This window comes from Lepus europaeus, chromosome 5 (genome assembly GCF_033115175.1).
Source record: "Lepus europaeus isolate LE1 chromosome 5, mLepTim1.pri, whole genome shotgun sequence".
NCBI classification, from domain to species: domain Eukaryota; kingdom Metazoa; phylum Chordata; class Mammalia; order Lagomorpha; family Leporidae; genus Lepus; species Lepus europaeus.
Window position 1 is genome coordinate 137,323,134 of NC_084831.1, and position 65,419 is coordinate 137,388,552.

Sequence of the window (65,419 nt, forward strand, 5' to 3'; positions counted from 1 at the left end):
GAAATCTTTATTTAGTATATACTAAGTTGATCTTCTGTATATAAAGATAATTGAAAATGAATCTTGATGAAGAATGGGATGGGATGGGAGAGGGAGTGGGATATGGAATGGTTGTTGGTGGGTGGGTGGTTATGCGGGGAAAAGGCCGCTATAACCCAAAGTTGTACTTTCGAAATTTATACTTACTAAATAAAAGTTTAAAAAAAGTCAAGTTTATTGAGATATAAGTCACATACAATAAAAGTCACCCTTTTAAGGTATGTGTTTTGATAAATATATGCAGTTATATATGTATATTTGTGATCACAATCATGAATGGTTCCTATTTTATATATATTTTTGACTCTATGGTATTGTGAAAGCTACATGCATCTGGGAGAAACCCTGCTTTGATTTTTGAAGCTGACCCTTTCCAGACAGTTCACTACTCTCTGGAGACGCGGGCAGCAAGAGTGAGTGGCAGCTCCCAGACAACTACAGGGTCCCTACAGTCCAATAGTATACTGTGTTACTAAGCCATGATGTCCAATGCTCAGTAGATTAGCTGTAGTCAATGCACTTTTGACTTAATGATATCTTCATCTTACAAAGGGTTTGGGAGGTCAAAACCCTGTTTTTTGTCATGGAGCATCTGTAAAGAACATTTTCTTTCTTCCAAAAAGTGTCCTGTGCCCTTCTGTAGAGCATCTCTTATTCAGTAGCCCTTGGCAGTCACTGATCTAATTTCTGTCCCAACAGTTTTGCTTTTTCAGGAATGTCTTATAAACAAAAATATAAAGTATTCATCCTTTTGCTTCTGGTTCCTATCAAATAGCATAGATGCTTTGGAGATTCATCTATGCAGTTGCATTTTTGAGGAGTTCATTCCTTTTTAGTAATGAGCGGGCTCCGTAGTATGGGTTAGCATAATATATTTATCTTCTTATCAGTTGGCAGAACTTGGGGTTGTTTTCAATTTTAATAATATTTGCTAGAGATGTTAGAAAAAAGTGCTGCAAACTGGGTAACTTAATGGAAATGTATTATTTAACAGTTCTAAAGTTCAAAATCAGGCCGGCGCCGCGGATCACTTGGCTAATCCTCCGCACCTGGCTCCCGGCTTTGGATCAGCGCGGTGCGCCGGCTGCAGTGGCCATTGCGGGGTGAACCAATGGAAAAAGGAAGACCTTTCTCTCTGTCTCTCTCTTTCACTGTTCACTCTGCCTGTCAAAAAGAAAGAAAGAAAGAAAGAAAGAAAGAAAGGAAGGAAGGAAGGAAGGAAGGAAGGAAGGAAGGAAGGAAGGAAGGAAGGAAGGAAGGAAGGAAGGAAGGAGGAAAGAAAGAAAGAAGGAAAGAAAGAAAGAAAGAGAAAAGAAAAGAAAATCAAGGTGACGGCAAGTTTCGCTCCTTCTAGGGAGCGGGTGAGGGATGAGCGGTGAGGAGGGATCTGTTCCTGTTCTCTCTCCTTGCTTACACATGGGTGCCTTCACATTCACGTCCTCCCTTGTTATGTGCCTGTGTCCAAATTTTTCCTTTTACATCTGTCACAGTGGATTAAGGGCTTTCCCTAATTCAGTATGATTTCACCCTAACTGATTCCATCTGCAACCAACCTATTTCCAAATAAGGTCACATGATAAGACTGAGGGTTAGGATTTCAACATACTACTTGTGTGTGTGGGGAGGGCAGGGGGCCATAACAAAGAGGGAAGCTGTTATAACCCTTTGTGCGTACATTTCTGTGTACTCACATATTTTCATTTCTCTCGGGTAAATATCTAGGATTGCCAGGTTATATGGTGATAGCACATTCAGTGGTATAAGAAACTGCCAAACTGTTTCCCAGAATGACTGTACTATTTTTACCTTCCTACCAGCAGTGTATGAGATTCCTGTTCCTTGTTTCACATCCCTGACAACACTTGGTGCTGTTATTCTAACAGTTTTTTAAAAACGGCAGTCATTCTAACAGTTATTTGATGGTATCTAATAGTGATTTTTTAAAAAAGTTTTACATATAGGGAGAAAGAGAGAGATTTCAACCAACTGCTTCACTCCCTCAATGCCCACAACAGCCAGGGCTGGATCAGGCCAAAGCCAGGAACCTGCAACTTTATTCAGGTCTCTCACATGCATGGCAGGGACCCAAGTACCCCAGTCATCATCTGTTGCCTTCCAGGAGCATCTGGGGAGTGAACCAGCACATGGACGATCTCTCTCTCTCTCTCTCTCCTCTCTCTCTCTCTCTCTCTCTCTTTCTGCCTCTGCCTCTCTGTAACTCTGCCTTTCAAATAAATAAATAAATCTTTTTTAAAAAGCCAAAGATTTAAATTTTTTTCTTTCTTTCTTTCTTTCTTTCTTTCTTTTTTTTTTTTTTTGACAGGCAGAGTGAACAGTGTGAAAGAGACAGAGAGAAAGGTCTTCCTTTTTCCGTTGGTTCACCCTCCAATGGCTGCCGCAGCCAGCGTATCGCACTGATCCGAAGCCAGGAGCCAGGTGCTTATCCTGGTCTCCCGTGGGGTGCAGGGCCCAAGCACTTGGGCCATCCTCCACTGCACTCCCAGGTGACAGCAGAGAGCTGGACTGGAAGAGGGACAACAGGGACAGAATCCGGTGCCCCAACCAGGACTAGAACCCGGTGTGCCGGCGCCGCAGGCAGAGGATTAGCCTATTGAGCCTCGGCGCCGGCCCAAATATTTAAATTTTGATAAAGTCCAATTTATCTTCTTTTCAAATTTTTGCATACTTTATCTTAGCTAAGAAATCTTTATCTAACTCAGAGTGATAGAGATTTTCTTTCCTCTTCTGCTATATGTTTTACAATCTTGGGTTTTATATTTCAGCCTACAGTCCATTTTGAGTTAAATTTTGTATGTGGTATGAAGATTTTTTAAAAAATATTTATTTATTTGAGAGGCAGAGTTACAGAGAGCGAGAGGGAGAGAGAGAGAGAGAGAAAGAGAGAGAGAGAGAGACAGAGAGAGAGAATATTCCATCTGCTGGTTCACTCCCTAAACAGCTGCAACAGCCAGGTGGAAGCCAGGAGCCAGGAGGTTCATCTAGGTCTCCCACACAGGTGCCAGACCCTAGTACTTGGACCATCTTCTGCTACCTTCTCAGGTTCATTAGCAGGAAGCTGGATTATAAGTGGAGCAGCTGGGAGTTGAACAATCGTTCATATAGGATGGTGGCATTTCAGGTGGCAACTTAATCTGCTGTGCCGCAGCACTGGCCCCAAGGTAGCCTTTTGTAGCTAAGACTACCTAAAATATGAATCCCTGAAGGGGTACACTTTCAGTGAAAGAATGGCAAGAGGGAGAGGAAAACCATTCACCATCTTAAAGAAATGAAAAAGAAGCTTGATTTTATCCCCTGAGAAATTGAAACTGCCTTACACCTTGCATAGATTTGACAGTTGAATTGATACCACCTCAGTGATCCAAAAGTCCCAAGGTAAGAAATAATAATTTAAAAACTGATTCTTGGGGCCAGTGCTGTGGTGCAGTGGGTTAAGCCACCATCTGCGCTGCCGGCATCCCATATGGGCGCCAGTTTGAGTTCTGGTTACTCCACTTCCCATCCAGGTCCTTGCTAGTCTCTCTGGGAAAGCAGCAGAAAATAGCCCAAGTGGTTGGGCTGTTCCACTTCTGATCCACTGCCTGCTATTGCACCTGGGAAAGCAGTGGCAGGTAAATGCTTGGTCCCTGCCACCCCTGTGGGAGATCCAGATGGAGTTGTAGGCTGGCCCAGCCCCACCACAGCCACTGGAGTCTTCTGGGGAGTCAACCAGCAGATGGAAAAAATCTCTGTCTCTGTTACTCTGCCTTTCAAATAAATAAGAATCTTTAAAAAGAGAGAGAGAGACAAGAAAACAATGGGAGAGGAGCCTGTGCTTTGGCTTAGCGGGTAAAGCCACCGCCTGCAGTGCCAGCATCACATATGGACGCTGGTTCAAGTCCTGGTGGCTCCACTTCCAATCTAGCTCTTTGCTATGGCCTGGGAAAGCAGTAGAAGATGGCTCAAATCCTTGGGCCCCTGCACCCATGTGGGAAACCTGGAAAAAGAACCTGGCTCCTGGCTTCGGATCAGTGTAGCTCCGGCTGTTGCAGCCATTTGGGGAGTGAACCAGTAGATTCAAGACCTCTCTCTCTTTCTCTCTCTCTCTCTCTCTCTCTCTCTCTCTGTAACTCTGCCTTTCGAATAAATAAATAAACCTTTTAAAAATAAACAGGGGCCGGCACTGTGGTGTAGCAGGTAAATCTGCGGCCTGCAGTGCCACCATCCCATATGGGTGCTGGTTCAAGTCCTGGCTGCTCCACTTCCGACCCAGCTCTCTGCTATGGCCTGGGAAAGCAGTAGAAGATGGCTCAAGTCCTTGGGCCCCTGCACCCACATGGGAGACCCAGAAGAAGCTCCTGGCTTCTGGCTTCGGATCCACTCAGCTCCAGCAGTGGCGGCCAACTGGGGAGTGAACCAGTGGATGGAAGACCTTTCTCTCTCTCTCTCTCTCTCTCTGTGTGTGTGTGTGTCTCCCTCTCTTTCTGTGTAACTTTGACTCTCAAACAAATAAATAAATCTTTAAAAAAAAAAACAATGGAAGAAGAGAGCTTAACATGTATCTTTGTAAATATATTTAAGACTTACTCCAAATATTTATTTATATTAAGCGAAATAGTTACAGGGAAAGTGGGAACGTCACATGCACATTGAAACTTTTCCTTGTTAAATCCTACCTCTGGTTACTTCAGTCACATCTGGAGGATGTTTATAACTGCAGACTGCTGCCAAATGAGGGGATCCAGTGTTTACTTGGTGATATCAGCGGCAAGCACAAACAGAACACCAAGAAGGAAAGCATCAGCAGGGCTGACCCGTTCTCCCAGCTAATACAGTACTGCAAGTATCTCAGCAAAATCGCCTTTCAAAAATAGTGTACACTACTGGTGATTGGACAAGGTCAGGAGATATGGAGATTACAGGCAAGGACCTCTAGCAAGAAACAACCTGTTTACAAAACAGGCGTGGACAGCTTTTGGAAGTCATCATGCCATAATGGCCTTCTACTAGTAAGAATGGAAGAAATCATTCCAAATTTTCAAAGTAGATTGGTTGGAATTTTAGCTGCATACTTCTGGGAAAGCTATTTTCTCTCTCCCTAACCTCCCCCCTTAAGTAGGGCACACTGTTCAGAATTCAAAATCTGCTGGCCAAGTTTCTGGGATAAACAAGACTGTGGCTCTAGAATGAGCCCTGTCTTGAAAGCTGATTTAGTTTGGAAATGTTGGTGAAGGCAGAGGAAGAGGAGTCCTTAAATAAAAGGAATATGGACTTTAAAAATAAACAAGGAGGCTCAAAATGCCTGGGTTTTATACCTGGCACTAGCACTTCTCCAGGCAACTTCAGGCACAAATACCACTCAGCCAGCTTGGCTAAGCCCATAGTTGGCTGCAGCCTGGAGAAAAGATCAAGTGTGAAAGCCATCAAGAACCGGGGATGTGGCTTTGTTTACAGAGTTTGGTCTTGGAAAACAACATAAGCTTTTTGGGACATCAGGACAATGCAAACTTTGAGGGAAAGTGTAGGCTTTTTAGGAAAGTAATGAAAATGACAATACATGAAAGAAAGATCTAGAATGAGGAAGATGCCCCAGTGACTCAGGTGGAAGAAAATTACAAAACAGTTGGCTTGTTGTTTTCATTGCTGGTGGTGGTGGATTTTGTTTGAAATAGCTTATTATAAAACACTGAAAAAGAAGCCCTTTGCCCCAAGGAGAATAAAAGGAGAAATAAAGTCTTACATTGAAGAATAATAAAGAGGTTCAGTTGAGTGCTTGCCAGCAAGATTGAAGCGTAAAGGGAATAAGTTGCAAAATATTGATATTTTCCAGTTTCCTTAGAAAAGAGCCATTGTTCACTGAGCTCGTAACATTTTCCTTTCATTAGGAAAATGGTTATTTTTTTAAATAATGCTGAAATATCAATGTTTTTTTCTTGTCATTTTTTGAGGATAAGAAATACTTTGATTTGTAGTTTTTTCTAACGCTTTGAAACAGTTTTGGTGGTGGCAGTGAGATGTGGAAGTTAAAGGTGTTTTTAAAAATTGTGTAATTTGATGTAAAAAAAATTAGTGGTAACCTGAATTTTTCTTAGTGGAGTATTATTTCTCAATCTTACAAAAGATTAGTTTACCTTGGAGTTTATCAACCTCAGCACTTTTGATATTTGAGGCCAGATACTTATTTTTTCCAGTTGAATCATCTTTGTGTTTTTAAAATTTTTTTGAGAATTTATTTATATAAAGGAACAGATTTCATGTATTTCATATATACAGGGTTTTTTTTTTTGTTTGTTTTAAAGATTTATTTATTTGAAAGAGTTACACACAGAGAGAAGGAGAGGCAGAGAGAGAGAGAGAGAGAGAGAGAGAGAGAGAGATCCTTCATCTACTGGTTCACTCCCCAGTTGGCCGCAACGGCCAGAGCTGTGCTGATCCAAAGCCAGGAGCCAGGAGCTTCTTCTGGGTCTCCCACACGGGTGCAGGGGCCCAAGGACTTGAGCCATCTTCTACTGCTTTCCCAGACCATACCAGAGGGCTGGATCGGAAGTGGAGCAGCCGGGACTTCAACTGGCATCCATATGGGATTCCAGCGCTGCAGGCGGAGGCTTTACCCAGCTCCTCAGGAAAGTCTGAAACTCCCTCACATTACCTTTAGATTCACTGAATTTCACATTCATTTTGCATATTGATTCAACAAATATTCAATGGGTATAAGGCACTCACTGCTAATTGCATAAACTTATTAACTTTACTACAGTGAACACTAACACAAATCGTATGTAAGTTGTTATCCTATGCATTTAAAGGGAGGGCATAAGACTCAGAAAAGTTAAGTGATTTGTCCAGGATAGCTCAAGTTTTTCTTAAAGATTTATTGTGGCACAGTGGGTTAAAGCCTCGGCCTGCGGTGCTGGCATCCCTTACGGGCTACAGTTTGAGCCCCAGCTGCTCTACTTCCCATCCAGCTCTCTACTATGGCCTGGAAAAGTAGTAGAAGATGACCCAAGTTCTTGGGCCCCTGTACTCATGACCCTTGCACCTCTGGAATCAGAGCAGAGCTGGAAATTGAACCCAGGCACACTGATTTGGGATGCATGGTCTCAAACAGTGTCTTAACTGCTAGACCAAACACCTGATCCTATATAATACTTTCTTTCCCCTTTTGAATTTTTTTTCAGTTGTATACTATTGATCATTTTCACAAGTTTATATGAGACTAGGGGCTGACACTGTGGTATAGCAGATAAAGCTGCCGCCTGCAGTGCTGACATCCCATATGGGCACCGGTTTGAGTCCTGGCTGCTCCACTTCATATCCAGCTCTCTGCTATGGCCTGGAAAATGAATGAAAGATGGCCCAAGTGCTTGGACCCTTGCACCCACGTGGGAGATCCAGAAGAAGCTCCTGGCTCCTGGCTTCGGATCAGCTCAGCTCTGGTCATTGTGGTCATTTGAGGAGTGAACCAGCAGATAGAAGACCTCTCTCTGGCTCTACATCTCTATCTAAAACCCTGTCTTTCAATAAATAAAATGAATCTAAAAAAAAGATTTATTTATTTGTTTGGAAGGCAGAGGGAGAGAGAGAGAAATATGTTCCATCCACTGGTTCACTCCCCAAATGGCCACAACAGCCAGGGCTGAGCCAGGCAGAATCCAGGCCAGGCTCTCCATCCAGAACTCCTATATAGGTGGCAGGGACCCAAGTATTTGAGCCATCACCTCCTGTCTCCCAGGTGCACATTAACAGGAAGCTGGATCAGAAGCAAAGTAGCTGGGACTCAAAGCAGGCACTCCAATATGGGATGCAGGCACTCCAAGCAGCAGCTTAATCCACTTCACATGCGCCCGCCCTGCTCAGATTCTTCAGACAGCTGAGCACAGGCCTTTCTTCCCATGGTCCATGGTGCTTTCTGCCACCCCACAGCTGCTGCTCATAAACGTGTATGCTTAAAATGGAACTCAGCTTTCTGACTCCTGCTGCAGCCATGGTGTCAGTGGAAAAGTCTGTGGCAAGAGGGGCAAAATTAATAAATAATAAATAAATAAATAGTCATCAATGCTGCAATGAGCAGTGTCTCCCAGAGAGAATCAAAGTGAATGGAAAAACTGGGAACCTTGGTGGAGGGGTTGTGACCATCAAAACAAGTAAGGGAAAGATCACTCCGACTTGAAGTGCCTTTCTCCAAAAGGTATTTGTAGGACCTCACCAAAAAATATCTGAAGAAGAATCTACGGGATTGGTTGCGTGTAGTTGCTAACAGCAAAAGACGGTTACAAACTGTGTTACTTTCACACTAACTGGGATGATGAAGAGGAAGAAGAAGAGGATGAAAGCTCTTTTATCTGGAATATTTTGTATGAGTTCTTGAATAAAACTTGGAACCAAAAAAAAAAAAAAAAAAGGAAAACACAAAAAGAAAAAACAAAGACAAAAACCTCAAAACTGAACACAGGCAAACTACACAGTTCCTTGAGAGATGGAAGATTTCCTCCTCACACCCATTTATGCCCTCTCCAGTTCCTTCTTCAGGCCTGTAACTCTGTTGCTTACTTGGCCCACTAAGGGGAGCCAGAGTTAAAGCGGCGGTTGTGGGTGGAATGCACTTGGGATCCAGCTGCTACACTGAGGTACAACAGGTTACCCATCAACAGAGAGCAACAAGGACACTTCCCTGGGCCAGACTGGTATCAGCCAGTGGGTATCGATGAATATAGCTACACCAGTGTTAAGTGCCTTCCCACAGGTAAACAGTTGCTACCCTGAGCCCCCAAGTGTCCCTACTTGTGCCCTGGGCCCAATCCTCCCAACTCCTTGTTGTACCAGTAGCAAAAGATTTTTAATATCACCCTGTCTCAGACTAGTGTTCTCTCATTCTTTCCTTTTTTTTTTTTTTTTAAGATTTATTTATTTGAAAGGTAGAGTTGCAGGGCAGGGGGCCAGCAGGGAGCAGGGGGAGGAGAGAGAACTTCCAACTGCTGTTTTTTGTTTGTTTGTTTTAAATTATGGTACATACAGCACAATTTTTAAAAAAGATTTATTTTATGTATTTGAAAGACAGAGTTACAGAGAAAGGTAGAGCCAGAGAGAGAGAGAGAGATCTTCCAGCCAGAGAGAGAGAGAGAGAGAGAGAGAGAGGTTCACTCCCCAAATGACTACAACAACCAGAGCTGAGCTGATCTGAAGCCAGGAGCCAGGAATCTCTTCTGAGTCTCCCATGCAGGTGCAAGGGTCCAAGGACTGCTTTCTCAGGCCATAGCAGAAAGCTGAATCAGAAGTGGAGCAGCCGGGACTGGAACTGGTACCCATATGGGATGCCAGCACTGCAGGCGGCAGCTTTAACCCGCTGTGCCAATAGTGCCAGCCCCAGGTTTTCTCTCCAAATGGCTGCAATGACCAGGGTTAGAAGTCAAAAGCTTGGAACTCCATCTGGGTCTCACACGTGGACAGCAGGGGACTGAAGTAATCGGACCATTTTGCACATTAGCAGGGAGCTAGATCAGAAGTGGAAGAGTCTGGACTGATATGCGATGCGGGCGTCACAGGTATATCAACCCTCTGCACCAAAACGCTGGCCTCTCAGGGCTAGTGTTTTTAATACTTTCAGCTAAGGACTGAATTCTACAAAGAAAAACATTTCATTGAGCTTGCGGGTCACACCAAGGTGGGTGGAATGTTAAGAGGGCAAATTTGCCAAACATATGGAGTAAATGGCTAATAAAAATGGAAAGTGGCTTAACAAGTGTGTGGTAGAAATATGCTAGGAATTTCTCTGCACCTTGACAAGGATTCTACTCATCACTATTCTTCATCCTTGATCCCAAGGGAAAGAGGAGAGCAGAACTGAGAGGGAGGTGGCCTGACAGAGAAAGCAACGCCTGGCATACAGTATATGCTCAAGAAATATTTGTAACTGAATAAAGAATTGAACACATAAATGAAAGACAAGTACCTCTGCAAGATATTTTTGTGAATGTACTTATCGCCACTGAACTCTGCACTTTGTATTTATAACTTGCTTCCCATCCCTATTGACCACGGAAACAGAAAATAGACACAGTGAAAGTTTGAGATTCGTTTGCCTTTAGTGCATGGTGATGCAGCTTGATGGGCCTGGGATTTCTTTCACATCGGATTCCAGCTTTGCCTCTGTTACCTGTGCAAGTGCTGGGAAAATTGTTAAACCACTCCCCTGAGCCTTGATTCCAGACAGGTTATGGGTCTGGTGGCCAGGAAAGCAGGTGAGGGCAGATCCCAAGATGGGCCAGCATGATCTTGGAGTTACTTTAAAGCAAGCAGGAGTGAAGGGGAAAATTGGGCTTTGTCTTTAAAAATGAGGCCTGGGAATACTCCTGCAGGCCCAGAGAATTCTTGGGAATCTGAGGACCCAAGACTCTCAAGTGAATGTACCCGGAGCTCCCCATCCCAAGTCTCTGGGTCCTACTGCTTCCCTCCTGACGTCTTTGGCATAGAAGACTAGACCAAGCTGGGAAATCCTTTGGCCACCTGAATATTGTCTGGGTCTGAACTTTGGCTGTCTCAGCTCTTCAGCTTCAGGAAATGAAGGTTATGTTCAGATACTTGAGGAGAGTCTCTCACATTTTGCTTTAAATTCATGATTGATACACCTGCATCTATCACCCTGCCTCAAAGCTATGTGTTGTGCTTAGCAGCAGCCGTGCCATTCCCAACCCCTTGTAGTTATTACATCACTGTTTTTCTCCAGTGCCAGAGAGGCTGCATGGATTTGTGCATATCCTTCCACTTCACCAGAGCCAAACATTTTAGCAATTATTAGAGACTACTGACACCTGTACTCCATCTACCACCAGCAATGAGGTTATAGTCCTCTACCAGGGGATGATCCAGCTCCAGAATCCCAGTCTTAGACTGTTCTCTAGAGCCATTTCTAGTACCAACCATCTCAGATTGATTTCCTCCAGTCTGGTAGAGGGATTCAGGCGCACGTGATTTGTTGAGAGACTGATCAAAACCCAGAAGGGACTAAGATTCAGGATAAGGAAGAGGAAATGTCAATGCTAAGGATATGGTCTCCAAGTCCAGCTTTGAGTAGACCCGTGTGTGTGTGTGTGCGCGCGCACGTGTGTGTGTGCAGTGCATGGCCTCTGAGGTGACCATCACAACATGGAGTTGTCTCACGTTGAGATAAAAAAGTAAAAAAAAAAAAGTCAGCATTTGGACTCCAGCATTAGTTGAACATGACTTCTAGGGTACCCCTTGGGACGGTGCATAATTCCCAGTGGAAGTGGATTCCATCAGCTGACAGCAGTTCTCCGGAGAAGGGGGCACCTGGAAGCCATTAGTAGTCAACATTCTCAATTTCTACAGCAGCTGGGGAATGGAATGTGGGCATCTGACCCACCTCCCACCCTGCTTTTAGGATGATGACCTGCATGGGTTTTCTTCCCCTCTGGTTTCTGGTTGGTCTCAAAAGGGGGAAACTCCTAGCATTGTATCACATGGGGGAAACTCCACACACACAACAGCTCCGGACATTGATCCTTATGGCTTTCTTCCTCCCTGCATCCTCTGACCAAAAGTCAAAATAACGCTCTCCTTCTATGACTTTCTTCTTCCAGATTTTAGTAACTGGCTCCCCCCCTTCCCTCAGCCCTTCAAGCCTAGGTGGCTGGACCATCCCTTGTAGTTTCCTTAAGCTCTACCCACACCTACATTACACTCTCCTTGAATTACTTTGAGTGTGCTGTGACAATACAGTTTGCCACCCGGGCAGCACCTGATGGGACCAAGGAGGTAAGTTTAGTTCACCCTGTAAGTACAACTAGACCCCATCAGAGCATTTTAAGCAGAAGAATGAAATCATCTGTTTCAAAATCTCAATTTTAGTTTCTCTCTCAGCGGCCTAAACTATGTAGGCTTCCTAGTAATATATTTTTTTCAAGAAAAGAAACTAACATTTTAAAGAATGTTGTGTTTAGTTTTTTTGTTTTTGTTTTTGTTTTTTTTTTTTTGACAGGCAGAGTGGACAGTAGAGGGAGACGGAGAGAAAGGTCTTCCTTTTTGCCGTTGGTTCACCCTCCAATGGCCGCCGCGGTAGGCGCACTGCGGCCGGCGCACCGCGCTGATCCGATGGCAGGAGCCAGGTGCTTATCCTGGTCTCCCATGGGGTGCAGGGCCCAAGGACTTGGACCATCCTCCACTGCACTCCCTGGCCAGAGCAGAGAGCTGGCCTGGAAGAGGGGCAACCAGGACAGAATCCGGTGCCCCAACCGGGACTAGAACCCGGTGTGCCGGCGCCGCAAGGCGGAGGATTAGCCTACTGAGCCGCGGCGCCGGCCTGTGTTTAGTTCTTATGTGTAAATGATAAGTGATAGGGTATAACATTTTCGAGTCAAAGTTGTAGCCTCTCAAAACTCGACAGGTGCAGGTTCTGTAACTCAGTGGAAAAACTAACTTGTGCTTCCTTGCAGGTAACCAACTTTTCTGGTCTTGATGTTTATTGGATTTTCCCCTTGAATCTTCTGATTTGTATATTTTGCCGCAATCTATCATAGAATCTTTTCTTATATCTGACAAATACATTTTTCTCCTATAGGACCTTAAGTTTTAAAGTTTAACCAAAGAAAAACATTTTTTGAGAGTATATTTCACTTTCTTTGGATTTTTCCAGGAACACTGTGATTCTTTGTCATTTTCTTGACTCCTAGATCTATCACCTCCTTCTCCATGTACATTATGTTATCTTCTCTCTCTGTTCTGTAACAGCTTATCAGGCCTCCCTTCCACATCACTGATTTTGTCAGTCCTTTCTGCTTCAGTGACGGGCTTAACATTTGTGCTGCAGTGCCTTCACCCCTTGCTGACCTAACTGTCTTTATCATTAACTGTACTTTTCTTCACCTTTTCTCTCTTTATGACTTGCTGAATTATGGCCGCCAGATCTTCCATCCTATTGCAAATGCTGACATGCTAAAAATTTAGTTCTTGTAGTACATCATTTTAAAAATTATGGTCTTTCTTGGTGTCTTCAGGAAAGTTGACTCATTTATTCAACAATTATTTGAGTGCTCACTATGATACTTACTGTTGGGACAGACAACAGAATGAAACAAAAAAATCTTCTTTTGAAGTTTATTTGGAGTGGGCAAGACAAATAAACAAAAAAATAGATTTTATAGAACAATAGGAGGGTTCCGTGTTCTGGAAAAACAGGGTAAGAGGATTAGATAGTGTACTCTGGAGAGACTTTACTGAGAAAGTAAAATGTGATAAAAGATTCAAAAGAATTAGAATACTGATGTCCACGTAAGGGCTTTTCAAACAGGGGCACAGCAAGTGCAAATCCTTAAGGTAAAAACATTCTGGGCAGGTTTGAGGAATATCAAGACCAATGTGGGGGCAGCACACAGGGAAAGAGGTCAGAACAGCACCTTGGGAAGACCTGGCAGGCCACCAAAGGGATTTTGGCTTTTATGCTGAGGAAGATGGGAAGCCATTTAACAGTTGTTGAGTGAAGCAATGCAGGGACCCGACCACATTCTGAAATACTTTCACCATTGTATTGAGACCAGACCCTGGGGAGAGGGGGAATGGTGAAACCTGAGATCAGTTAGAAAACTACTGTAGTTAGTAGTCCAGGTGAGAGATGATGAGAGCAAAGGCTTAGGCGGTCAGTGGAGGCAATAAGAATTGGTCAGGAACTCTGTATATTTTAGGTAGAACCAGAGGATTTTCTGGTGAATTACATCTGCATTGTGAGAGAATTTTAAGGAGTCAGTAGGACTCGGAGGTTTTGGCCTAAGCAATCAGAAAGATCCAGTTGTCATCTGCTGAGACATCTGCTGACAGAATGCACAAGGAGCATGTAGAACAGACTGGAGTTTTGTTTTGGACATGACAAACCTGAAATGAAGAATGATGAAGAGCCAAAGAGAGTGTTGGCAATGAGTCTGCATTCAAGGGAAGTCAAGCAGGATACACAAACTTGGGATTTGTTAGCACAAATATGGCATTTCAAGTTGCGAGCTTAGGTAAGGTTTACTAAGGGAATGTATGTAGAGTGCACTGAGAGCTGGGGAGAAGAGTGATGACCACAAGAGAAAAAGACAAAATCTTCAAGTGTGTACCGAGAGTAATCATCTGTGTCAAATGCTGCTGATGTGCAAAGATCAGGGCTAAGAATGCACCACTGGATTTAGCCAGGCAAAGGTCACAGAGAATCCTCACAAGAGTAAGACTGGTGGAGTGTGCAGGTAAAACTTGATTGACATTTTTAAGAAAATGGGCAAAAATGAACTGCTGGTAGCAAGTACAGCCAGACCTTTCAAGGGCTACTACTAGAGAAAAAAAGTTAAGAGAGGAGGTTGACAGGACAAGTAGAGCAAGTTTGTACATTGCTGGGAATGAGCCAGGAAGTTCCTCCTCTTTTGTTATTCACCAGTCCCCGTGTGCCTCTTTTTAGAACTCCACAGCTGAGATCTAGCCTTGTTATTCAACAAACAGGGTAGGCGCACTGCCCTTGGTGCTGCTCAGTTGTACACGTGACTACAAGTCAAATCTCTTCTTATACCTACAGCTGAAAAGCAGGCTGATATATTCACTGCTCAATGGCAGTTTTTAGCTCTCCTGGGCATATGCTGAGTAAGACTGTTGAATTTGGGTAGGATCTGACCTTCCTACCTGACAATCCTAACATGGAATGGTTAGGTTGTATGAATACTCTCATTCCCAGAATGTACTTACCAGGTACTTCCCATCACCATTCCTCTCTCTCTCTCTCTTTTAAAAGATTTATTTTGAAAGTTACAGAGAAGCAGAGGCTGAGAAAGAAAGAGAGAGAGAGAGAAAGTCTTCCATCTGCTGGTTCACTCCCCAAATGGCCGTAACGACCTGTGCTGGACCAAAGCCAGGAGCCTGGAGCTTCTTCCAGGTCTCCCACGTGGGTGCATGGGCCCCAGGACTTGGGGCATCTTCTACTGCTTTCCCAGGCCATAGCACAGAGCTGGATCAGAAGTGGAGCAGCCGGAACTCGAACTGCTGTCCATATGGGAAGCTGGCACTGCAGGTGGTGGCTTTACCAGCTATGCTCCAGCATCGGCCCCCATCCCCATTCCTGATGATAGCACTTTATTTGTGGAGACTGAGTATCTCAGGATACAATGTGTTCCCAATATCACCTTCCTCCCACACCTTTCCAAGGTATTAAAAAGAGAAAGTTCAGCATGTGGATAAAGGGAAGTTGGAGAGAATGAGTACTGTGTTTTAAATGCAGCACTACACTGCTGAGGGACAGGTGCTACATTTTCTGAATGAGACACAGTCGTTTAAGAGAAATGTGTCTGCCTCATTCTGTTTTGAGGAGACATCGCACTGAGGAAACCATGAGTATTCCACCATTTTTCCCTCTGCAACTGAGACTTGAGTGATTTTACAGAGAAACCGCCTGTAAACTTCATCAGTGGCTTAGTTATCAGACACAGTTTTTGAGGGCAGAAAATCTCTTATTTTTCATTCATGGACTCTGGGAAAATGAGATGGTTAAGGGGGTGATTTTCCAGCTGTTACTAATAAGCTGTAACTTGAAGTTAAGGCAACATACTGAATAAGCCAAAATGCTTAATTTTTGTTTTCAATGAAACAGTTTATTTTACTGTTTACTATGGAGAGGCTACAAATACACATCTGATATAAATACAAAGGACTAAACTCTGCAACACCGGTAAAGGAGGTTTTTGATTGAGGAGCTGGAGCACAGGGCACACGACATCTACACTTGCTCTAAACATCAAAAGCACTTACTAAAATGGTTAAATAAAGGAGAGTGGAGTTTAGAATAATGACATATCCAAGGCATAAAGTGCAGTTCTCTGATTTTCTTATAGCTTGATGTCTAACATTTTACTAAAATCTCTGCTGATTTATGCAATTTACTTTGTAGACTTAAAATACTGAATACTTGTAGATGACTTGATTTCAAGAAATCATCAAATGAAAATGATCTATTGGAATACTATGAATCCAGAAACTTTCTATATGCAATTATTATAAAAGAGTACTAGTATGTCAAGGTATTATGTCCATCATGCTGCCTGTCCAGTTAGCTCTACAGAAGGCAACTCTCACTTATATCCCAGCACTACTGCACCTTTGAGACTTTCTGTCAACACACATTTATCTGACATCTGCAAGGTACCTAGCACTGTGCCGGCTGCTGAGGAGACACAGAAGCATGTCCTTGCTTTCCCAAGCTTACATTTATCCCCTATAACTGGGTCAGACACACTTTCCTTTAAATTCATTTAAATTCCTACTTTTATTCCAAGCAGCTTCTTAGAAAAACAAAACAAAACAAAACAAAAAACAGGAACCACAGTAAAAAAGAGTTTGTGTCTCCATACCTCATTCTATTTGAGTTCCAGAATCAGATTAAGACTAACATTAAATCTTCAGAGAAGACACAAACGTTATGCAGCCTAAGGGATGGTGCTGTTTGTCTATAAAATGGAAAAAGAATGCAGATGGATCAAGAACTAGAGCACTTTTCAGCTCCTTATGAGCCCCAGTCTCTACATTGCTTTGTGGCAATCTCCTGCACAAAGATAAGCACTACTAAAACAAATGTGTTAATGCTCTTAGATCTATTCATGCTCTTATTCCCTGCTCACAGAAAAATAATACTGACTCCAAACATACTTCTATGGGAAAACAAAGCTGGGTTAATAGAACAGTCAGTTATCCTCGGCTTAGTAATAGCCTGACTCAATACAATTAAGGACATCTCCCAATGACACTCCCTCCAACATGAAAAAACGATCTCTCACATATTTTCTAGTCACAGTGTATATATAGATGTATACACAGAGTCAGTGAGGCCAAGACTGCCGACAGGACACCAAGTATGTTTAAGGGTGGACTGGCAAGGAGAAATTTCAGTTTCTCTTTATTCTTGCCTCCTCAGTCTATTGTACATGTCACACAGAATTGAAAGATGCCAGGCCGGCGCCGCGGCTCAATAGGCTAATCCTCCGCCTAGCGGCACCGGCACACCAGGTTCTAGTCCCGGTTGGGGCACCGGATTCTGTCCCGGTTGCCCCTCTTCCAGGCCAGCTCTCTGCTATGGCCCGGGAGTGCAGTGGAGGATGGCCTAAGTGCTTGGGCCCCGCACCCCACAGGAGACCAGGATAAGCACCTGGCTCCTGGCTTCGGATCAGCGCGGTGCCGCGGCGGCCAATGGAGAGTGAACCAATGGTAAAGGAAGACCTTTCTCTCTCTGTCCACTCTGCCTGTCCAAAAAAAAAAAAAAAAAAAAAAAAAAGCCAATTTTTGTTATAAAATGCTGACATTATAATTTTCTAATGCAGAATATGGAAATGCACAATACTATAATAATAGGCAATCTACAGGAAAGCTAACACAAGGCATTTCTATAGATGATGTGTAAGTTTCCTTCCTTCATTTTAACATTCCACCTTCAATACTGAACACTCTTTAATCAAGAAATCTCACAGTTGGTAAAATCTAAGGGTAATTTCCAGTGAGTTTTCTAGAAGAGGAGCCAAAAGACCACAGGTATTGATTGCTGAGCTGTAATCAGCAGAAGGAACCAGTTAATCGGTGTTGTAATCACAAAATTGCTGTGAGGCAACAGGCTTCTGTAATAAATAAATAAATAAATCACCAGGGTTTATATTTCAGGTGCAAAAACAGTGACCTGATTTCACCAGGGATCAACTACTGTTTGCAGAGCTACTTGAATTTTTCTGTTGATCTTCATTGTTGATAAATAATGATAGTTCTGATGGGGGTTAAAACTTCAATTTTCAAATGCAGGATGATCTGAGCTGAGTGAGAAAAAGAATGATTTAGGGAGGGAAGGAAGTTAGCCTGGCATCAATTTGAGCAAATTTTTCTTCTGTCTTTGATCTTGAGAAGGCTCGTGTTTCCAAGGTTACCATATCATAAATGTGCCAGCTATTTTAAAGGTTTCAGGATTAGTCAAGACCAAGAAAGACAAAATGATAAACTGTGAATCAAACCATCACTACTGCAAAGTTCCAACAGTGTGATGTGTCTGCCACCAGTATTCTCAGCAATGGTGTCTTTAAATACAAAGAGAACTACATACATACAATATCATCATAGAAATAGTTCCTTTATTTTTCATGATTAAAACTTGAAAAATAATCCTATAATTATTTCTTTAAAAGTGGCATATTTTCTTTATTTAAAAAACACTGAAAGTGTGGCTTCTTTTTGAGAAGTAATCTTCATTTTCATAGATATTACAGAGAAAACAGATTTGTATATCAACTAACAGAAAACTAACCATAATGAGTTTAGTTTCAATACAAATGCAGGTCAACATGTCTGTCTCTATATGTATATGTTAGGACTGATTCTGTCCATTAGTTAAAACCTTCCATTTTTGGACTATTACCCACCAAAATTCTAAACATGCTCATTTTCCTGGGTATCCTATTTTGTCAAATAATTTATAAAGTTCAGATGCTGTTTATATTAACTGACATCTACAAAGAGTGAAGAGACCAGAGACAACACTTCATAGTATGTAAGACTTTTATCTCCTTTTTAATGATTTAAGCTAACTATAAAGTTCAACAAATATACTGAGACCTCCATAACTTGCACGTCTTGAGTGAATGTCTCTTAATCTGCTTTTTCATTTGGATTTCTCAACAAAACATTTTTGCCTCTTAGTACTAATCCTGTAGAATTAAAAAACAACCCCCCATAAGATTCCATGTTTCATACATTTTGAGTTAAAATACCAAAGAAGTAAAATGTACACAGGATTCCCCCTAGCATTTATCAGAAGCTTTACTTCTAATTTAGAGACATCTCAAGATGTTCACATGCATAAGTTTCTGCAGAACCTCAAAGCTTCTTCCTCATACACATTAGGGGACTATATATTTTCACTTTGTTTTATTTAAACAATACAAGGAGGCTGGCACACTTTAATGTTAACATGTTTTATGAAATATATTATTAAAAATAGGCTGGGATTAATGGCGACCCCTAGCATTTAGTCACTGACTGACTAGCTTGTATAGAGATTACCTAGGTTCATGATTCTATTACTCATCACCATTGCCTGATGCCTGATTTGACACTTCGCTGTACAACGCATATCTCCCCAGGGATGACTGCAGAATGCAGACACAAAATTCAGAGCTGATGATTTTGTAAATTTTAGCACTTCTGGTAAAAGGGCCAGAAGAAGTTAAAGAGAAAACCTATTAACACAAATAAGATGAAGAAGTTAAAGTCACCTGTGGATTTCATGGACTCACATTACAGCTGGTCCTTATTGGAGTTTAACAGAGAACGGATTGGACAATAACTGATAGCTATACCCATGTACCGATTATTTTCAAACACTCCAATGATGTTCTCCAATACTTTTATTATCTCGGTTTCATGGTGCCATAGTATGGTTTTCATTAAATTTCCCATTTTCATAATCAAAATACCCCAAATTACTACACATTCCCTTATACAGTCAAAAATAGTTTTACTGGAATGTTTTTAGTTAATAGCTGAAGGCAGCAACATTTACAACATTTAGCTTTTGTTACACCCATAAACATGTGGGAATTCCTTGCAAAGCAACTGCACAGAAAAAGAATGATATTCTTGCAAATATTGATGGAATGGTTATACAATTTTTTAGCATAACGATTTGGAGTTCCATATAGGCTTCCTGACCCCACCTTGATGCAGTTAACACAAGTCTCTATGCCACTAAAATACTAGTATGAAATATTGTCATCAGTGTTTATATACACAAATATAATGAACTGGCAAGTATCTAATTTCAAATTAGACCCTTGGAATACAGCGAAATAGAGGCTGGTTATCTTTGCCTTAAACATAATTATTAAAAGCACATTTTGTTAGAAGGGAAGAAGGTAACTGGACATTCTCAATGCTCCAATTTGAAGTGATACTTGCCTCTTAGTTTCTTGAAAAAAGAAGTTTTGAAAGTTATATACATAGGTTTCATTTAAATTATGCAGCAATCTTTTATTATTATTATTGTCCCAGATCTTGTTTAATGAAGATTTCTGTCATCAAATCAAGAACGGTATTTCACAACTATAAGAACTGTAAGAGAAAAAAATGAAATATATCAATATATCAAAATCAGACTCATACACTATGTTAGAAGCAACGTTCCTAAATGTAGTTGTGTCCACTTTTAGAAATGGGTAAAGAGGGCTGAACTTTTAGCTGAAATAACAGATAAGAAATGAGAAAGGAAAAATATCATAAAACTACCTAAATGTCTAACATTGGCATCTGGATCAATAATTTATGCCATACCAACAGCAGCATGCAGCTGTTAAAGTGTTATAAAAAACTTAATAACATGGAAAAATATTCACAATATATTTATTAGAAAGTATATATAATATGATCTTAGTTTTGCAAAACATGTTTATATAGTGATAAAAAAAGACTATGTATATACAACAGTTGTATTAACAGTAGCTATCTCTGTGTGGTAAGATTACAGTTGAACTTTATTTTCTTCTTTATGCTATTCCACATTTTCCAAGTTGTCCACCATATATTTATGGTTGATTCTTGTTATTTGAGGTAGTTATGTTCTATAAAGTCAACACAAACACTGAATTAGCAAATACTGAACCACTGCTGCAGGGAAAACACAGGGTTAAGAGTCTATGAGCCTCTGGCTGGTACATTTTTGTCAATCAATCAATACATAACTTTGATTTCTGTGTATTTCTGTTTAAAGATTTCTCACTTAATATGTAGCATCTCCAATAAGTTCATGGAAAATGTGTATTAGGAAAAAACTGGATTTCAAATTTCTTTGTATCAAAATAAACTTAACTTTTATTTCTATTTTCCATGATGTTTTTGAAGTGCCCTCACATATACTGTTTATTCACTAACACTGAACTCAAGGCCAACAGCACTGTAACTCATGCCTGCACACTGCTGATGTAAGGCATATACTTTCTCTGTGAAGGCACATCACATAGACTTCTTGCACTCAGCAACACTACAGCACACTTCAGCACCGTGCTGAAGGAAATTTTAAAACAGTGAAATCCCTAACAAAAAGCACAAGTGTGTGGAAAAGTCAGCATTAAATGTTTAGACTCTTGTTTATGTTACAAGAGCTGAAACAAGAAGGTAGAGATAGCCTTGTCTGACCTCTGCTGGAAATGCTTGGGTTAGGAGACTTTTTTGTTTTTTTTTGCTTCTTTCAATGTATCTATGAAAGGCCACAAAAATCATCTTGAGTACTGATCTGGGGGTTACAAATACATTTTAGCTGGTAAGTGAATTGACAAACACAGAATCTATGAATAACGAAGACTGATTATATTTCTGTTACAAAACTGTTTTCTGTTTAACAAGGTAATAGCATCATAAAACTTTCCAAGCAGTTTTTCTGAGATACTTCCCACATCTTCACAAAATCTCTGTAAACACAAGAGACTTTGAAGAAAAGGAGATATTAAGAATCAGGGATCTTAAAAAGAATAGTAAAGGAAAAAGGACAGGAAGGAATTAGCTTTAATGACTAAAATCAAGGTCAAATCTAAAAACTAAAAAAATAAAAACAAACAAACAAAAAATCCCATCATCTGGAGAACTTAACTGGACAATCTTATGAGATGCAAGTTGCCATAACTGAATGTTAACAATACATAGAAAATGAATGTTTTGTCCTGAGTGCAACAGGAGCTATATTTGGCCTTGAATAGGGGACATGATGAGGGTTCTCTTTGAGAATCTGACAAAAGATATAAACTCTATCTTCACAAAAATATACTTATGCTTGTTCATATAAGACTTACATACAACAAGAGTATTGCCAGAGACTCATAGGTTCTAGGTTAAGGGCTCCTGAAGGTCAGAAGTCATTACTCACTCTTGTCACAGTTGACAGGTCAACTGAAAATAAAAACGAATGAGGTGAACTCCAAAACATATGATGCCCCCAAGAAGTAATAATACAGCAAATACTCACTGATAATCACTACCAAAAGGATAACAGCAACCAAAGCCATGATGGCTTTTATCTACAACACACAAAAAGACATACAAAAATATTAATATTAATAAAGTTGACACTGTGGTGCTATTTGACACGCACAAGATCTTCAAAAATTTCATGAAAAATGTGTATTATGAAATAAACTACAAATGGATTAAAAAGTTTTTCACATCAAAATAAACATCTTTTCATTCTATTTTCCTAGGAACTTTTAAAAAATACTCTCATTTTAACTCATTATTAAATAGTTACATTCCTTGAAAGATTTTCTTTCTATAATATAGAAATATATTATAGAAAGATATTATCTTTCTATAATATACTTGATAGCTGTTTTGCATCCTCTTGTAAATAATCAGAGTTCTCCAAATTTGAGGGTTTTTGAAAGGCTGGAATTCACAGGTCAAGGCTATACTGTATGGCAAGTAGTAACAAGCAAAGCCTTCATGGGTCTGGAATTTTTTGTCTAAGTTTCTGGGTGCTTATTCTAATGTCAGATCAAGAAAAGTAATCAACATTTTCACAGCTCCGTTCAAGTGTCAGGATGCGATTAATAACATAGACAGCCAATCCCAAAGCTTCCATAACTTGTAGTGTCCCCTTATCTATGGAGAAGGCCTGAAAACATGGGCAATGTCAAACCCACATACACTATGTTTTCTCCTCCACATACACATATATACCTATGACAAGGTTTAATTTCTAAATTAGGCACAGGAAGAATTGAATGATGATAATAAAACAGTATAATAGTATACCATAATAAAAGTTATTTGAATTCAGAATCTTTCTCTTGAAAGAATCAGTATTTTCAGATGGCAGTTGGCTGTGGATAACTGAACTGTGGAAAGCAAAACTGTGGATAAGGAAGACTGCTGTTTATTTGGCCGAACAGTTATAGCACTCGTTCACAAAGTAAATGAGAATGCCGTTTTTTTTCTCTCCTTGCTTTCTTCTTTGTGTTTTTATTTCTACTTCAAGGAATTCATAACCTCATTTAGTAACTAACTTGCCTATCCTGTATGTCAGTTTGACAGCTGAGAGGAGGTAGCTTAAGATCAATTCTGGGTCAGCTGCTTGACTTTTTTTTTTTGTAAGATTTATTTATTTATTTGAAAGTCGGAATTATAGAGAGAGGGGGAGAAAGAGAGAGAGGGAGAAGGGGGGGGAGAGGGAGAGAGAGAGAGGGAGAGAGAAAGAGAGAGAGAGATCTTCCATTCACTGGTGTACTCCCCAGATGGCACCAAAAGCTAGGGCTGAGCCAGGTTGAAACTAGAAGCCAGAGCTTCATCTGGGTCTCCTATGTGAGTGGCAGGAGCCCAACTACTTGAGCCATCATTAGCAATCTCCCAGGTACACATCAGCAGTAGGCTGGATTTGGGAGCAGAGCTAGGACTTGAACTCAGGCACACAGGTTTTCTATACAGCAAACATTTTCAGAGACAACTGATTAAAGATGGTTCACTCATAAAAAAGATATCCCTTCTAATGAGTATCACAAACAGCAACTAGAGGTAGTTAATGCAGTGTTTCTAAAACATAAAATTAGGACAATTTAGTGTTATTACACTAGTGACAACAACAAAGTAACCCAGAGAATACATAAAAGCTTTGCAATCTGGACACTAGTGCATATTTTTAAACTATGAAAAAGTCAACAGATGGAGATGGGAGCTTATTTCAGACGAGATTGGGCACATTCTGGATGTTATGGCTGTAGACATGGGAGCATTATTTCAGTAGGTGTCTGGGTAGACATTATACTATAAACTCAAATACTTTAATCTCCTCCTCCCCCTTTTTTAACCTGAAAACATTTCTAAAATAATTTGGAATTTTATGTAGTTTTTCAATTTCTCCCAAAACAGCCTGGCCCAACCTCAGCCATTGTGGCCATTCGGGGAATGAACCAGCAAATGAAAGATCTCTCTCTCCCTCTTTCTCCTTATCTTTCTAACACCTTTTCAAATAAATAAAATAAATCTTTAAAATATACATATGTATAAAGATAAGCTAGGCTAGTTTTAGAAAATCCAAACAAAAATACCAATTTTAAAACATCTCAACAAATAGAGTATTCTCCCTTGGGTTTCAAATACTGGGGAAGAGACATTTACAGTCCCAAATGTATTGTGTTCACGCACATCCAAAGCTCTCTTCTTCCAAATGAATAGACAAAAATCTATGTTTAACATATTACAGCTTAAGAACTTCCTAGATACAGAAGAAAGGTGTCAGCAATTCTCCCTCCCCACACACCGGATAATTGAATTCACTTATTTCATTATTTATTTTTGAAGTATTTTATTTCCCAGATAGTTCACTAGTTTGAAACAGTCATCCTGGTGGTTAGTTTGAACTTCTACTCAAACTTAAGCCTTTAATGAAAACAAGGTTCTATAATCAGCTTATGAAGAAAACAATCTTTGGTTTTTAGTTAAAGAAGCAGAAAGAAATTTTAAAAATAAAATAGTAAAGAACTGAAGCAATTAAAACACTCTTAATAGGTGATGAGAAACTTCAAATTCCATTAAGGTCAATAGAGTACCCAAGACACCTCAGATTCAGATGATAAAACCATCTTTGATTAGAGTTCTGATGGTCTTTATACGTGATTCTGACCAGCTTGAGAATGTGAAACCAAAACGGTAACATCCAACAATAATTCTTGTTTACAAAAAGGAAGAGAATCATGAGTTGGCAAATGGGAGAAACACTGGAGACCATCAGCTCTACCTCCCATAGTTACAAAAAGATGAGCAAACTGATGCCCAATCAAGAAACAGCTGTGACACCAGTTTATGCTTCTAGCTTCCTAATCTACTTCTCTTAGGGCAGGACAGATTCTAAAATGAGAAAACTACGTAAGATTTTATTTGAGCACATTTAAGACCATGATACTCAATGTGAACCACCATTTCTAATGAGAAAGAAGATATTCAATAACCAATTCACAGATTCACTTATTTACTTTTAAATCACTACCATCGCAATCAACCACTGACCCAAAAGGTTCCTTCATGTCCTGTTGTGGTCAACCTCCAATCCCCCTGGTTTTAGCCACTGGTAGCCTGATTGCCTTCTTTCCTTTTGTCTTTTTTCATAAAACCCTTCCTAAATCATCATGAGAGGATATAAAAAAAAAAAGTTCAAGAAAATATATACTATAAAAAAACTATGCATGGATTTCAACTTTTTGTAGGAAAATAAATTATTTTTAATTCAGTTTTTCCACAAACTTTCTGAAGTCCCCTCACACTATAAAAGTCAATCAATAAAATGGCATGAAGAGGAAGACAGCCTCATATGAATAGCAGCCCAAAAGAGGCATTAATGGACCACAGTGAGACTGAAGAGAGTGAAGCATTAGAAAATAATAACTGGAAAACACTTTCTACTCTAAATTAACTTTTTAAAGTTACAGAACAATCTTTTTCATTACATGCTTGCTGCTAATGGTGGTACCCAAATGCGATATACAGACTGTTTGCAAAACACAATTCCATGTGTATTTTTCCCTTGAAAGCACACTACTCCTCTGATCTGAGCACATGAAGCACAAAACAAAAATCTTCAGATATAGCTTAAAAAATAGCTTGAGAAAATATGTAGCATGACCATCTTTTTCTGGCTACATGAATGCAGCATTGGGAGAGAAGAGATGAACGGTCATGGACATTTTGGTTTACCAAATTTGTCTATGGAATAGAAATTTCTTACCCTTGAAAGAATAAAGAATTAAAATAGAAAACTTAAATTTCAGACAAGGGGAACAAAGAAACATGTTTCTTTCCTCAGTTTTATTTCTGAAAGTAAGAGGTTTTAACAGGCAGACAGCTGACAAAAATGAGGAAATCAACCCAAGACAACTTTCGGAAGATCTCCTTAGCACATGGAAAGGTGAGTTTAGAAAGTTATTGCTAAATTTGAAAATGAGAGAATAAAAGCAATGAGTTTATGTCTAAGACTTTCAACAAAGCCAAAATCACACCTAGAATCAGGAGAAAAAAAGATTTGCTCTCATGATATGAAACTTGCTACAAAATTTTAAAAGAACAATTTGGTGTTTAATAATTAGTAACCATATTTGATTTAAGAGGTGAACTAATTTCTATGAAATGTTTTGCAGCATATAGTAATTCTCATCTTCTCTGTGTTAAAAATTTCATTTATGGCCGGCGCCGTGGCTCAATAGGCTAATCCTTCGCCTTGCGGCGCCGGCACACTGGGTTATAGTCCCGGTCGGGGCACCGGATTCTGTCCCGGTTGTCCCTCTTCCAGGCCAGCTCTCTGCTGTGGCCCGGGAGTGCAGTGGAGGATGGCCCAAGTGCTTGGGCCCTGCACCCCACAGGAGACCAGGAGAAGCACCTGGCTCCCGCCTCCGGATCAGCGCGGTACACCGGCCGCAGCGCGCTGGCCGCAGCGGCCATTGGAGGGTGAACCAATGGCAAAAGGAAGACCTTTCTCTCTGTCTCTCTCTCTCACTGTCCACTCTGCCTGTCAAAAAAAAAAATTTCATTTCTTTCTTTTTTCCCTACATAATGAGGGATTTTAGGACTTTCTCTTAACCCATTTGTCACTACTGATTCTGACAAATTGCTTTTATCTTCCCCTTTTCAATGGAAAATCATATATTTCTCTAGTTATAATTTTATTTTTTAATATCTCTTATATACTATAGGTTGTACCAATAAGAACTAAAAATAAAGTATAAGAAAAATATATATTTGTTAAGATAGTAACTTTAGAAGTAGTTATTAATAAAATGGGGATATTTTTATGAAGAAATTGACATAAACATCTTTCTAGGCATTGCTTGATTTTTCTAGTTATATCTGTCTCAAAAGTAATTTATTAATTCAACAAATATTTACTGAGTTCCCAACATGTCTCAAGTTCAGGAAATACAATAAGTAAGACCTTATGCTCTAAGGTCCCAGTTTCTTCACATCTTTGAACACGCTTGAGATGTTGGCCAATCTATCCACTGTCTTGATTCACTTACTTTGCATCCACGCCACCACATTTGCCTTCGAAGTTGTTTGGATCTGTTGCTAAAAGCAGTTGCATTATCCGATAAGCTTTCTATATCACATAGAGGATGGAGAGAAGTATTAAACGATATAACAGGATTCTTTTATCTAGTCACACAAAGATAAGAAAATATTAAATTTCTACATATGCAAATGTATTCCCTTTTAAAAAAGCATGAAAACAACTTTCTCCCTTTCTTCCACCCACACACTCTAGCATACTACATTATTTAAAAATAAACAGAAACAAAAAGTAAAAAACAGTTGCAAGTTAGTTTTTCCAATCCATTTTTACTGTAAAATTAAGAAAAATATTCCCAGGACTTCGATGCTTATAAATAAACTAATATATTTGGGTAAGAAAATACACTTTAAAAATACAAATACTTGGCACATCTCTAGAAAAAATAAATTCCACATGGAAAGGATAAAGTCTTAGAAGATACTGAAAGTGAACAGTTCTGGGGGAAAATAATATGAATTTGAAAAATGCTTAAGCAAGGTTTTGTTTAAGCAAGCCTGTCTAGGATTGATCAGGTATTCAATCATTCACCATTCAAGTGCTAATTTGTGTGAGGAACTATTACAGATATACAGTTAAAATCTGTTAATATAGGGAAGTTACTAAGTTGCCAGAAAAAACATAAATTAAAAATATCGGGGCTGGCACTGTGGTGCAGCAGGTTAATGCCCTGGCCTAAAGCGCCGCATCCTATAAGGGCGCCAGTTCTAATCCTGGCTGCTCCACTTCCAATCCAGCTCTCTGCTATAGCCTGGAATAGTGGTAGAAGATATCCCAAGTCCTTGGGCCCCTGCACTTGCATGGGAAACCCGGAAGAAGCTCCTGGCTCCTGGCTTCGGATCGGCGCAGTTCCGGCCGATGTGGCCAACTGGGGAGTGAACCATTGGATGGAAGACCTCTCTCTCTCTCTGCCTCGGCTCTCTCTCTGTAACTCTCTCAAGTAAAAAATAAATAAATAAATCTTTAAAAAAAATCACTGAAGTTTAAAATAAGTGTTGGGGAAAAGTGATTAGATTTTTATGCCTTAAGCACATGAGAAACTCAAAGCCTATCAAAATAACAGAGCAAAGGAAAAATAGCTTTACTCTTTACTCTTCAACAGGTATTTATAAAATATTCCATTCTCAACTGACCAATTGAACACAGTTAACTGATTCAAAATAAATGGAGTCAAATGCCAATCTCAAGCCAAGATCCCTAAACATTGGCTAGACAAGTGGGAGAAGATATAAACTAGCAGAAACATAGATTAATAATATCAAGAAATATATGAAGTTTGTGTACCTGATTTGTCCTGTAGTTCATCTAGTCTCTCCCCTCTTTCAATTACCTTTGTAATATTTTCTTGCATGACATCAATAACTTCATCCACCTGATTCTGAACACTAGTTTAAAAAAAGATAAAAATCATTCTTTGAGAATGTTTATAATTTTTAAGTTTTCATTAGACAGGATAGAGAATAACTATTAAACTATAAAACTTGAGTTTAAAGCTTTGTAGCAATTTTCTTCCATTTGTAGGCTTGAATACTCAGATACTTACAGACACTGTGATATAAGTTAAAGGAATATTTAACTCAGAGATAGTTTATTTATTGTTCTGCTTCTGACCAGTAATGTAACTCATAAGCAAATTAAATGTACTGTCAGAATGCTCAACAACTGCAGAATTCAATCCAACAGCTTAACTCAAAATTATCAGTTTCATTTGCTCATCAGTGGGCTCTCCAGGGAGCATGTAGAGCCATACTGACTTTTGCTGTGGACTTCACACACAAAGGCTAACAAAGTAGTTTGTGTAGGTGTGTTAGAAGCTTATGGATAAAATCCAGTTTCCAAAATGGAAATGGCAGGCATAATCTAGGAGACACTGATGCTCAATGAGCATAACTCTTCACCACTGGTCACTTTTCTCTAAAGCAAACAGGGCTCAAGACAATGAGGAATACCCAGGAATGTACTGAAGCACCAACCAGGAAGCAAAGAGGAAAACGTTTTTGCTGTCCTTCCAAATAAAAATGTTTTCCTCTTTTAAATTAGGTATGGTGACCTCCTCCAAGAATATTTCAGTCTGGGCAATGAAGGTTTAGCCAAAACTTAAAATTAAAAATTGATACTTAGCTAGCAACTTTCACTCAGAGCACGCCAACACAGAAATGTTGAAATATTTTAAGTGTCTAGTTTTCCTCTGTTGCTCCAGCCACAAGACAAAAAATGTTTTAAATTTCTTTATGAGTAAATCATGACAATGAAATATTTAAAAGGAGAAATAAACTGCATCACAGTTCTTAAAACTCAATGTTCAAAGCACATTAGATTACTAGCAACTCATTGTTAAACATATAGACGTTTTCAAATAAATGAGGGTATGCAATTATGCTTCTAGCTGGCAAAGGGAAAAGTACATCAGTTATTATTACTTGGGAGCTTTTATATATATATATAAAGACATATTTAAAATGCAGAAAGAGAGAGAGAGATTGAGATCTTCCATCTGCTCGTTCACTCCCCAAAAGCAGCAATAGCCAGATCTGCCCAGGCTAAAGACAAGAACAATGAATTCTGTCTGGATCTCCCATGAGGGTGGTGGGGCCCAAGCACTTAAGCCAACTTCTGTTGCTTTCCCAGGTACATTAGCAGGGAGCTAGATTGGAAGTAGAATAGCTGGGACTCACACTGGCACTCCAATACAGGATGCCAGCATCAAAAGCAGTGGTTTAACCTGCTGTACTACAATGCCAGCATCAGTCACCTGTAATTTTGAAAAAGAGTTCTCACCTTTCCCTATTACTTTTTCTTCAAAAAGTGTGCTTCAAAGTTTCTTTATTTATTTGAAAAGCAGAATGACACAGACAGAGAGAGCTGAGATCTTTCATCCATGGTTCACTCCTCAGATGCCTGCAACATTTGGGGGCTGGTGCTGTGGCACAGCTGGTTAAAGCTATGGCCTGCAGCACTGGCATCCCATACGGGCACCAGTTTGAGTCCTGGCTGCTCCACTTCTGATCCAGCTCCCTGCTAATGTGCCTGGGAGAGCAGCAGAAGATGGACCAACTGCATGGGCCCCTGAACCCACGCTGGGGACTCAGACGAAGCTCCTGGTCCTGACTTGGGTCTGGCCCAACCCCAGCTGCTGAGGCCATTTGGGGAATGAATCAACAGATGGAGGACTTCTCTTTCTCTCTCCCCTTCTCTTTCTCTCTCCCCTTTCTCTCTCTCTCTCTCTCTCTCTCTCCCTCCCTCCTTCCCTCCCTCCCCCCCTCCCTCCCTCCCCCCTCTGTAACTCTGACTTTCAAACACATAAATAAAGCCTTAAAAAACAAAAAAACAAAATGAAGACCAACTTAGATGTTGGTGGGTTCAGAAGAAATACCTTCAGATTCAAGAAGCAATTGCTGTGCTTCATGACAGTCAACTCCTTTCCATTATTAAAAGCATTATGTACACCTACTGATTACACATACATAGACTTCAGTATTCAGCATAGCTTCCCAGAGTTCTGTGCTTCCTACACATTATTCCACCAAAACACATAAAATAAAGTTCAACCAACAGGGACATGCAGAATTCTCTTCTACCCAAACAGATTTGAAAGTGTCCCTGAATTCCTAAGGCATTCTGTTGCAACTCTTATTAACTCAGCATACAGCTAGCAATGCTCAGTCTCTTCAAGAACAATGGCACCAATATTTACGCAGTTCATCAACTTTCTCAACAAATAATGAGCACTATTTCAGGCACTAAGCAAATAAGGAACAGAACAGACAACAGGGGCTGACACTGTGCACAGTGGGTTAAGCCACCGCTTGTGATGCTGGCATCCCATACCAGAGTGCCTGTTCCAGTCCTGGCTACACTGCTTCTGATTCAGCTTCCTGCTAATGCACCTGGGAAATACAGCAGTTGATGGCCCAAGTATTGGGCTCCTGCCACCCACATGCAAGACCAGGACAGAATTCCTGGCTCATAGCTTCTGTCTTGCCCAGCCTTTGCAGTTGCTGCCAATGGGGAGTGAACCAATGAGTGGAAGAGCGCTCACGTTCTCTCACTCTCTCTCTCTGCCTTTCAAATAAATGAGTATTTTTTTTTTTAAAAAAGGAGACAATAATTCTACCCCTCATGGAATTTACATTCAAATGCTCAAGGAATGAGCATTAAACTTACAGCTATGAAACAGCCTGCTTTATCCCATCATTCTATTTTCTGCCTCTCCCCTCTAGAACATAAGCTTGACCAATGCAAGCTTCTTGCGTATTTTGTTCTCTTTTGTAAACCCAGTACCTACAACAGTGCTTGAAGCATTCAATAAATAATTTATGAACAACTGAACAATTTGGTACCAATCCCACAGAGCATGCCTAGATATTTGAGAAAGATACAAAGCGGTGAGTGTCAGTTCTCCATTTAACCATAAAATGTAAATAGAGCTTTTATTCATCAAGGTCCAATATTGAGATTTCCAGATAGGTTGTTATTTTTCATCATATACAATTGATGATAATAGCTTAAAGTAAGGGAGGACATCTGAAGGGAGAGATCCAGCTTCATCAGTACGTATATGACTTTAAAAGTCATTTTGCAAGCCTCCTCTAACCTCATATTTTCTCATCTTTAAAACAGCGATGATAGGTTTGGCACTGTGGTGTAGCGGTAAAGCCACCACCTACTATGCCAGCATCCCATATGGGTGCTGGTTGGATTCCCAGATGCTCTACTTCTGATCCAGCTCCTTGCTGATGCACCTGGGAAAGCAGCAAAGGATGGCCATATGGGGAGTGAACCAGCAGATGGAACACCTCTCTTTCTGTCTCTCCTTTTTTCTCTGTAACTCTGCCTTTCAAATAAATACAATAAATATTTTTAAAAGAAAAAAGCAGAGATGATAATCTCTATCTCATATGTGAGAATTAAATGTGATAATATTTTTCAAACACTTAGCATGGTGCCTAACGCTTAGCAGGTACTTGATAAATACTAAAATACTAGTATTTGTGAATTAAAGAAAGAAAATTCTCTATCACACACATTTATCCCTTATTTTATACAAAAAAAAATTTTTTTTTCACAGTTAACATCCCCATCTTGTGGCCTTTCAAGGTACTGCTGATAAAAGCAGCAATTTAAAGTTAGGTTGCACTTCTGCAACTACCCATATAGATTGCAGTTACCTCAGGAAACGTTTCCTGTTGGCCTTACAAGAGTTAAGCTGGTTAGACCAAGGCTATAGTCAGGAGATTCCCTAACCTGATAGACAATGTCTACAAGTCACCAAAGCGGCATTTAAAATGCTATTATTTAATTTAAAAGTAAACATGACAAAGAGAATCATAAATTTTATACAGGCATGTGAATATTTAAAAATCTCCCCCCAAAAAATCTCCTAAAAGGTGATGTTGGATTTCTTTGTAGAATTAACCTGTTATCATAATTAGTAATTAGTGGTCAATCAAATCTTAAAAAGCACCAATGTTGGGCCAGTGCCGTGGCTCAATAGGCTAATCCTCCGCCTAGCAGCGCTGGCACACAGGGTTCTAGTCCCGGTCGGGGCACCAGATTCTGTCCCGGTTGCCCCTCTTCCAGGCCAGCTCTCTGCTGTAGCCCGGGAGTGCAGTGGAGGATGGCCCAAGTGCTTGGGCCCTGCACCCCACAGGAGACCAGGAGAAGCACCTGGCTCCCGCCTCCAGATCAGCGCGGCGCGCTGGCCGCAGCGGCCATTGGAGGGTGAACCAACGGCAAAGGAAGACCTTTCTCTCTGTCTCTCTCTCACTGTCCACTCTGCCTGTCAAAAAAAAAAAAAAAAAAAAAAAAAAGCACCAATGTTACTCATCAATGTTACACACATTAGTTAATGAAAATGACAATTTTGGGTACTAAACTGATGCTAGGATTTGTCCTTGGGTGAGTTGTACAACAAGTTGTGCTCTCCATGGGGCCAGCGCTGTGGCGCAGTAGGTTAACGCCCTGGCCTGAAGCGCCGGCATCCCATATGGGTGCAGGATCGAGTCCCAGCCGCTCTACTTCCAATCCAGCTCTCTGATGTGGCCTGGGAAAGCAATAGAAGATAGCTCAAGTCCTTGGATCTCTGCACCCACATGGGAGACCCAGAAGAAGCTCCTGGCTCCTGGCTTTGGATTGGCGCAGCTCTGGCCATTGCAGCCAATTGGGGAGTGAAACATCAGATGAAAGACCGCTCTCTGCCTCTCCTCTCTCTGTGTAACTCTGATTTTCAAATAAATAAATAAATCTTTTAAAAAAAAGTTGTGCTCTCCTATCTTAGGCACACTATTGAGTCGTGCCTTGTTAAATAAACATTTATGAGGCTGGACCATCAAGGTTTAATTTGTATGTTTGTTGACTGATCTTTTCTTTTTGAGAGTATTTATTTTAGGTCTTTTAAACAACTTTTTAATTTCAAACAACACATTTTAAATCATGTAAGGAAGCACATTTTAATTTGGTGAATTTAAGCTGTACTCTTAGAAAACTTTTATTAAAAAAATAATCCTTGTAAACTTTTAAATTGAAAGTACAATAGCAGGCCGGCGCCATGGCTTAACAGGCTAATCCTCCATCTTGTGGCGCCGGCACACCGGGTTCTAGTCCTGGTTGGGGCGCCGGATTCTATCCCGGTTGCCTCTCTTCCAGGCCAGCTCTCTGCTATGGCCCGGGAAGGCAGTGAAGGATGGCCCAAGTCCTTGGGCCCTGCACCCGCATGGGAGACCAGGAGAAGCACCTGGCTCCTGGCTTCGGATCAGCAAGACTCGCCGGCCGCAGTGGCCATTGGAGGGTGAACCAACGGCAAAAAGGAAGACCTTTCTCTCTGTCTCTCTCTCTCACTATCCACTCTGCCTGTCAAAAAAAAAAAAAAAAAACTTAAAGAAAAAAGAAAAAAGAAAGTACAATAGTAAATCTTTTAAGATTACATTGAGGTGTGGCTGGTGCTGTGGCACAGCAGGTTAAAACCCTGGCCTGAAGCGCCGGCATCCCATATGGGCTCCGGTTCTAGTCCCAGCTCCGCCTCTTCCAATCCAGCTCTCTGCTATGGCCTGGGAAAGCAGTACAAGATGGCCCACATCCTTGGGCCCCTGCACCTAAGTGGGAGATCTGAAAGAAGCTCCTGGCTTCGGATCAAGGCAGCTCTGGCCATTGCGGCCATCTTGGGAGTGAACCAGTAGGTGGAAGACCTCTCTCTCTGTCTCTACCTCTCTCTGTAACTCTGTCTTTCAAAATAAAATGAATCTTTTTTTTTAAAAAAAAAAAAAAGATTACACTAAGGAAAATGCATACATGCTTGACTATCTTGTTTACTGATCTGATCAAAACTTAATGAAAAGTTTCTATAAAATACATAATAGTTTTGATCATTCTTATATTATCAAAATGATTAGTGGTATAAAAAACATTATTCTTGGGGGCCAACGCCGTGGCTCACATAGTTAATCCTCCACCTGCAGCACCAACATCCTATATGGGTGCCGGGTTCTAGTCCCAGTTGCTCCTCTTCCAGGCCAGCTCTCTGCTGTGGCCAGGGAGGGCAGTGGAGAATGGCCCAAGTGCTTGGGTCCCTGCACCTATGTGGGAGACCAGGAAGAAGAACCTGGCTCCTGGCTTCGGATTGGCGCAGCGCCAGCCATAGCGGCCATTTGGGGACTGAACCAACGGAAGGAAGACCTTTCTCTCTGTCTCACTCACTGTCTATAGCTCTACCTGTCAAATAAAAAAATAAAATAAAATAAAAAAACATTATTCTCCAGAGACTCAAAGCTTTACATTCACTCAGTGTCTGAGAAAATACTACCTCCATCAATAACAGTTTTCTAAAGAACCAATGCAGTTCTGACTTCAGTAGAGCTTAATTATTTGGCAAGATCTAAAGGTCTGTGCTAATTAAACTGCCTATTGACTACAACAAACCAAACAAGAGTTACATTAATAATTTACAGAGATATTCTTAAGAATATACCTATTAGAGGTTGAGGTACAGTCTACTAGAATTAAAACTCCAAATTTTGGCCGGCACCGTGGCTTAACAGGCTGATCTTCCGCCTTGCGGTGCCAGCACACCGGGTTCTAGTCCCGGTTGGGGTGCCGGATTCTGTCCCGGTTGCTCCTCTTCCAGGCCAGCTCTCTGCTATGGCCCGGGAAGGCAGTGGAGGATGGCCCGGGTGCTTGGGCCCTGCACCCACATGGGAGACCAGGAGAAGCACCTGGCTCCTGGCTTCGGATCAGCGCAATGCACCGGCTGCAGCGGCCATTGGAGGGTGAACCAACAGCAAAAGGGAGGACCTTTCTCTCTGTCTCTCTCTCTCTCTCTCACTGTCCACTCTGCCTGTCAAAAAAAAAAAAAAAAAAAAAACCTCCAAATTTAATGTTCTTTCAAAACCACTTTATTTTAGGCTTATATAGATATTTACAATAACCATTTTCAGATTTTAATTATGTTTGATACCTGAGTAATAAAAGTAGTTATGTAATTTTTAAGTCCTTAAAATTAGTACAGTTAAGAGCTTTAGTTGATTACAGAATAGGTAAGGGTTTCTTAAAAGTCAAATTTGTTGAAGAAATAGTTTTGTCATTATTAGTCATTATTACTGTTCACTACTGGTCAGGCAACATGGTATAAACATGATGCAGCACACAAAATTGGTTAAAAAACTCAAATTACTCTCAAGTAAATTTTACTGCAATGTGGGTAATGTAAAAGCCTGAGATTATCCTCTGTATAAAAAAGTTGCATGTAATCACTTACGCTAAGAATGGTACCTTATAAAACTGATAGCCAACAGGAATGGTGAATTATGATTTGCAATGTTAAAAACATAATTTAAGTAAAAAAAAAAACATAAAATTTGCTTCAGCATTAAGTGTTCAATACAAATCAGTGTTTAAATTCACCAATACAGGTCTTCTCAATCTTGGGTATCTTTGTATTTCTAAGAATATCAGTTTTATTAACAAATATTTCAGCATACAGATCCATTTTATTTTCTAGTTACTATTAAATAGTAGGTAAGCTAGGGTGGGTATTCCCTAAAGTGGTATGTTATTAGTGTGTTATTTGCCATTGTTTCTCTGCCATTTCTTGTTGGCAAACTGTATCCTGTGCTGTTTGCTGCATTTTCTCGAGTTTTTCCAGAGTCAAAGATTTTAAGGGCAAAAGTTTGGGTTTACACAGCACCACTGTGGTTACATCTTCCACTGACAACTGCCCTTGTTTGGGAAGAACTTTCCAGAACATTAACTTCACTTCTGCCATACTTGAATGGTTGGATACAGGTTTTTCCTGAAAGTTCCAGTCTTTCTGATTGGATATTACCAAGATGACCAAGCGTTCTCACCTCAAGCCTTCAGAAGGATCTGACTTGGCAACTTGGGTCCAGAACAGGCATCTCCTGGGGTGCAGGCAGCTTTCCCACCCTTCTGCCATGACCCTATTTGGAAGTGCCAAATGCAACTTCCAGGCAAAGAGGCATTTTTGGAACCCTAAACTTATCCACTTAGGTAAGTGGCCAGACATCTCAACAAACAAAGGGCCAGGAAGCTGGATCTGCAGTCCTAAGTATAAATTAACATGCCCAACACAGAATCGCTGGTCACTTGTGGTGCCTCTTAGGGCCTACTTACAGATGCATCCCTTCCCAGACAGCTCAGCTGTTGCCCAGCAACTGATTATCTTGGTTTATTTTTATTTTTTATTTATTTTATTTTTTAAAAAGATTTATTTATTCATTTGAAAGGCAGAGTTGCAGAGAGGCAGAAGGAGAGAGAGAGAGAGAGAAAGGGAGAAAGAGAGGGAGAGGTCTTCCATCTGCTGGTTCACTCCCCAGATGGCCACAATGGCTGGAGCTGTGCCGATCTGAAGCTAGGAGCCAGGACATTCTTTTGGGTCTCCCATGTGGGTGAAGCACTTGAGCATCTTCTACTGCTTTCCCAGGCCAAAGCAGAAAGCTGGATACAAAGTGGAGCAGCAGGGACTCGAACTGGCGCCCATATGGGATGTCGGCACTACAGGCAGTGGCTTTACCCGCTATGCCAAAGTGCCGGCCCCTGAGTGACCATCTTCTAACTAAATCTGCCCTGCCTTCAATTCTAGACTAAGAACTATCATATTGGGGATGATGTTTGGTGTATCAGTTAAGCTGTTTCTTAGGACATCTGAATTCAGAGTGCCTGGGGTGGAGTTCTGGATTCAGACCCAATTCCAGTTTCCTGCTAATGTGCACTCTGGGAGGCAGTAGGTGGTAGCCCAAGTATTTGGGCCCCTGCTAGCTATGTGCGAGACCAGGATGGAGTTTCTGGATCCTGGCTTTAGCCTGGGCCAGACCTGGCTGTTGTGGCCATTTGGGGACTGAAACAACAGTTGGAAGATCTCTCTTTTTCTCCGTCTCTCTGTCTCTGTTTCTGTCTCTCCCTCCCTGTCACATTGCTTTTCAAATAAGTAAATCTTAAAAAACAACAACAAAAAAAAGTCACTCTGATTGGCTTAACCATTAGCATTTGGTGCTCATCTAAGTATCCATGTATTCCATTAGGCTTGAACCACAGCTCATCTGTCTTAGCAGTACGCCTTGTCCACCAGGAAGACGAGAGAATGAGTGGCTCACCTTCCTATTTCCTTTAGGAGACTTTCTTATCACCTTCATTGAAGGCTCACGAGTCTTGAGCAGAAAACACACCTAACAAGTGCCTGAACTCCTGATCCACAGTAACTGTGAGATGATAAGTGTGTGTTGTTTGAGCTCATTAGTTCATAGTAACATGTTATATAGCAACAGAGCACTAAAACCCCTCTCCCTGAACTCCAATCAAATCGTCTGTTAACTGAGATTAGCCTAAGTGTGGACACACTGTTTTATAGCAGCAGCTGCCTGACTAAAGCCCAAGTATCTCAGCAGCAACCAGACAACTCCACAGTACCCTTCTCCCCCAGGAACAGGGTAGTGACAGTGACCCTTCCGAGGGCTCTGAGCCTGTCCTGTTCACCTGCCATAGTCTTCACACCTTGGTCAGTTTCAGGGCCTTTCCTCAGTGATTCACTGCTCAGTCAATTCCTGTCTTTTCCTGTCAGAACCTCTATCTCTCCAACATTAGACACATTCAGTACAGCATATTACCCATTATCATCATCAAATAACATATAGGAAAAAGGTTTTAAACTGAAGATTAATTAGCCATAAAACTTAGATCCATGCATGAATTAGGATCAGTAATAAATATGAAAATATAAGTAGTAAATACAAAAAAATTCTGGAAATCAAAAATATGCCTTATATCAAAACATTAAAATGTATTATCTTTTCTTTTCATTCTTAAAATGGGAATCAAGCTATAGATTAAAACCAAAATAGACCTTATGCTAAATAGGTTTGAAATAAGTTCATCAAATTAAGAAAAGAACAGCAATCCTACATTTCCTCAGGTAGCTTCAGATGTAGCTTTGAAAAAACAAAAAGAAGTAGGTTTCTATAATCCAGTATAGTTAGTCTACCTTTGGTATCAAAATTTTTTTTAGTATAGGACAAGACAGAAGATATTTTAGACGTTGTGAGTCATAAAATCTCTATCAACTCTGTCACAGATGTTGTAACAGATGTTGTCACATCGCAACTTTTACACTCTGTCTTTATAGGTTGAAAGTAGCAATAGATACATGAAAACAAATATACATGGCTATGTTCTAATAAAATTTCTTTACAAGAAGAGGCTGTAGCCAGACTTGGCCCACAGGCTATGGTTTGCCAACCTCTGGTCCACAGAGAAATATGATAATCATTTAAACAAATGAATGTCTTAGGAACTTACTGCTTAATTTTATCATTTCTAGGTCCAAATCTTGGTCCAGATGGTCCCCTTCTGAAAACAAAATAGCAAGTACATATTAGTAATGATAGCATTAAAAACAAACAAATAACAGAAAACACCTGTCCACATGTGTAATCAAGCTGACTTCTAAACATGGACCAGTCATTTAGCAAAAGCAACCACATTTCACTGGTATCGGTAGAACTGAATGTGTAAGCACGTCTTTACTTCACTAGTGCTTATTGGCTACAACTAACTCTGTTCCTCAGAATGTTAAAACTTTCAGAGAAACAGAATTTACATAATCCACAGTTATACAGTTTGTTCTAATCATTAAACTCTGAAACACTGTAACAACTAAATGGCAAATTAATATTAATACCTTTATGATTGACCATAGAACTAAAAGTTCCATTCACCTTGAATTTAGGTTATGATGAAATGCTGACTAATTGAAATGGATGAAGAGGAAATTCATTCAAAATACTAAAACAATTTTAAGTGTGTTTATTTTGGTTACTTATCTTAAATTTTCCAGCATAGCAAAGAGGAAATGCAACAAGAGTCTAAGGAAATAATAACATTTCTCAAATTATTATCTCCTTATATCACCTTAACCAATCCATTTTAACATTCTCAAAACAGAAACTTTTGTATTTTTAAAAAGATTTATTTATTTATTTGAAAGGCAGAGTTAGAGAGGAGAAACAGAGAAAAAGGGGTTTTTCTATCCACTTGTTCATTCTCCAAAGAGCTGCAATGGATGGGGCTGGGTCAGGCTGAAGCCAGAAGCCAGGAACTCTATCCTAGTGGGTGGTGAAGGCCAAGTACTTGGGCCATTCTATGCTGCTTCCTCAAGTGATTAGCAGGGAACTGCATTAGAAGCAGAGCAGCTGGAACTTGAACTGGCACTATGGGACATGCCTCAGACGATGGCTTAACCCGCTGAACCATAACACCAGCCCCAAATTTTGACATTTTAAGTAATTATCTTTCTTCTGAAGATACAAAATAAGGTATAAACCACAAAACTCAAAAGAAATTAAGTTATTAAAATTTCTTAGACATATGGCAATTTCTAAAGGAATTATTGATAAGAAAAACATTTTTGGAGAAAGAAATAACAAACTGCCTACTGAAACTTATCAAGCATAACTTATAAATATGTCATCTTGCCTTAACTCTTCTAAGCTTTTCCCTTAAAGTCTTTAAGGTTCCAAACAAGCCTTGGAGTATTGTACCCAGTATTCCATTATAAAATAGTTGAACACTGAATTTCATAAAAAAATTAACATTATGAACCAGAGGCCATTCCTAAAAACAAGGCAATAATTTAAAATAACTAGTTAATAGAAAAGCAATGAGAAGCACTTATTAAATGAAACTACCAAGATAAATAAATATCTGAAAATTATTAGATTAAAACTTTCTTAACTATAGTTTTTTTTAAAAGCAGACACATTTGTTCCAATATTAAATAACTAAAGACTTTAAACTAGTTATAGGAAAATAGCTGATTCTTTGAAATTTAACAACTGATAACATTCTAGCCAGATCAGGAAAAAAGGAAAGACACAAATTATTAATGGTGGGAGAGGAAGAAAGGGGCACATCTCCATAGACAAAGGTACCATAGTTATGGAAGACTTATTAAGGGAAGCTAAGTGAAGGGTTAAAAGGAATTCAACATTATGTATGCCACCCTTTCGTAAGTCTAAAATTATTTTTAAAGATTTAAATCCTACAATGAAAATCTACAGTTAAATAGCACATTCTACCAAACATTTTAATGAAGAAATAATACCAATTCTATAAAAACTCTTCTAACAAAATGAAGAATACACATTTCCCAACTTATTATTATGGGCCCAGTACTAATCTGTAATGAAAATCAAAGACATAAGAAGAAAAAATATAACTATCAAACAACCAACACCTCTCATGAACAAAGATGCAAAAATTCTTACTAAAATCTCAGCAAATTGATTCCAGCAAGGTGGTTTTTTTTTTTTTTTTTTTTTTTTTGACAGGCAGAGTGGACAGTCAGAGAGAGAGACAGAGAGAAAGGTCTTCCTTTGCCGTTGGTTCACCCCCGAATGGCTGCCGCGGCCGGCGCACCACACTGATCCGAAGGCAGGAGCCGGGTGCTTCTCCTGGTCTCCCATGGGGTGCAGGGCCCAAGCACTTGGGCCATCCTCCACTGCATTCCTGGGCCATAGCAGAGAGCTGGCCTGGAAGAGGGGCAACCGGGACAGAATCCAGTGCCCCGACTGGGATTAGAACCCGGTGTGCCGGTTTTGAAAGATTAATGACTAAGTAGGATTTATCTCAAGAACACAGAATTGCTCTAAAATTTCAAAATCAATCAATATAATTCACTACATGACGCCCCCCCCCCAAAAAAAACTGATCTTTTCAAAAGATGCAGAATAAACACTTGCCAAAACCCGAAGTCAATTAATGATAAAAACTCCAAGCAAATAGGAGTTTACTTTCTTTGCCTGAGAAAAGGCATGTACAAAAAACTTACCATGAAAATCAAACTTAGTGATGAAAGAATAAATGTTTTCCCCTAGGGGAGATTAGAAACAAAGCAAGAATAATTTCTCTCTCCACTTCTGTTCAATATTGTACTGGAGGTTCCAGTCAGAGCATTAAAGTAAGAGAAAAAAATAAGAATAATACATAAGGAAAAATATTAAAGTGTCTTTATATGCAGATGATATAATATTTATGTGGAAAATTCAATGGTATCTAAAAAACTACTACTAAAACGAGTAAGTTTAGAAAGCTTGCAAGATACAAGGTTAATTTATAAAAATCAGTTGTATCTCTATATACCATCAACCAATAAGAAATTAAGATTTTTTTAAATGCTACTTTTAGTAGCATAAGAAAGTATGAAATGCTTAAGCTTAAGAATAAATTTGACAAAAAGTATGTAAGATCTGTACACTGAAAACTATTATATATTGCTAAAAAAAATAAACACCTAAATACATAAAAAGGTATCTCATGTTCACTGCTCAGAAAACCTAACAGTTAAGATGTTAATTCTCTACAAATTTATCTATAGATTCAATGCAATCTCAACCAAAACTCCAGAAAACTTTTTTTTTTGTAGAAACTGACAAGATGATTTCAAAATTTATATGAAAATTCTTAGAACCTCCAATAGCCAATGATTTTGAAAAGCAAGTGCAAAGTTGAAGCACATACATGGGGTTGGCACTGTGGCATAGCGGGTAAAGCTACCGCCTTCAGTGCGACATCTCATATGGGTGCCAGCTCGAGTCCCAGCTGCTCTACTTCCAATCCAGCTCTCTGCTATGGCCTGGGGAAGCAGTACAAGATGGTCCAAGTCCTTGGGCCCCTGTACCCGTGTGGGAGACCTATAAGAAACTCCTGGCTCCTGGCTTCGGATTGGCACAGCTACAGCTGTTGCGGCCAATTGGGGAGTGAACCAGAGGTTGGAAGATCTCTCTTTCTCTCTCTGCCTCGCCTTCTTTCTCTGGGTAACTCTGACTTTCAAATAAATAAATAAATCTTAAAGACATACACTATACTACCTTGTGACTTATTGTAAGCTCATAGTAATCAAGATGGAGTAGTAGTGATGTAAAAGATCCACAGAGATCAATGGAAGTGAATAGAATCCAGAAACAGAGTGATAAGATGGTCATCGTTATTACTATGTTTGCTTTTTTTTACTGTGGTAAATACATGTAACAGAAAACTTATGATTTTAACCACTGGTAAGTGTAGGTAGAGATCTGGGGCATTATATACATTCACATCATTCTGCAACCATCACCACCACCCTCCTCCAGAAAATTTTCATCTTCCCAAACTTAAACTCTGTAGGTATTAAATATTAACTCCTTATTAATCTATCGTATAGTCCCCAGCAACCACCATTCCACTTTTTGTCTCTGTAAATTTGACTCTCCAGGTATCTCGCATAAGTGGAAGCAGGCAATGCTTTCCCTTTTGTGTTTGGCTTCTTTGACTTAGCACAATGCCTTCAAGATCTATCCATGCTGCAGGATGTGTCAGATTTCCTTCTTTTTAAAGGCTGAACAACATTCCATTAATGTATATTACACATTCTGTTTTATCTATTCATCTGCTGATGGACACTTGGGTTTGTTTCTACCTTTTGCTGATTATGAACATTTTTTTTTCAAATTAACATTTTTTTATTAAACTTTTATTTAATGAATATAAATTTCCAAAGTACAGCTTATGGGTTACAATGGCTTCCCCTCCCAAAACTTCCCTCCCACCCACAACCCTCCCCTTTCCCGCTCCCTCTCCCCTTCCAATCACATCATGATTCATTTTCAATTCTCTTTATATACAGAAGATCAGTTTAGTAGGTGGCATGTACCAATGCCATCTCACTAGTCCAAGTGATCAATTTCAGTTCACAATTGATGGCTCTGATAGGTCTAAGAGTCAAAGGGATCACACAAACAAGACAAGTGTCTGCTAATACTAACTGATAGAATCAAAAAGGGAGAGAAAGATCCAACATGGGAAGTGGGATACACAGCAGACTCATAGAATGGCAGACATCCTAAACAACACTCTGGCCTCAGAATCAGCCCTTAAGGCATTCAGATCTGGCTGAAGAGCCCATGAGAGTATTGTAGGCATGGAAAGCCAAGATACCATGGAAAAGAAAAAAAAAAAAAGAAGACCTAAATGAAAGATCTCTGTGAGTGAGATCCCAGTGGAAAGAACGGGGCCATCAAAGAAGGAGGTACCTTTCTCTGAAGGGAGGAGAGAACTTCCACTTTGACTATGACCCTATCAGAATAAGATCAAAGTCAGCGAACTCTAAAGGCTTCCATAGCCCTGGCAACTCATGACTAGAGCCTAGGGAGATTACTGACGCCATGAACAGGAGTGTCAAATTGTTAAGTCAGCAACAGAAGTCGCTGTGTACTTACATCCCATGTGGGATCTGTCCTTAATGTGTTGTCTAATGTGCAGTGATTATGAACATTCTTACTATGAACATGAGTGTCAATTTTTAAAAATTTTATTTCAAGAAATTAATTTGGTTTGTCCCTTTTTTAACCACACAAATAGGACCACTGTGTGTGGAAGTACCTGTTTGGTTTTCACACTCTGTGTAAGATGAATAGCATTATTTGGGAGTGAACCAACTTCAGTGGCACATTGTTGGTCTGAACAGTTAATGTTTCTCAAAAATATAGCTCATATTCAGGTAATCATATATATTAACCCAAAACATCTAGCCTTCTTTTCAAATTACTTTCTCTTCTTTTAAATTTTTATTTATTTTTATATATGTGACATTCCTGGTTCACTCCTTAAGTGCCTGCAACAGCTGGGCTTGGGTCAGTCCAAAGCCAGGAGCCAAGAACTCAATCCAGGTCCCCTACATGGGAGGCAGGAACCAAACCACTTGAGCCATCACCTCCTGCCTGCCAGGGTACACATTAGCAGGAAGTGAGAATCTGGAGTAGAGTCCAACCAGAACCCTGGCACTCTATTATGGGATGGGGGTGTCACAAGCCACATCTTAATTGCTATGCCAAATGGTTGCTCCTGACTTCCTGTGACAGGTAGTGACTGCCCTAGTCTAAGGCCTCTCACTATAAGTGGCAATGTAGGCAGTTAGCTTTCTGACTCTATTGAAATCTTGTCACTTATAGAAAATTATCTCCCCAAATGATACTATTTCCTATTACTGGACTTGTTTTCTTTCTTAAAAATGTTTATGTGTTCATTTTTACTTGTTTGGAGGGCAGAGTGAAACAGAGAGAGAGAAGGAAACAGACAGCAAGAGATATTCTATCCCCTAGTTCATTCCTTAAATGCCTGCCATAGTCAGGGCTGGACCATGCCAAAGCCAGCCTATTCAGGTCTCCCACATGGCTGGCAGGGACTCAAGTACTCAAGCCATCATCTGCTGCCCCCCAAGCACACATTACCAGGAAGCTGGATTGGAAGCAGAGGCAATATTCAATTCCAGGCACTCCATTATGGGATGCAGACATCCCAAGAAGCAGTTTAACAGTCTGTGCCACAATGCCCACCTCTTGGATTTGCTTCCTAACCTATAAGCTCTTCTTGCTGTTTCATGGGTTTCAATTAATTCTTTAATTTTTAATTTTTTAATGATTTGAGAGGCAGAGAAAGAGAGAGAGAGCATGCTCTCATTCACTGGTTCAGTCCCCAGATGCTTGTACTATGTGGAGCGGGGCTCAGGCCAGTGCCAGGAGCTCAATTCAGGTCTCCCACAAGGTGGCAGAAACCCAATTTTTTTCATCACTGCTATCTGCAGGGTTTGCATTAGCAGGAAGCTAGAGGCCGAAGCTGGAGCCATGTAGAGAACCCATGCACTCTGATATGAGAAAAGTAGTCTTAACCAGCATTTTAATTACTAGGTTAAATGCCTGCCCTTCAATTAATTTTTATAAAATGCTTTTCAATTAAAAAAAAAAACATGGGGGGCAGGGTGGCATTGTAGTGCAGTAGGTAAAGTTGCCACTTAAGACGCCAGCACTTCATATGGGCATTGGGTCAAGTCCTGGCCTCTCCACTTCCAATCCAGTTCCCTGCTACTGGCCTAAAAAAAAGCAGCAGCAGATGGCCCAGGTACTTGGGTCCCTGTTACCCATGTGAGAGACCTGGATAAAAGTCCTGGCTCCAGGCTTTGGCCTGGATCAGCCTGGCATTGCAGCCATTTGGAAACAGCGGATTTTCTCTCTCTCTCTCTCTCCCTCTCTCTACAACTCTTTTAAATGGTCATTTTTCCCTTCAACTATTATTTATAGCCACTGTCTATATTCCCAATAAACTAGGGTCTTTTTGCTTTTTACTTGTTAAACTTCTGATTCAAAGAAGTATTAAGCCTTTCTATGGTAATGTAAATTTAAAATATTATCTCAAAACTAAAAAAAAAAAGAAAAGAAAAGGAGCAGGAAGGAAGGTAGGAGGGAGACTGGGTGGGGAAGGGAAGGGGAGGAAGGGAATATCATTATGTTCTTTTTTTTAATTATTCTATTTTGTTTAAGGAATACAACTTCATGCATTTAATATATATAGAGATTTGGGAACATGAGTATTCTTCCCCCCTACTTCCCTCCCACCCATAATCCTGCCCTTCTTTCTCTACCCTCTTCCTTTCCCATTCTAAGAAGTGTACCTCTGGGGCCACGGCTTAGCACAGTAGGCCCCGGCATCCCATATGGTGCCAGTTTGTGTCCTGGCTGTTCCTCTTCTGATCCAGCTCTCTGCTATGGCCTGGGATAGCAGTGGAAAATGGCCCAAGTGTTTGGGCCCCTGAACCCACGTGGGAGACCCCAAAGAAGCTCCTGGCTTCAGAATGGCCCAGCTCCAGCCATTGTAGCCATTTGGGGAGTGAATCAGCAGATGGAAGTTCTTTCTCTCTGTAACTCTGCCTCTCAAATAAATAAATAATAAAATATTAAAAAAAAAAAGAAAGAATGCTTTCCTTAAAAAAAAAAGTGTATCTACAAATCACATTGAATCTGTTAAAAACTAATTAACGGAAGTTATGGGGGGGGAGCCATTGTAATCCATAAACTGTACTTTGGAAAATTATATTTACTAAATAAAAGTGTTTATAATAAAAAAATACATTGATACATTAAAAAATTTTAAATTTTAAAAAAGAAACCTCTAGGAAAATCAAAACAAAAACAATAACATGGGGCAAGTGTTGTGGCACAGTGGGTTAAGCTGTCATTTGTGATGCTGGCATCCCATATCAAGGTGCTGGTGAGTCCCTACATCTCTGCTTCTCATCCAGCTTCCTGCTGATGCATCCTTGGAGGCAGCAGATGATGGCTCAAGTACTGAGGGCGCTGCCTTCCACAAAGCTCTAGCCCTGGCTGTCATGGACATGTGGGAAATGAATGAACAGATGAAGGTATCTTTCTTTCTCTTTCTCTCCCTGCCGTTTAAGTAGGAAAAAATAAGTTTAAAAACAAAAATCAACCTCTCCCAAATATGGAACATTTAAGAAAGCAAACATATCCTTTCAGACAACCAATCCCCAGAGAAAATTCCTACAACAATATTGTCTTTCCCAGCTTTACAATTATATATCTAGACCTTTATGAGAGACATAATTGCAAGCCATAACTGCAAAGAATTGATCAAGTGAATTAATTTTTGACAAGGTGACAAAGTGACTTAATAGAAAAAGGAGAATCTTTTCATCAAATGGTAAAGAAAAAATTGGCTGACCCAATGCAACAAACAAGAACAAAAATACTTCAACTTTATCTCACCCATATACAAGAACTTTACTTAAAAAGTGGCATAAGTAATAAATAGGCCTAAAATATTTTGAAATCCAATAATAACAGCCATTTTCCACAAAGATTCTGAAGTACCCTCATAGGTGAAACTCTTACTAGTTTGTAAGAGGTTTTTAAGTATTATACAAAAAGCAAAAAGAAATCAATAAATTGATTTCATCAAAATAAAAACTTTAATTTTCAAAAGATACAATTATAAAATGAAAAGGTTGTTACAGGGGCCGGCACTGTGGCATAACAGGTAAAGCCAAGGCCTGCAGTGCCACCATTCCATATGGGCACCGGTTCTGGTCCCGGCTGCTCCACTTCTGATCCAGCTCTCTGCTATGGCTTGGGAAAGCAGTAGAAGATGGCCCAAGCCCTCAGGCCCCTGCACCCACGTGGGAGACCCAGAAGAAATTCCTGGTTCCTGGCTTCGGATCAGCACCGCTCTGTCTGTTGTGGCCAACTGGGGGGTGAACCAGTGGATAATGGACCTCTCTCTCTCTGTCTGTCTGCGTAACTCTGACTTTCAAATAAATAAATATTTAAAAAAAAGAAAAGGTTGTTATGGATTTGGTTAAAGGCTATGTAGCTATTTTCAAATCACATTATCTGACAAGTAACATATTTTTAAACATATTAAAAAAAACTCTTACAACTCAATAAGAAAGCAAATTTTAAAATGTGCAAAACACATACTAACACCAAAAAAAGGTATGAGGGTGGAAAATAATCACACTAAAAACACATTCAACATCATGAGAGGAATGCAAATTAAAACCACAATAACATCACTAGAGACACCCAGTAGAAGGGCCAAAATGAGACTGACCATATGTAGTCTTGGTGAAGATTTGGAACGCTGGAAGTCTCAGAATACTGGGGAGAATACAAAATCATACAGCCACTTTGGAAAACAGTTGTCAATTTACACCAGTCTCCACTCCTAGGTATTTATTCAAAAGAAATAAAAGTATCTAACCATAAAAAAACCTGCATACAATGTTTATAGAAGCTTTCTCTGTGACAGCCTAAAACTAGAAAAAGCTAAAATTTCCACATAAAAGTGAATGAGTAAATCAGTTTTACTACACTTATAGGATGGAATACTCAGATATTTTTAAAAACCAACTATTGAGGGCCAGTGTTGTGATTCATCAGGTTAAGCTACCCTCATTGATGCTGGCATGGCATATGAGTGCTGGTTCAAGTCTCAACTGCTCCATTTTTTCCAGCTTCCTGCTAAAGGGCCTAGGAAAGCAGCAGAAGATGGTCTGAGTCTTTGGGCCCCTGCCACCCATGTGGGGAACCCAAATGCAGTTCCAGGCTCCTGGCTTCGGCTTTGCAAAGCCCTAGCCTTTGTGTCCATTTGGGGAGTGAACCAGTAGATGGAAGATCTCTCTGCTTCCCTCTTTCAAGGTAACTCTGCCTTACAAATAAATAAATAAATTGTTAAAACAACAACAAAAAAACCAACTATTTATATATGAATGACTCTCAAAATAGTCATGCTGAATGAATGAAGGCAGTATAATAAGTATACTGAATTATTTCATTTACATACAATTCTAGACATACAAACCACAGTGAAAGAAAGCAGATCAGTGGCTGCCTATGGACTCAGAGAGTGACAGATTATCAAGAGGTATGTGGAAAATTTTGGTGTGAGAGCTGATTCATTATTTGATTTTGGTGATGATCTCCACAAGTATATAGAAAATATGTATGCCAAAATTCATGTTGTACACTTTAAAATACACATTTTATTACATGTCAATTACACCTCAATAGAGTTGTTTTTAAAAACTTACAGAAAAAAGTCCTCTTCTTCATCTGAATCATCTTCCAAAAGATTTCTCTGTTATAAAAAAGAAAAAGACTTGAGTGTTCAAATTTAGAGGACTTATAAAATGCCAAAACGAAGCAATGAAACAAGTTCTATAGTGATGAACTTTCTCAACTCCCAAGCTTCCAGATATGCTTCAGTGGGAACAAAAAGATCTAGAACATTTGTGTCCTGTAACTGAGCCAAGGTCATGGAAGCTGGGCTGGGTGTAAGGGATTATAGTCGATCAGGAAGGAGCAAGTCTCTTCTTCCTCTGTGTCTCAATCTCCATCTACTGGCAGAACTTAATAGGGAGCCACATGGTAAAAATATTTTGTGGAGTCCAACTGCAACATCAGAAAGAAGAGTTCAGAAGGGTAGGCTTAGAGCTGAAAGACAAAGGCTTAATAATTTACAGGTCAGTCCATAAAGAGCCTTCTATACAAATTGGAAGTTCCAAACAAAAGCAACTTTATATTTTTACCTTATAAGATGTAACAATCTCCCCTTCCCGAAAACCAACATAGTTTCATCTCAACCTCTCTCCAAGAGGAAAAGAAATAATTTTCCCAAAGGATACTAAATAAGATCAGACACATACCTATTAAGACACAAACAGTGTATCACAGGTGGAATAATGACCCCCCTACAAATATCCAGGTCTAATCACTGACTCATGGATGTGTTACCTTGCATGGTAAAAAAGCACTTCACATGTGACTCAGGATCTTGAGAGGGGAAGATCATTATGGGTTATTCACACAGGTTCAACATAACCACAGTGTTCTCTCTGGAGGGAGGTAGGAGGCAGGGAAGAGAGACTTGATGTTGCACTGTTGGCTTTGAAGACAGAGGAAAGAGCACTAGCAAAGAAAGGCAGGTTGGGGATAGAGAAAGGCAAGTTGGGGCTGGCGCTGTGGTGCAGCAGGTTAATGCCCTGGCCTGAAGCGCCTATATCCCAAATGGTGCCATTTGAGACTCGGCTGCTCCACTTCCGATCCAGCTCTCTGCTATGGCCTAGGAAAGCAGTAGAATATGGCCCAAGTCCTTGGGCCCCTGCACCCACGTGGGAGACCTGGAAGAAGCTCCTGGCTCCTGGCTTCAGATGGGCACAGCTCTTGCCGTTGCAGCCAATTGGGGACTAAACCATTGGATGGAAGACCTCTCTCTCTCTCTCTCTCTCTCTCTCTCTCTCTCTCTCTCTGCCTCTCCTCTCTCTGTGGAACTCTTTCAAGTAAATAAATAAAATCTAGAAAGAAAAAAAGAAAGAAAGAAAGAAAGGCTGGCTGGCTCTAGGAATAAGAAAACAGAAAGAAGCAGCTTTCTCCCAAGGGCCTCCACAAGGAATACAGCCCTGTGGATCTCTTCATTTAAGCCTTAAAAGCTCATTTTGGACTCATTTTCACCTGAACTATATATAGGGTAATAGATGTGCATTGTTGTGGGTTTTTTTTTTAAGATTTATTTTATTTATTTGAAAGACAGAGGTACAGAGAGAGGTAGAGACAGAGACAGAGACAGAGAGAGGTCTTCCATCTGCAGGTTCACTCCCCAGATGGCCGTAACGACTGGAGCTGCGCTGATCCAATGCCAGGAGCCAGGTGCTTCCTCCTGGTCTCCCGTGTGGGTGCAGGGCCCAAGCACCTGGGCCATCCTCCACTGCCCTCCCAGGCCACAGCAGAGAGCTGACTGGAAGAGGAGCAACCAGGACAGAATCCAGTGCCCCGACCGGGACTAGAACCCGGGGTGCTGGCGCTGCAGGTGGAGGATTAGCCTAGTGAGCCGCAGCACAGGACGTGAAGCTCATTATATTTATTTGTAGTATTTAATATATAACATGAAGAGTAAAAAAGTGAAAGAAAGATGTTTTCGTAGTCATTTAACAAATATTTTTGAGCATCTGTAGGCTGAACACTGTTCTAAGTACCAAGCATCGACTGAATAAAACAAAGTCTGAACTCTCACAGAACAATGCGATTGCGACACATGCTATGCAGAGAAGTAAAACAGGGATGGGACAGTAAGACTCAGGGTGACCACAAAGATTAGATGCCATGGAAAATCACTCTGAAGAAGTGAAATGTGAGCTGAGATCCAAACGATAACCAAGACTCAGTCAGAGATCATGGAGGAGAACATTCATTGCCAGCAGAGGGATCAACTAGCATAGAAAAGTGCAAATACACTGGTGATCACTAATAACTTACATTAGCAATAACAAATGCAAATGGTCTGAGAATCCCTTCCTAAAAACAAAAACTATATACGCTATGGTTCAAAAAATTCCAGCCAATATCTGCTTGCAAGAAATTCTCCTAACACAGATGTCAAATCATTGAGGGAGGGGCAGGAAATGATGTGGAAACAATACATCAGCAAATTTTTTTTTTTTGACAGGCAGAGTTAAGACAGTGAGAGAGAAAGAGAGAGAGAAAGGTCTTCCTTCTGTTGGTTCACCCCCAAATGGCCACTATAGCCAGCGTGCTGCGCCGATCTGAAGCCAGGAGCTGGGTGCTTCCTCCTGGTCTCCCATGCGGGTACAGGGCCCAAGCACCTGGGCCATCCTCCACTGCCCTCCCGGGCCACAGCAGAGAGCTGGACTGGAAGAGGAGCAACTGGGACAGAACCGGCACCCCAACCAGGACTAGAACCCAGTGTGCTGGCACTGCAGGTAGAGGATTAGCCTAGTGAGCCACGGTGCTGGCCTCATCAGCAAATTTTAACAAAAAGAATGGCCGGCGCCGTGGCTCAACAGGCTAATCCTCCGCCTTGCGGCGCCGGCACACCGGGTTCTAGTCCCGGTCGGGGCACCGATCCTGTCCCGGTTGCCCCTCTTCCAGGCCAGCTCTCTGCTGTGGCCAGGGAGTGCAGTGGAGGATAGCCCAAGTGTTTGGGCTCTGCACCCCATGGGAGACCAGGATAAGCACCTGGCTCCTGCCATCGGATCAGCGCGGTGCGCCGGCCGCAGCGCGCTACCGCGGCGGCCATTGGAGGGTGAACCAACGGCAAAAGGAAGACCTTTCTCTCTGTCTCTCTCTCTCACTGTCCACTCTGCCTGTCAAAAAAAAAAAAAAAAAAAAAAAGGCAAAAAGAATGTTAGCGGTAACAACATACAGGGGAATTTTAGGAAAAAGCATTAAATAATCAAAGTTCTCAAATTAGAAAGTCTCACAATGATAAAAAATGTAATCCACCAAAGTTTAACAGTAATAAATGTTTATATACCTAATATTATTGCTTCAAAGCATATAAACAAAAGTTGCTTAAATGAAAAAAAGGAGTACATTCAAAATCATAGGGAAGATTTAATATATTCTGCAAAGATATAGAAACCACAGACAAAAATTTCTAGAACTTTGAATTCGAATAGCAAATTTTATTTTCAAGTATACAAAACACAAATAATCAGTCATAAAGGAAATTCAATTAAGTTGCAAAAAAAAAACCAAAATCACTTAGGTTACATTCTCTGACCATAACGCTAAGTTAAAACAAATAACAAAAGGAAGTTTTAAGACAATCTCTTAAGTAACTCTTAGGCTAAAATGTACATGGAAGCTGAACAGATGATTCAGAAACAAGACACTGGGATCACTACAGATCAAAATCTGTAGGGTATGCCCATAGCTGTACTTAAAGGAAAATATGGCTTTAGGTACATTTATTTATTAAATAAGAAGCTGAAGATATCTAAGTATTAAGTCTTTACAATGGCTAGGTTATTCTTAAACAATACACAACCTCAAAAGTCCTACAGAAAAAGTTCTAGGGGGCACCAACTGTGAGGCCAGCATTCCATATGAGCTCATACTGGAGTCCTAGCTGCTCCACTTCCAATCCAGCTCCCTGGTAATGTGTCTGGGAAAGCAGCAAAGGAGAGCCTAAGTACATGGGTCCCTGCATCCATGTGTGAGATCCTGATGGAGTTCCAGGCTCCTGGCTTAGGCCTGGTCCAGGAGATGGAAGATCTCTCTCTCTAATTCTGATTTTCTTTTCTTTTTTTTTTTTTTAAGATTTATTTATTTATTTTAGAGTCAAAATTAAACAGAGTGAGAAGGAAAGGCAGAGAGAGAGGTCTTCCATCTGCTGGTTCACTCCCCAATTGGCTGCAATGGCTGGAGCTGCGCCAATCTGAAGCCAGGAGCCAGGAGCCAGGAGCCAGGAGCCAGGAGCTTCTTCTGGGTCTCCCACGAGGATGCAGAGGCCTAAGGACTTGGGCCATCTTCTACTGCTTTCCCAGGCCATAGCAGAGAGCTGGATCGGAAGTGGAGCAGCCGGGTCTGGAACCGGCGGCCATATGGGATGCCGGTGCTTCAGACCAGGGCATTAACCGGCTGTGCCTCAGTGCCGGCCCCTCTAATTTTTCTTTTTAAATAAATAAATAAATCTTTTAAAAAAATTTAAGAGGAAAAGAAGTTTCAGGGATTTGATTACATAAAAATTAACAAGTTGAAGAACATAAGATATCAAAATCAAGGTTAAAACGCAAAAAACAGCCTGAGGGGAGCAGAGTCTGTAACATATGTAGGAGACAAAAGGTCTGATACCTGGACTAAATAAAGACCTTTGAAAAACTGTAACAAAAAGAGACATTACAAAAAAAACAGTCAAATGATAGGAAGATAATTCCCAGTAAAAGAAATAGATAGTGACCACATGAAAGGATACTCAAAATCAGTAATATTCAGGGAAATGTACTCATTCATTCATTCAATAAATACCTCTTGAGTGATAGTATAACTGATAAGTAAAAGACATTCATTACACTTATAAAATAATTTATTTGTTTTGGAAGATGACAATAAACATAAGGTGTATTTATTATAGTTGTACTCTTGAGAAACATACATGAAAACCAATGCCTATTCACATTTTGACTGAACAAACATGGATTGTAAGGATACAAAGTCAAAAGAAATACAATGTCAACAGTGAGATGGTACTTCATACCTAGTAGGAAGGTAACAGCAAATATTGTTGAGGTTGTAGAAACATTGGAACCCTGCTGTACACTGCTGGTGGGAAGGTAAAAATTGTGCAGCCACACTAGAAAACAGTTTGGTAGATCTTCAAAAGACTGGGTCCAGACTTACTATTAATACCTAGTAATTCCACTTCTAGGTTTACACCCAAGAGAAATTAAATATGCATTCAAACAAAAAAACTTATGCTAATATTCATAGGAGCAGTATTCATAATAGTCAAAACATGGAAAAAAATCCGCAAATCCATCAACTGATGAATGGCTCAATAAAACCTGTTATACTCATACAATTAAATACTATTCTGTGATAAAAAGAAATAAATTATTGATACATACAACACTGATGAATAGTAAAAACATCATGCTAAGTTAAAGAAGCTGGTCATAAAAGGGCGACATAGCAGAGGATTCCATTTATATATAATGCCCCAAATATATAAATCTATAGAGTTGTGGTTGCCTAGGGTGGAGGGGATGAGGGGAATGGTAGATGACTGCTAATAGGTACAGAATTTCTCTCAGGGACAATGAAAAGGTCCTAAAGTTGACTGCAGTGATGGTCGCACATCATTGTGAATATACTAAAGCCCACTAAATCGTATACTTTAAACAGATGAATTGTATGGTATGAAAATTACATCACAATAAGGCTGTTATAAAAAATATAATAGGAAAGAGGAATAAAACTTTTTAAAAGTTTTTAAAAATAATTTACAGATTATTAGAACCAACCATGCAGTTTTATTCAGTTCTGATATCCAACATCTAATTTTTACCATAAATTGTAATCAACTCACAATATAAAGAGAATAAAAGTCTCAGTATCAGCAGTGGAACTGCCTGAGTCTGTATACTTTATATTTTGAAGTTTATCCATAACTCTTATTTCACCAAAAAGCTAACGAACAATTAGTCTTTTGGTGGATTCTACTCATCAAATTTTAAAAAATTCAGAAAGAGAATAAGGGAACAACAAATGTTTCTTGTACTAAAATACTTCTAAATCATCATATGTTGGACGGAACAGATATGAAGTCGTGAGATTGTGTAAAAAAAAAAGAGCATGTAAAATAGAGTCAAATAAACTAAAACCTCTTTAAGGGCACAGACCATGTTCTGCAGTTTATAACACAGTTCCTAACATACAGTAGGTAGTTAATAAACATTTGTTGAAAATAGGCAGCAAGAGCAAACTTCCAAAGTAAATAAACAAACAAACATCTGTTGAATGAATCAGTAAATGAAAGAATGGCAAGGAGAAAAGAAGTGAGGAAGGATTTCAGGTTGCTGGATAAAAATAAGAAGAATAGAAGTTCTTTCCCTCACTATCTATGGAGTACTTTTCCTAAAAGCAACGTATCTATAATATTCACATCAAATGTTGTCTTCAAAAATGCTGCATAATTTATAAACCTGTACTTATTTGTACAGAGAATTTTGGAATGAACTGGGAATTGAAGCATTATATTAAAGGTACTCTGGACCTGAGATGATTGTAGGTACAGAATCCTTTATCTGCAATTGCAAGATCTGAAAAGTTCTGAAAACCAAAAGGTTGTTAAGTATGGTATCAGAACTCATTTGAAAGAAAGCTTGATCTGAAATGACATTAGCTGATTTGTTGATATACTTTATATATATATTTAGTTAGGTGATCATTAATATTAATACGTTTGCAAGTACTGGTCCAGACTGTAAAAAGATATTACATAATATGCACTTAAGATCTGAAAAGTTCTGAATGCCAAATACATTTGGCTCCAGAGGTCTGAATAAGATACTGCGTATTTCCTTTGAAAAACTAGAAAGAAGCTGCGAGCATAAGGATTTGAGCACAACTGAGTTGCAAATATAAATAATATCAACTTTTTAACATGTTTACTATGAAGAAAACAAGCAAGATTAGAATGCAGTATTGGCTCAGAAAACCCCAAAGTGAAGGCCTCAGGAGCAAAGCTTCTGACCTCATGTACCCACTTTCTCTGATCACCTTCCATTCCCACCCCACCATCTCTCACCTCCCTCCCTCAGGCAAGCCACAGAAACTACAATTCTTCTTCCCGAAAGTGAGTCATAGAAACCAGAATCCCCATTCCCCAGAGTCATCACAAAACAGTATTACTCTAAATTTCCCTCCACTTTTCTGTGTCAGTTAGCCACGAACAAGTTCTCTATCTTGTTTGAATGCAGGTCACCCGACTCCCTTTCCAGAAAGGGTTCTGCTTCACACCTGGAGGCAAGGAAAGGAGAATCTGAATACAGATACCCAGCTGGGTCTCCCTGCTCCCCAGTCTATTTCTATTAGATCATACCTTTTGTATCCAATCATATTTCTACATAGCCGTACATGCATCACAGAACCTAAGCGTCAAATGGGTAGTTCACCTGGGATCTTTAGATCCCCAATATGAAGACTCTCAAGTCATACAGAACTAAGATCAGATACATTTGTTATGCTTTCCTCCTGTTAACCTGTCTTCTGTAATAGGGGTGTCAGCCATGACCCTTTACAATGGACAGGAAAAGGATCACCTCTTCTCTGTCCCTATAGTGGCCATAAACATTAGTTTTTTTCTATTATTTACAAAAGGAATGAATGTATTTGGAATCATTCCTTTCTGAATTTAAGACTGTGAACTTACCCTTTCACTTTTCACAGAACCAGTGACATCATCATCATTTAGGTGGCGCTTGAACTTGGGAGGCATATTTTACTCTTCTACTTCCCACCAGAGCAAGTATTCACCACCTTAAAGAGAAAATAAATGTCATCAGAGTTGAGACGCCTGGAATAATGGGGCCTCCTTCATTTTTCTAACTTCAACCACACCCCTCTCACTTGCTCCACTCCAGTGTCTCAGGCCTCCATGAGCAAATGAATGTAACTGCCCTAAGAGAACACGTGTAGGGAATAAATGAATTAAAGTTTGTATAAAATAAAAGAACAAATAGAGGGGAAAACTATGAGGCAGCCCTCTGAAAATGAGTCATTAAATGCTTTAGGGTCAGAAGACGATAGTACACTTCTAGTTCTCTCACTTTTAGTTGGTTGTTTAAGCAATGGTGCAGTTTCCTCATCTGTAATATAGTGATTTCTTGCGTGGAGTTGGGAAGAACAAATAAGATAATACATGCAGAAATATTCTGCAAATTATGGTGTACCATTGGTGCTCCACGAAAGGGATGCTTGTAAGTACTGGTGTGATGTTAGGACTTGTGTGTGCATACACATAAACGTATATTTTATATTTGGTCTCAACCCTGTTCCCTGACATACAGTTCCTAAAACACTTGGCATCTGCCAGAGTGTTAACAGTGTCTTTCGTATGCTACAAAATGACTGGTGCCTAGCAAATCATGGGTACCTTGGGATGTGGCAGGTTTAGGAAAGACAAAGCCATGATTAGGACTGCTCAGCTCCAACCTATACTATCTAGGGAGACAGCTGAAGGTTGAGATGATCTCCAGTGGTCAGTGATGATGTAATCAATCAAGCCTACTAATGAGGCCTCCACAAAATCTCAACAGGCCCGTGTATATGAGAGCTTCAGGACAGTGAAACATACAGAGGTTCCTGGAGGGTGGCAAGCCTGGAGCAGGCATGCAAGCTCCACACACTTTCTCCTATATCTTGCCCTGAGCGTGTCTTCCATCCCATCTATTGTTCTTTGGTATTCTTTGTAATATCCTTTATAAGCTGGAAATGTGTTTCCCTAAATTCTATGAGCCACTCGACCAAATTCACTGAACCCAAGGGGAGGATTATGGTCACCTTGATTTACAGCTGGTAGATCAGAAGCACATGTAAAACAACCTGGGACTTGAGACCCGCCTCTGAAGTGGGGGCAGCCTTGTGGGCTGGGCTCTCAATCTGTGGGGTCTGATGCTATCTCCAGGTACACAGTGCCAGAACTAAACTGAATTCAAGGACCCTCAGCTGGTGTCCACCAGATAATCTATGAAAGAATTGTTTGCCCCCCCCCCCCAAATTTTAGGGTCACAAAAGTTTTCTGTGTCATGAGACAGTTAAAAAAAAAAAAAAAGCGGTGTTTGTTTTCCTTATATCAGAACTGAGGTAAGCAGATCCAGTCTTCTTTGCTACAGAACCACCTCAGCCTCTTATATGTTAACATGCATAGTAACTTTCTAGGAATATGCTTGAGTATGCAACATAATTAAAATTTTCTTGCAGAAAAAGCTGTCCTATGCAAATACGAATTTTCAGCATTTTGAACTTGATGGGTGAATATACAGCAATTCAGAATAGCTAAGATGTACTGAATGTTATTTACTAAGGGCTGCAGCCTGCACTCAGCCATACACATGCATTTTTCTCTTTTAATCTTTGATACTCTTCTGAAGTAGGCACTAAGAAACTGAGAGAAAAAATAAGGTTTAGTAAAGTAACAGTGTTGGTCATTTCAGTCATTGAAATAGCAGAGACATAAACCTAAATGGCTCGATAGCTGTGCATTATCAGTTTTCTTTGCTTATTTGAGAGGAAGGGAGGAAGGGAGAGAGAGAGAGAGAGAACATACTCCCAGCTACTGGCTCACAAAATGTCCACGATGGCCCCCTACCAGCTGATGCCAGGAGCCTGAAACTCAATCCACGTCTCCCACATGTGTGGCAGGAACCCAATCATTTCAGCCATCTCTGCTGCCTCCCAGAGTGTGCATTAGCAAGAAGCTGACACCAGGAGCTGGAGCCAGGAATGGAACTCAGGCACTCAGATGTGGGATGCAAGCATCTTAACCAGTGTCTTAACCATTGTGCTAAATGCCTGCCCCCATAATTAGCTCCAATATTTACTCAATTAGTTGCCATAAGGTTACACAATTCTGTCCTGGAAAACACATTTTCCTATGACAATCCAGGAGCCCTGTTCCCTCTTCCATAAGAATTTAAGATCTTTAAATCAGGTATTGTTAGGCATTAGTTTGTTAGCTAACATTGGGCACTGAAGAAAGAAAAAGGACCAGGGTATAGGTTCATAGACCTAATAAAAGTAATAAATATTTTGAGCCAGCTTCCTATAAAAAAAAATACTGACAATAAATGTTTCCAAGTTAGAAACTCAACCACTTGTCACATAAACCAGTGTTGCCACATAAATAACAGTTCCAGAGTTCTTCAATTCACAGTATTTGTCACATATGTCCTGTCCATTTATTCCCCGTTTTTCAATTTCAGAATAATTCATCCATGCAGGAATGTTGCAAAATGCATGGAAAAACAGATGACAAAGCAAATAACTGAGAAACTTGAGCTTTGTTTGTTTGTTTATATTTTAAACCCTAAAAAGAGGCTGCCTCAGCAGCCCCAAAGCAAGTTAATAGCAAGACTTGTAAAATGACTCTATGAGACCTAAAGATAAGATCTTAATGATGAGCAAACCCCCTTCGAGGTCCCATTCTCCAAGAATCAACCTCACAAAGTCAAGAAATCCAAGTCTGACAAACAGAAAAGCCAGAAGCAAAGCAGCAGGCAGATTAATTAGCTATGCTTGAGGAGTCACAAGGCAACAAATATTTGTATCAAATTAGTAGAAATAAACCATGCTCAGCTATTAGATTTGTACATATTCTGCCTAAGATTTCTCCTACAAAAAATACCTGTGAATTCAGGTGTTTGGGTGTAAGTATGTATGTAAATGAGGCAGCCACCATTATGTATTGCCACACTGAGGACAGACACCACTCCACAATTCACTTTAAAAATGTCACAACACTTTATACTTCTTACATCATCATCGCAGGTAAAAAACCTCATGTACGCATTTTTGTCGTGTGTTCTCTATTCCGTGGCTTTATATGTAATAACCTTCTAATCTGCTGCTTAGTAAATGCTGACTTTTTGCTTTGCAAAGAAAACCAAACACACACACACACACACTCACACACACTCCATTTATGTTTTTCATTTCACAAAAGCTGGAATCTGAGCAGAAGCTTTCCTTTTCCCAGCCTCCAATCCCTTTCTGACTTCTCTTCCCCATCTCTCAGCAGCTTTGGTTGCCCTCTCTCAGAAACAGAGACTTGGCTGGACACACTGGAGACGTTATTCACAAAACCTGTCAAGTGTACTGCCCGACCCCCGCCTTCCGGGCGTTAGGGACGCACAAGGGCTGGTGTTCTTTCCCCCCAGCCCTTCCATAAAGCACCATTTCCATAGCCTCCAACAGGCAGCTCCCCTTACTCCAGCGATCGCACCAGGCCACGGACCCCCACGGCTGCCCCTGACACCCACTCACCTCGGCTACCTCCCGCTCTGAACAAATCTTCCCCATCCACGCACCCTTCTCTTCCCATCTCCCCGACGCACCCCTCAGCTCCAGTCTCCACAACCGCTCCCCATCCGCACACCCCCTCACCGACCCCGGCCCCCACCCCTCCCCTCTCAGGGCTCCTCAGCCCCCGGCCCCTAGACCCCCGCCCGCCCAGCCCGACCCGGACGTTGGGGGCCGTGGGGCAGGGGCGTCGTCTTCCCTTCCTGCCTCCTCACACCAGCCCCTCCCGCCGGGAAGAGGCCGGCGCCAGTACCTGAGGCTCCCGGGGAGCTCCCGGCAGCTCTCCCGAGCGGGCGGCGCTGGGCGGGCGGGGGAAGGAGCGGGAAGCCGAGGGAAAAGGCTGGGAGGGGGAGACAGTGGGCGCGGACCCGGCGTCGGCCGCTGCGCCGCAGCTGCGCCCCCGCTCATCGAGCCGATCGGCGCTCCGCGGCCTGGCTGCAGGCGGAGGGGGCAGTCCAGGACGCGGCGATCGCCGAGGGAGTCGATTCCGCCCTCTGCGTCTAACCCCGAAGAACCGCTGGCCTTCCGGCCGTCTAAGATCCGGATACCGAAGTTATGCTGTGTTTTGAGGAGGAACAAGTGGTTCTCGAGGTGCTGGCGCGCATGAGGCGTGCGTGGTGGGCGCGAGGGGAGCGGTGTCGGAGCCGCTGAGAAGTCGCTTAGGGTGGGGCTCGGAGCTTCGTGACTGGGGTCGGTAAGACGTTTAGGTGGTGCTTGTGCGAGATCCGTCCCCAGGCCGAGGAAGTCGAATGGTGTCTGTACTTTGCTTGTTTTAGGGGGCTTTCCTGCTTTTAGAACTTTAACCCACTACAGCCTTAGCTCTTACACATCAGCAGTACGATTATTGAGGCACACGGGCGTGCCACTGCATAGAATTTGTGAGTAATCTACTCTTTTTCTTAGGTTTTTTTTTTTTTTTTTTTAGATTTTTAAAAAAATGCATTGACTTGTAAGTAAGAATGTCAGAGACAGAGGAAGAGGCACTGAGAAAGAGAGCTTCCTTGTACAGGTTCACTCCCCCAAATGGCTCTAACAGCCAGGTCTGGTCTAGCCCGAAGTCAGGGGCTGGTTTCTCTTTCCTGGTCTCACGTGGGTGGCAGGGCCCAAGTACTTGGGCCATTTTCTGCTGCTTTCCTATGTAAGTTAGCTGGGAGTCAGCTAGGAAGCTCCAACCAGTGCTCTGAGACAGGTTGCGCATCCTAAGTGGTGGCTCAAGCTACTGCGCCACAACATTGGCCCCTTAGTCTTTTAACCAAAAGGATCTGCCAGTTCTTTTGATATGATTGCTTAGGGGAGGGAAAAATCCAAACTTCACCTTTAATCACTTGAACAAAGTCCCTTTGATTTCCCTAACATGTGTGAAAACTTAGAAAATGTCCTTTTACAGTTACTATGAATCAAATATGCCAGTAAACCTGAAAGATTATAATAACACTGAGTTTAGAGTCAGAACTCCAGCCAACTTGAATTATATTATTTTCTCCCCTATTTTCTTTCTCATGAACTCCAGGTATGGAGATGGTAATCTTCTTAACTTTTTCTTCACATTAACAAAAATTCCTTTTCTTTATTTGAAAGGCAGAGAGAGATCTTCCATCTGCTGGTTCACTTCCCAAATGCCTACACTAGCCAGGGCTGGACCAGGTCAAAGTCAGGAGCTGAAAATTCAATCCAGATCTCCCATGTGGGTGGTAGGCACCTACGTGTTTAAGCCATCACCTGATATCTCCAATGACGTGCATTAGTAGGAAGCTAGGGTCAGAAATGTGATGGGGACCTCGAACCCAGGCACTCAGATATGGGATGTGGTGTCTTAACTGCTGGCCCAAAAGCTAGTCTCCAACTGTTTTTCAATGTAAGACCTTCACCCCTAAAGGGCCCCAGTGTCATTGTAACTAGAGAACCTATGTGTTGCCCTCTGCCAAGACTAAATCTCTGGGCTTTGGCTGGGATAGGGATGGGAATATGAGCATCTGATCAATTCTTAAACATATTTTCTGTAATTCCTCCTATTAGCCCACATCATGCTCTCTTCCAGGATTACCTGGTACTTCCAGTTCCTGAACCTTATGTGAACTTTAGCTGTGTAAATCAGGTTGTTCCATGGCCTGATTAGAATCTCTCTTTCTCAAGTGTGCAACTTCAGCTACTTAACAACTTTCAACATTTTGTTGCTTTTGTCTGTCACGAGGCAGAAGTGCAAATCAAATAAAAGCATGTAAGCAAATTTCAACCGTCACTCAAAAATGTGAATCAAAATAAATAAAATACCACTTTTCATGTATCAGTGACTAGGAAGGGAGGAGTTAAACAGATCTGCAGTCCATTCTCTCCATAGGGAAATACTGCTACCAAGCAAACAAATGTGAAATTCTTATAAATACTATAATGACAAACCTTCTGGCAAATAAACTTGATATTTATTAGCAGGAAAGTCCATACCAGTGGAATTTCTCTGGGCTAGGATTGTTTATGGTAAACACATCAGGGATCTGTAGATTTCAGGGGATTGACTCATGGGAAAATACCATGTAAGTTTTGTAACTTGGCATAAAATGGAGATGTTTTGTAACTGAGTTGTCTCCTGTGTAAGTAGGAGTAGGGTGACTGCACACTTTACTTAGCACATCTTACCCTTTGCCAAGACACATCTAAAGCAGGAAGAAAGCTCCTGGGAAGTAGCACTGAGTCCTGGATCTGCCCTTTCTACCTTTTGATTGTTCATATTCTTGAAGTTATTGGTATAGTTTGATACTGGGTAAGAGGTAGAATTTGTTTGAGTTTGGTTTGATGATTTGATCCTTTGTGTTAGCTCAATGACAAAGCTTGAAAAGTTGGATAATATAATGTTGCATGTGCATGGTGGTATGGGGTCAAGTGGGAGAAATGGTATTCCTAACACTGTTAATGATGAATTTGTACTGATAATGACAGTACAAATTCATGCAAAGTTTTTTCAAGTTCAGAGTAATAGCATGAGTCTACATTTTATATGAAGTTGCTTGGTTCTAATAGCTCTACTTCTAAAATTTATCCCATCAACAGTCAAGCTGTATATAAATGTTCTATATTCTTTTTTAAAAAAAGATTTATTTATTTATTTGCAAGAGTCACAGAGAGAGAGAGAGGTCTTCCATCTGTTGGTTCACTCCCCAGTGGGCTACAACAGCCGGAGCTGCACCGATCTGAAACCAGGAGCCAGCAGCTTCTTCCAGGTGTTCCATGCGAGTGCAGGGGCCCAAGGACTTGGACCATCTTCTACTGCTTTCCCAGGCCATAGCAAAGAGTTGGATCAGAAGTGGAGCAGCTGGGACTCGAACCAGCGCCGGCACTGCAGGTGGCGGCTTTACCTGCTACGCCACAGCGCTGGCAGTGTTCTATATTCTTTACATGATTTTTATAATAGCAAGACTCAGAAAAAAATTTTAAAAAAATGAAAGCCTTTAACTGTCCAACAATAGAAAATTGCTGAAATAACTCATGGTATATCCATTCACTGGGATAGTAATAAGCCCCTATAATGAACTACATAAATCTACACCCGCCAACATGGGGGTATTTCTGTGATGTGCTATTTAAGGTGAGAAATGCAGTGTGCAGAAACACTTGAGCATCTTACACACTAAGAGAACTAGGAACCTGGCACAGAAAGTGTAACAAACTGAATTGTGTCCCCTTTTTATATATATATATATATATATATATATATATATATTATTTTTTGACAGGCAGAGTGGACAGTGAGAGAGAGGGACAGAGAGAAAGGTCTTCCTTTTGCCGTTGGTTCACCCTCCAATGGCCACCGCAGCCGACACGCTGTGGCCAGCGCACCGCGCTGATCCGAAGCCAGGAGCCAGGTGTTTCTCCTGGTCTCCCATGGGGTGCAGGGCTCAAGCACTTGGGCCATCCTCCACTGCACTCCCGGGCCATAGCAGAGAGCTGGCCTGGAAGAGGGGCAACCGGGACAGTATCCAGTGCCCCGACTGGGACTAGAACCCAGTGTGCCAGCGCCGCTAGGCAGAGGATTAGCCTGTTGAGCCACGGCGCCAGCCAAATTGTGTCCCCTTAAAGTTCATATGTTGAATCCCTAACCCACAATGTGACTGAGTTTGACAGGGCCTTTAGAACAGTGGTGACTAAGGCTAATGTCATGAGAGTAAAACCCTAATCCAATAGGCCTGGTGCCTGAGTGCATGGGCACACGAAAGCACAGTGACATTTACAGTCTAGGGAGAGGGGACTTTGAGCCTCCAGAACCGAGAAAATAAGTTGCATTCTCACCCAGCCCATTGTCATTTGGTGTGGCAGCCCTAGCAGACTAATCCAGAGGAAAACCTTTCCCTCACATGTGTTCTATTAACACAAAACAATACCACGATACAGGCTCACTCTCTTTGCCAAGTCTGGGGCCGGCGCTGTGGCGCAGCAGGTTAAAGCCCTGGCCTGAAGCGTCAGCATCCCATGTGGGCACCGGTTCTAGTCCCGGCTGCTCCTCTTCGATTCAGCTGCCTGCTATGGCCTGGAATAGCGGTAGAAGATGGCCTAAGTCTTTGGGCCCCTGCACCCATGTGGGAGACCTGGAAGAGGCTCCTGGCTCCTGCCTTTGGATTGGCACAGCTCCACCCGTTGCGGCCATCTGGGGAGTGAACCATTGGATGAAAGACCTCTCTCTCTGTCTCTACCTCTCTCTGTGACTCTGTCTTTCAAATAAATAAAAAATATTTGAAAAAAAAAAATAAAGTGCTAAGCTGTCTAGAGTTTATGCAGTCTTTCCCCCAGATTTTAGAGATCTGTCATACCCATGCCTAGTTACACAGTCATTTTTGTTGTTTACCTTTATTAGTTTAGTTTTCCTAGATAGAAACAATCACTTTCAATTTGTATTTCATTACTTTAAATGTTTAACTAGATTCTCTAAGTGTAATAGGCATTAATACTGTAGGGGCAAATATAAATTGACATGCTCAACTAATGTAGAGGAGAAATGCACAGGTATCTTGGAGCCAACCATTAGCCTCTCCTATTCAGAGGGCATGGGTGTTATGTAAAGATGGTATTAGTTTATGTTTTTGTTTTGTGATTTTTA

General features: G+C 40.7%; 2 protein-coding genes across 3 annotated transcripts; both read right to left on the reverse strand.

Annotated features, from left to right (window-relative positions):
- Positions 1-18,945: 18,945 nt before the first annotated feature.
- Positions 18,946-60,736, reverse strand: VAMP4 (vesicle associated membrane protein 4). 2 transcript variants are annotated; one of them, XM_062192781.1, is made up of 8 exons: positions 60,587-60,735; positions 56,687-56,793; positions 49,047-49,093; positions 38,930-38,980; positions 28,412-28,512; positions 27,078-27,157; positions 22,046-22,097; positions 18,946-20,142 (listed from the first exon to the last, which is right to left on the reverse strand). In XM_062192781.1, the coding sequence occupies exons 2-8, from the start codon at positions 56,750-56,752 to the stop codon at positions 20,114-20,116; spliced, it is 426 nt and encodes a 141-aa protein (XP_062048765.1). In that variant the 5' UTR covers positions 56,753-56,793; positions 60,587-60,735; the 3' UTR covers positions 18,946-20,113. The 2 variants fall into 2 exon arrangements, with proteins under 2 accessions (XP_062048765.1, XP_062048766.1); XM_062192782.1 differs by lacking the exon at positions 18,946-20,142 and adding an exon at positions 20,458-20,648 and having other exon boundaries at positions 60,587-60,736.
- Positions 36,174-36,383, reverse strand: LOC133761115 (BBSome-interacting protein 1-like). The gene has a single exon (XM_062193779.1). It carries the CDS (start codon positions 36,381-36,383, stop codon positions 36,174-36,176), a length of 210 nt encoding a protein of 69 aa, XP_062049763.1.
- Positions 60,737-65,419: the final 4,683 nt, after the last annotated feature.

What these genes read in the sequence shown, in the direction of transcription:
- LOC133761115 (XM_062193779.1), bottom strand. Translation starts at nt 36,383, where the DNA reads ATGGCAGAAGTGAAGTTAATGTTCTGGAAAGTTCTTCCCAAACAAGGG.
- VAMP4 (XM_062192781.1), bottom strand. Translation starts at nt 56,752, where the DNA reads ATGCCTCCCAAGTTCAAGCGCCACCTAAATGATGATGATGTCACTGGT. An exon ending in GTTCTGTGAAAAGTGAAAGG is followed by an intron (nt 49,094 to 56,686) that starts GTAAGTTCACAG and finishes TTTTTATAACAG; the next exon opens with AGAAATCTTTTGGAAGATGA. An exon ending in TGAACTACAGGACAAATCAG is followed by an intron (nt 27,158 to 28,411) that starts GTACACAAACTT and finishes TATGTGATATAG; the next exon opens with AAAGCTTATCGGATAATGCA.